The sequence below is a fragment of the Netta rufina genome (assembly GCF_964035555.1).
Source record: "Netta rufina genome assembly, chromosome: 7".
In the NCBI taxonomy this organism is placed as follows: Eukaryota; Metazoa; Chordata; class Aves; order Anseriformes; family Anatidae; genus Netta; species Netta rufina.
Window position 1 is genome coordinate 37007536 of NC_140130.1, and position 71478 is coordinate 37079013.

Sequence of the window (71478 nt, forward strand, 5' to 3'; positions counted from 1 at the left end):
CTGTTTGATCATATTTTTGCTTTCTTTCTTAATCAGCCAAGGGGCTTGCTCCCTGTCAAGTAAGTGGGCAGAGGTGGGTTGAAATTAGGGAGCAGAATCTCAGCAACTGTCAAGACGAGGTAATTTAAGCTAATAAGAAAACAAGTCTGACGTAATCTGACCCCAAAGAATAAACTTCGGGGAGGGGTGAATGAACAGCTTTGCATTAGAGCTTGATGGGCATTTAACAACTTGCAATTGATTTTCATTCAGATTTTTCAGATTTATCTTTCCATTCAAATTCTTGTTTGTTGCAGTTAAATTTGTTGTTGTTGTTTTAGTCAGTGTAGGGCTGGGCACACATCTAGTTATAAAAGGAACAAAATGTAATAAATAAAAATGTATTTTGTTCACTTGGAAAGCCATGGTCAGGCTAAAGAAAGGCTCTACCTCCCGTCAGTGTCCTTCCACACTGTCCAGTTCCACAATGCTGAGTTTGCTGAGGATGAGTCATTCTGAAAATTAGTCTTATTTATGAAATCTAAAATGCAATGTTTTTGTTTGCCACAGTAGAGCCTGTTATTTACAAACTCATTTATAAATTGAATAAATCCAAGAGCTGAAATTCTTTTATAACAGTGCTGCAATTAAATGCTGCCTTTTGCTCTCTCAAATCCAGCTGTGTTGTGTGTTCATGCAGAAGAGGGCTGGAGAGGTAGCATTAAATAGTTAGTTATTTAGGGATGTTAATAACATGCTTAAAAGGTTTCTATAAAGCGCTTTTGGATCATACGACGCCATCTGTGTTACAGTTGATTGTAGTTAATTATACAGGGATGAATTCCTTGGGAAAATGGATGGCATTGCTCAGGCAGTTTGTTTGTGATCAAGATAATGCAATGACACAACATTAAGCTGACAGAATTAAGTCTGAGATGCACTCCTTGCTAATAATCCTACACAAATCAGTGAAATTATTCCAAGTTGCTCCAGTTTAGCTGAGAATTTGGATAGGTGAATTTTTGTAATATTATTATAATAACTCCAATATATTTTTGTACCTAAAGTACTGCAGAATATCTAAAGAAAAAATATTTTTCTACATAATAGTTACTGTTTCTAACTTATATAATTTCTTTACTTTCAGCAGTTTAGTCACAAGAGATGTGAAAGTAAGAAAGGTGGCCTGCTTAGGTAATGTTAAACTTGTGGTGTTAAAATATCCAGCTCTACCTGTTCAGATTTAGTAACAATTAGGTCTTCTAGTACTTAAATTTTATTCCTTTCTTTGTATTTACTGGAAACTATTTATTAACTATGTAGGCTATTCACGGATTGGACAGCCACCCATACCTTGCATTAAAAAGAAAAAAAAATGTAAAATTTATTATGAAAAATCAGTGGTTGGGGTTTATATATGGGTGCATGTGATGCAGCAGGCAAACAATGTATGTGCAGTTCACAGGGTTCAGGATTTTGCTTTGGATTCTGTAACCTTGGTCCACCCATCAATGAGTTAAAGCTAACAGTGGGTGAGGGATTAATCTTTGAGGAAAAATTCAGGTCAGTCAGGATTTGACATGTGTCCGTTAAAGCTGTTGTTGGAATTGATCTAATCCTAAGCAAAACTTTGGCTAGAGATCCATCTGCAGAAATGCATTACTGTATGGTGCTGTTTTTTTTTGTTGTTTTTGTTTTGTTTTGTTTTGTTTTTAAACCAGTTACTATGTCATCATATATAAGTTTTAGAAGTTGTTCCATGCTGGGAAGCATTGTGTTTGTTTTTCCCTATGAAAACTGAGGTTTACCCTAGAACAGCTAACTGTTGATAAGTATGTGCACCCAGTAGGTGTACATGGGTAGTCCACAAGAGTCTTGCTGGCATACAGAAGCGTGCACTAGCTCTTTTCAGAGTGGAAATCTTCAAGACAAGATGATGTTTCCCAGACAGTACAGCAGTTGGTTAGAAGTAGGGCCCTGAACTTAAGTCTTCTGCATCCTAAATTTGTGCCTTGTGTGCTTGAGTTTTACTTTGCTGTCTTCTGCCAGATTTCATGCATGTTTTGTTTTAAGCCTGAAACTTTCTCAGCAAAAGTGTGGTTGAGACAAATATTGGAAGTTGAGATAACTGCATTTGATCTTCTTAAAAACAAACAAACAGAGATGAGTTTGATTATATATTTCTAAATATATATATAAATATATGTATGTAAATATATATAATATATGTATGTTCATAGTAGCACTAAATTAAGGTTGCATGGGATAACCAGGGATCTGTGAACTCTGGAAAGTGCTCTAGTTTCTTCTTGGTACCGGTTGCTTCTGCTAAAAATGGGGATTCAAAGAAATGAGACTTGACATGGCTTCCCTTTTAAAAATGGTCTACCATTCACTTCCTATGCTGGTTTCACTACTGAAACTCGGCAAAGCACAGTCCAAAACCAGAATAAGGTCTGAGTATCACATCAGAACGTACTCCCTTCCTCCTCCTTAATCCCTCCCTTCCCAAGTCTGGCGAGCCCAGGGTGCCCCTGCCCTCCCTGCTGGGAATGCCACCCTGCTGGGGCTGGACCACCCTCCTGGGACAGGGATAAGTCAGCCTGGGCTGGTGGGGCAGCAAACCACCCTAGGAGCGAGTGCCAGCTTGCGTGGAGTTTGGTTCTGTCATAGATATCGCTGCTGGGGTTTGCCCATGCATAGGCTAGCAAGGCTTGAACCTTTTTCTGCTTGATGGCAGAGTTCACGTCCTGAAGGTTATCTTGCAACCACAGCCATGGCAGCTTTGTCATGTCAAACTGCATTAACAAATTTTTTATTTTATTTTTTCAATTTAGTATAGTATCTGGTTTTCAATTTTAACTACTTGTAACTATTTTTTAATCATGAGAGAGTCGCACAGCAAACTATTATCTCTGAGGCATAAAAAATCATCACAAAACCAGCACTTTGACCCAGCATGAAACCACCTTTCAGAGGACAGCCAATTAATTTTCTTTTATTCAGATTTATAAACTGTTAAAATCCCAAGTGAAAAACTGAGATTACTCAAGAAGAGCTTCCCCATATCAGGAAGTGGGAACTCAACCATATCAAACATATATGTCTATGGCTGAGTTACATTGTGCATTTGCATATTGCATTTTCTTTCTATTACAATATTCTGAGGTGTGCCAGAGACTGAAAAAGGATTGTATAAAGCCTTTAGTTATAATAGCTTTTCAAAACAGAAAAAGAACAGCATTTTCACAAGCTCGTATCATATATTTCAAATGTCCAGTATTTGTAAGAACAGTGTTTTGTTTAAGCTGTTTTGTTTAAAATATTGGTACTCTGGTAGCACTCTATTAATTTAATTCAAGTGTGGTGAAACTCTGGTTTCAGAAACTGTTAACTAGAAAATGTATTTTCCAATTAGCCTTGATGTCTGAACTATAAGTCAGGAGGCAAAAAGAATGATGAGCCCTGCTAAAGACACCTTATGATGCATAATTGATGCTATTTTCAATATCAAACATACCAGGAATCGTATTCATATATCCATAATATATTCTCCCTGTATCAAAAATGTGAAGACATTACTACTAAAATGCCTCACAGATTCCCCTCTACAGAACTCGTTGAAAAAATAAAATAAAATTCAAGGGCAACATACCTCGTGTATCAGAAATGTGGTTTTTGCCCGTTACTGCCCAGGGCTGTGCAGACAGTATCCCACTGAGCTGGGCTGTTTGCTGGGGGTTGGCACCTCAGCGTGAGCTTTTTGGGTGCACCACACTTCAGCCAGCTGTCAGAGCGGGGTGGCAGAGAAAGCCATGTCTGCCTGATTTGCATCCCTTCTCCAGCATGACAAACTCTCTGCTGAGTTCTGTGTAAGTAAAGTACAACGATGTTGGCTGGGAAATATTTTTTATGAATATTTTTTCTCGCAGCATTTGGGAGAAGTATTCGTTTAAGGCTGGCATTTGTCCACCAGTCCCCAGATGGCTCGTGTGCACAGGCATGCACCAACAGACACCACTGTTCAGCATTACAAGACCATGACTTTTTTTGAAATACAAATAACTACTTTCATGCTTTACAACAATGATGCTTGATTCATTGCAGGCACAGAAGCTCATGGTTGCCACTGGAAAGCTGCCTTACTCTGCCCAGTCTGTTCTCCCATTATTATCCCTTGGAAAAACAATTCAGCATACGCCAGAAGGACGAATGGTTCTAAACCGTGTAAATCCCACTCTGATCTGTAGGGCTCGAAGCATCCTCTGCGCATCTCACCAGTTCTTGAAAATAAGACCATTGCCTTGAGGCTTTCTCCTGTGATGCATTATGCTGCATACACCGACCTGACTCTCTGAGGGGTTGTGGCCAGGAGCCCCGAACCGAGCCGACTCTGCAGTCATTTCTGTGATCTGCCGGCCGTGTGACACCTGCAGCCACAGGAGCTTCTCCCGAGGGGGAGAACAGAGCTGGGATCCACTTTTCCTCCGTGGTTTGTGCCCATCCTTGGCAGTGTTTTTATCCCCTGTCATGTCCCAGCTAGGAGAAGATGTGCCACCCAAGGGCTGGGAGGCCACAGCCCGCTGGGTCATGCAGGGCAGACAGCTCCTGCTGCCTCCTGCACCCGTGGCAGTGCTCCCTTCTCGCCCCAAATCAGAACCTAGCACTGCCTGAGAGAGCGTGGGGCTGGGCAGGGCATGGGGCTGGGGCTGGGCAGCAAACAGAAGGCAAACTGCTCGATGGAGGGGCTGAAACCTCCTGAGGAAATGCGGAGCAGCAGAGGAAATGCCTCCCGAACTGGCCTGCTCCCAGGGAGTAAATTACAGGCTGTGTGGCAGTGAGTACGTGCTCGGTGCCTGTATGTCTTTTGTTTACTCTTCCTGCGGTTCTCTTCAGCACAGAAAAGCAGTGATAAATGAATGGTTTGGGTAACGTGCTTATTGATGCTTTTGTTCTCTCTGACACAAAGTCTGTTGTAAATACTAATAACGATTTTTTTTTTTTCTTTTCTGCTTTGCCTTCAAAATCAATGTTCTTGCAGGTGAGCAGCAACTCAGGTTATATTTCTTGGTTTTCCAGAGATAAATGAACCTTGTCAATAATAGTAAATATCATTCAAACTGTGTTTTAATCTTTTTATGTTTAGAAGCTCAAGAGCCTGAGCGCTTCTTGTCTTTAAAACTAATGTCTTTGAAACCCAGTGGAGTTTCATGAGTATAGACAGTCTAAAATCTTTGCATCACTCACTAATCATTCATTAATTTGGATAGAATTAGACAAAAGTAAATAATTAAAGTGAGCATTTAGTTACACTGGAACTCCCAGTCCACAGCCCTAGGCTGATTTCCCATCCTTCCTCTCCCCCTTCTCCGGGAAGGACAAGGATTTGGGTTTGTAGCCAAAGGGGTGGGTTGGTCCCTGCCTTGCAGGGAGGGGACTGTGAGCCCCCATGCCCCAGCAGGGTGCCCAGCAGGGCAAGGAGCACTTCCCCCTCTGTCTTTATCCAGTATCTGCCTTTTCCATTTCAGGAGGGATGTGCAGGGCACCCACCAGGGCCTGAGGTTTGATACATTCAGGAATAAAAGCAGTTGTAGCATCGCTGGCAGGTACTGCCACTCCTTGAGCAGTGACTCCTTGCCTGCTGATTTCTAACAGCACATGGAGATGCTGCCACAACCCCCTCCTTTGCAGGCTCCTTCCACTTCGCTGTTTGTATGAGTACATCTCTAACTAATGCAGCCCATTTTGACTTTGGGACAGGGGAAATGCGCTCTTTGTCTTGTGTGTCTTCCTCTAAGAAACCTTCCCCACAAGGTTTTGAGCTTGGAAGCGTGGTGTGCAGGGCAGCCTTCCTATTGTTCTGCAGCTCTCACTGTAGTAGTACATTTTGCAGACAGATCATTACCAAGGCTGATCAAATTCCTATTATCCAGATCTCTTAATCCTAGGATGTTTTTCTTGGCTACATTCAAGTTTTATCATTTTGTCCTTTTTCAGCTTTAAAGACTTAATTAAAATAGTCCTCAGCTAATTTCTGTGTGGTTCTTTTTGAATCAAGCTTATTACTTTAAGTACTGGCAAGGGAGCTGATTTTTCTCTAAGAAAATCTCATTAAAACCTTAGCATTCCAGTTTGGAGGATGCTCCTGATGCTGGACCACCAGTTCAGCCCACGCTGAACTGATGGGAGTCTATAGGACCTGAAAGTTTGCTCTGTCTCTTTCCATTCTCACCTGGGATTTGACATGGGCATGTTTACATGAGCTGCAGCAGAGCTGTCAGAGGAGAAATTCTCCTGGGCCTGCTTTCTGGGGAATGGGTGCTGGGTGTTAGCAGCCTGTTCTGGCAAAGCTTGGCTGAAGGTGGGCACCTGGGGCCTCTGACAGGCCTCCAGCTTACCAGATCTGGGCTGCTTTTATACTTTATCTTCAACGGTTTTGTAGACACACTTAAAGCAAACGTTGCAATACAAGCCTTTCTTCCTTGGAATATGCTATTTTATCTGTGTTTTTTGTTGTTGTTGTTGTTTTGTTTTGTTCTGTTTTTAGTAGAGAAAAAACATACTTAGGCAGATGCTTGGTACGAAATGTGTTGCCTCATACAGGAAAACCTCAGCAATATTTTCAACAAAAATGAAAAGCTCAAACTCTGGAAGCATGAGGACACGTTAGCGCCACTAATCCTATCTCAGACAGAGCTCCCATCAAGTGAGCTGTGCTTAGAAACCCCTTGGCCCCTGTCCAGGCAAGGGCAGTGCCAGAATGGTGGGCTTCTCCCTGTGGTGCTCCCCAGAGGCTCTGAGCCAACACCAGCACGTGCTGGTGAAATAGCTGGTGTTGTGCAGGGTATCTGAGTGCTTTGTGCTGTTACTGCACAGTCTCCCAGAAAATCAGCTGCTGGGCTTGTGCTCCTCCCAACATACCTCTCATTACTTTTTTGCCTTTCAGATTAGTTTCCTGTTTGAGTTCCTTGCTTGTATTTTCTGTAAACAAAGAAAAATCCTGTAGCTTTTGCCTGTTGAAAATAACCATTCTGATTTAAATTATTCTGACAAATTGCTGTATCATTAAATTTATTAGTTCTCTGATTAGTTCTCTGACATTTACATATTAGCAATTAAAAGCTTGTATTGTGCTGCTTCTCATTTCCTCAGGTTGTGAAATAACCAGACTCCACCTACTACATCTATCATTACAACATATTGTTTAAGAAAATCATTGTAATATGCACAAATGCTTCATTCATCGCAGGAGAATTCAGTGCCTGTGGCTAGAGACTGCCCCATTTTTTTTTTCTATAAGAAGCCTCTTTTGTAGGGTAATTGCTAATGCATTGCATCTTCTTATACAAAGAAGCATGAGTTTTAACCACTAAGAACATCTTTGCATTCTCCTTAGGGATTTTTCAGGCTACGTCTGTAAATTTTTATTTATTTTCATTTCTTTGAATGACCAAACACATTTTATTTCTATAGAAATTTCAAGGCTACAAAGGCAAGCACCACAGAAAGAAACAACCATGTTTCTCCAAGTCTCATCTTCCCATCTCTCAGCAGCTTTGCACAGTTACTCCCCAAATTCAGCCACTTCTCCCATTAATTTCACTCCCATTAATCACTGATTAATCACTCCCATTTTTCACTGATAACTTAAAAATGACAGTTGAGTCAGTTTTGCTCAGAGAAGCAGAGACAACTGTTTCTTTGCATGCGTGTTGCTGTTTATCCTTTAAATGTGAACGAACTGGATTTTCACACCCATAACCCATAATCTACAGACTGGAAAATTGCATGGTATAATTACAAAGGAGCTTGTGCTGCTGATGTTTTTTTTTTCTCCCATAGTGCTTTGGCGAAGTATTTTTCTATAAGAAAAACTCCTGGAAGTATACAAATTATGAAAGAAACATTGAGGGAACAAGTGTATTTTAGGATGGCACTCCTGTTCCACTGCTCTAGTGCCAAACGAAGCCTCTAGGACGTGGCATTTTCGTGCAGAATTTCTTGTTATCCTTATGTTTCTATTAAATTAAATCTGTTCGTACTATCAATAAGCAATGAATTAAGGACTGACCAGAGGAAGAACTGGCAGCAGCCTGTATGACTTGTTCAGCACGTAGTGATCAAGTACCAAACGTTAATGGACCGTCAGTCTGCATCAACAGCTGAGAGGAATGAGTCAAATGAAGCAAGGACAAACTGTGATAATGTCAGTCACGTTCGCCTCTGTGCATGCAACTCACAGAACATGGGAATTTCACTTAATTTGATTAATAGGCTAATTATTTACTTTTACATAGAACTCTCATAGAATTTTCTGAATCATAGGATGGATGCAGCAACAAAAATGGCATTAACATATATTAAAAAAAATCACTTTTCTCCCTACCTTCATCTGCCTTCATCTCAGACTACAAATTCTTTGGAATGAGTTTGTGTTGTCTTATGCCATCTACATCTGGCAGTTTTATACTTTTATTTTAGTTTAGTTTTATACATTTATCAATTCCAGGGCATTCATTGTTGTTTATTCTTGTCTCAGTTAAATAATTCTGGAATGTAGTTTTAGAACTCTATTTATTGTTATAGCAGGTGTTTTGTTGACAAATCTGAAGTTGTCATTGCAGAACTTGTGTATGCTGTGTTGTTTATGAGAGTGTTGGGGTTAGTGGCTTGACACAGAGCACAAACAATATAAATGGATAAATTCTGTGAAGATGGATCCACTTTGTCCAGCTCTTCCCTGTTTAATAGAAGAATTGGATTCTCAGTTCTGTTTATTTAGATTTAGTAAAAAAAAAACCTTCTAGTGTAAATAAAACTACTACATTGTTACCAGACTTAGGTAAACATATATAGATATAAGTTGTTGTTTTGATGATACACCACAAATGCTGGCATGGACAGCTCCTGTTGCCTTTATATAACCTCTGCTTGCTTCTTTATCTTCTTACTATTTGTATTACTTTTACTATGAATTTCTTAAAATTACTTAGAGGAAAACAAACCTTTTTTTTTTTCTGTAAGATTTTTTTTTTGAAGATCATAAAGTCTTTCTGCCTGCACTGAAAGTGGTTTTCTCTGCTGTAGCTGTCTGCAAGCCGTGAGGGTGCCAGGGGATGGAGCTTAGACGTCCCTCCAAAATGTCTGTAGCCTCTGGTCTGTGTAAATCCAAGTGCAGATGAAGAGATGAAAAATGTTTATAGTTTATGATTTAAATCTTATGCTCTGGACAGGCATAAACCAAAATATTTTTGCAGCTGAGCTCTGTCCAGCCCTTGCTTCAGGTCAGGGAGGGCCACTTTAGCTGTACCTCATGCTTCCCAGAGTATCCAGCTGTCTGCTGCTCCTCCTTCCAGGTGCAGCGATGGTTAGAGGAGTAAAAAATGACTTTAAAACTCATGTTTTTATTTTTTTTTCTTTTTTTGTACCTTTAAAGCACTGCTCAGGTGGTAATGAGCAGGATGCTGGCTGACTTGACCTCTCTTAATTTTGTGTGGCAAAGAAATGGTGAAGCAGCCTCCATCAGAAGTGTTCATTTACTATAAACCAGCTGATCTGTATGAAAAGCAGTTGTGGGGAAGCGGTGTGGTGCTGGCTATTGGCATGTGCGAGCCCCCCAAACCGCTTCCGAGTGGAGCACCTCGAAGTCCTGCGGAAGATGCTGAAGCCCGGCCGTGCTGTTGGCGGTGACACCCAGCTGTGCTCTGGGCAGTGACACCCAGCCATGCTCTCGGCGGTGACAGCAGCCTGCTCACGGCTCTCCTCTGCTTCCTTCCCTGCAGGTGAGTGAGAAGATGTAGCGGGGCGCGGCGAGGAGGAGCAGCCGCAGCGCCGGGACGGCGGGGCCTGCGCCAGCACCCTGCCTCGCCGCCTCACCATGTCGAGGAAGGGCACCAGCAGCCGCGCACGGGGAGAGCGGCCCGACGCCTTGGCCGCCCTGCAGGCTGCCAACGAGGAGCTCAGGGCGAAGCTCACCGACATCCAGATCGAGCTCCAGCAGGAGAAGAGTAGGGTGTGTGTCTTCCTTTCCTCTCCTTTCCCTCCCGCAGTGATTAAAACGAAGGCAGCCTGCGCTGTCTTGCTCCCACTGCTTTTTGCCTGCTACCCGACACGTAGCCATGTACCTGACTTCAGAAATAAATCCTTGGGGTGATGCATGTGAGCTAGAGGGACGAGCCTTCTGTGTAAAACAATAGAGCCCCTTCATGTCATGTTTTAAACTGTTCCCCTTGTATTTCAAGCAAAACGCTCCCCATCTATAAACCCAGGGGCACAAGGTTGAGGGTGCCGGGCAGCAGTGGTTCACATGCTTGCTCTTGTGATCAGGGAGGAAACAAAGCCCAAAAGCCACGTAGCTTCATGCCAGCAGGAGACCTGGGAGAGCACACAGCTGCTCGAAACAGGGGGCATGGCCACAGCACTGGGCTGAAGCTGTGCACCCTTTTTGTTTCTCATGCTAGAAGTTTTCCTGGTAAGTACTTCCCTGTTTAGGAGGATGGGTACCATGAGGACTTTGAATACAACTTGGCAGTGGTCAGAAGTTCCCTTTGCTGGTTCTTCTCTTTCACACTGAGTCTAATTTCATTTGGAGGTTGTGCTCAAAGTCCTTCAGACCGCCAGCAGCCCCGCCAGGCCTCTGGGCTGCCTCTTCCACAACCCTCAGCACCTTTCTCAGCAAGGGCAGGGCAATGCTATTTGTTCTTCAATAATCCCTAATTAGTTTCCACTGATAAACTTTTGGTTTTTCTTTTTTGTTGCTCCAGAGCCCTAATAGAGAAATGCATTATTATGCCAGGGACAGAATTACATCCTGTAGTTTTCCATTAACTTGCATTATAATTTGGCACTGTAGACCATGATTCTAATTTTTAAGGAAGCTTCCAAAGGCGGTGTCTGTGCTTGTGTATATATACTTATACACATACACACACACACACATTTTAGTATAATACCTATTAATAATTTTACTGTGAATCAGAGTTTACAGCTTTAAGACTGCGGACCCTATTTTCCTTCCCTCAACCTTTCCCAGTCCTTTTAAATACAAGGCTTCTCATCATAGCTTTTCTTGACTTCCTAGTTTTAAATTGAAATATCTTTTTACCCTTCTGTGGTCAGATACATTTTGTTATTTGTCATGCATAATTTATTGCTGAAAAAGCATCTGATAAAATGCAGTTGTTTTGTGCTTCCCAGTAGCTCTCACAGAGCTTTTTATGCCTTGCATAGGCACATGCATACAGCACAGTTAGGATCTGTGTGCCTGAGTGTGCCAAAATAATGGCTTAGCATCTGGTTTCTTGCATATTCTTTAGGGGATATGGTATGAGACCTGCAGATACCAGCTGAAAAATAGACTCAGACTTCCTCTATAAGGTGCTGGCTATTTCCTGAGTGTGTATTATCTTAAACATTATTCTGTTTATAGCACTTGTTACAGACATGTTAGTCTTCTTTCTGAGCATATACTTCATGTAGCATTTGGATATTAATGCTTAGCTCACTTGGGTTTTGTGCTTCTTGCATAAGTTTATGATACTTAACATGTTCACTAGTGGATCTAGGTCACTAAATTGGTCAAATTAAAGTCTATGAAATTTCAAATGTTTAGTATTTGTTTATAAAAATAGGTTGTGATGCTAAAAATCGTTATTGGTGCCTAGATTTATCCTCGATATCAGTAATTTCCAAAGTGGCAATGATATGATTTTTTTTTCTCTTTTTCTAAATATACAGGTATTTCCACTTATGCTGATTTCTAGTGGAAGAAATGTCTTTTCTACAGGGTTGTCAGGATTCTTTTTCCTCTTTTCACAGATCACCTTTTCTTTAAAAGAATTATCCCAGTTCTCTGTAATGTCACAGGTTTTTTTCTTTACGCCTGCAGCGTTTGGTTCTGTAGAGTGCTCTCATATGGGAAAGAGATTTAGTCATGTTCTTAGCAAGAAAATGTTCCTGTGTCATCATAGGAAAAAACAAACAAACAAACAAACAAAAAACCATCTTTACTAAAAATAATTGACCTGAACTTTTTTTCCCCAATAAACACTTCAGTAAGTAATTATAATGTTGTGAATATCCACTTCTTAATCTTAGCATTTAAATATATGCACTGGTTGCTCTGATAAACATCCTAGGGCAGAAAAGATAGAGAGAATTGATGTGCATTCCCTGCCTCTGAACAAGCCTGCTCAAAGGAGATAGTTATGCAAACACTTTAAATGCTACTGCAAATACATGCTGGGAATATTTTCTAGTGCAATGCCTGCCACTATGCCACATCCACTTCAATAAAAAGCTGAGGTGGATCGTATTTTCCCCTGACACATGTGGCTCTCATTTGTACCCCAGGACAGCACCGCTGACATCCTGCCAACTTTGCCAACCCTTCTGATGTGTGCACAAGTATAACCTCACAGGTACATTCACTACGACATCGGGCAGGCCTTTCTCTCTAAGGCACAGTCATATAACACTGAATTTTGACGTAGTAAAGTGATCCATGCCATTTTTAGATTATCTCATAATTTGTGGAAATAATTTTGTTGATAAAAACACTGCTTTTTTTTGACTTCCCATGTAGGTCAGCAAGTTGGAAAGAGAGAAAAATCAGGAAGTTAAGCAGATCAAAGAACACGAACAGCATAAAAGTACAGTGGTGGTAACAGAGCTCAAAGTCAAACTTCATGAAGAGAAAATGAAGGAGCTCCAAGCTGTTCGAGAAGCACTTCTGAGGCAGCATGAAGCTGAACTACTTAGAGTAATAAAAATTAAAGATAATGAAATCCAGAGACTACAGGCCCTCCTCAATGCTGTACGTGATGGGGCTCCTGACAAGGTGAAAACCGTGCTGCTTTCAGAGGCAAAGGAGGAGGCCAAGAAGGGGTTTGAAGTTGAGAAAATAAAAATGCAGCAAGAAATTTCAGAACTTAAGGGGGCTAAGAAACAAGTGGAAGAGGCTTTAACTATGGTCATCCAAGCTGACAAAATTAAAGCAGCAGAGATAAGGAGTGTGTATCACCTGCATCAAGAGGAAATCAGCAGAATTAAGAGAGAGTGTGAGAGAGAAATTCGCAGACTGGTATGTGTTGCTATCTGTATCTATGTTTTTAATAACACTGATGTTATTGATAGCAGAAAAATGAACATCAGTGCTGAACTGCATTAAATGCATGAGGATAAGCAACCAAATTTTTTCAGCTTGCTTCAAATGCGTTTTCTGTCTGCTAATAGTGATGTCAAAATGTTTTTTTTAAAACCTGCTAGGATGTTTTGTATGGAACTTTTAATGTCTCTCAGTACCTATTAATATCGCTCATCTTTCAGATATGAAGAACAAGCCTTTAGTTACCAGCTGCATTAGGGTAATTCTACATAATACATTCATTTCTTGGTCTACAACAGGGCCTATTGGCCCCTTTCCCCTCCATTTCCCCACCATTTGTTCCTCACTGATTCACTTTCAACCCTCCCTTTCCCTGCCTTTGCTAATTCCTGCAAAAATTTCCTCTGCACCCTATAGTCGAGTCCTATAACCTGGTGGTGATGACCCCCGTTACTCTGCAAGGTGTTCAGGGAGTTTCTTTCTCTCTGTGTCCCCCCTCGGTGGCTTTCCCCCAGGACAAGTGAAGCAATGACGCTCCTCCTTTGGTGGTTACTGGGGTTCCTTCCCTTCATTGCTCATCTGATCCTTGCTGGGTCATCATGTATGCTGGTCATCTAGTCAAACCGTTTGAGTCTCAGGAACAACAGTTAGGCTCTCAAAGGCTACACACCTGTGGCTTCAGAGTATACCTCCAACGGGCCTTGAAACTGGTAGGGGATGTTAAAATGGATCATGTTCCTTGAAAAACAGAACTCCCTGCAGGAAGGAAGAGGGAAGTCTTTGCATGAAAACCTGGCATGCCACCACCACTTTCTGGATTTTAGAACAATTTCTCCCTCACTGGTAGCTTGGATGCTTGCCCTGAAATTCACTCAGTCTTTTGAGTGCAGCACAGCTGATTTGCAGGACTGTCTCTCTTAACTATTGCTGTCATTCCCAAGAGCAGGGGAACAAATGTAACATCCATACTCCTGTGAGGTGTATTAAAGGTCTTGTTTTAGTATTTATTTGATGCTATCATCTTTTTGGGTTTGCTATGCTTTTTTTTTTTTTTTTATGGTATGCAGTGGCTCAGGATAAACTCATTAATGTTCCTTCGAAGTAATTCTCATTTGACTATTGTACAAATCCTAAAAAAAAAAACAAACCAAACCAAACCAACCAACCACTATCAACAACAACAAAAAAATGTAAGTGAAGGCATGGCACTGTAGCCATGCTTCAGTAAACATCCTGCAAAACCTCCCCACCACAGGGCTGGTGCAGCACCAGCTGTGTCCTGGCAGACCAAGGAGATTGGGCTGGCCGACAGACCGGGTGCTGCTCCCCTAGGCAATGCAGCGTTGCATACCCTTTATTTAGCTCCTTGGACTCTCAGACTTCAGGTTGTTATTTTTTGCCCACATAGAGTATTTTATTTTTATGAATAGGATATTAAAATAATTTATAACCAACTGATCTATTGATACTGGAGAAATATCCTGCAGTGTAAGTACTTTCTTCTCTAAACATACACTACTAGATACATTGATTTAATACATCAGAATGAAAGGGTGGCTAATGTACATCCTAAATAAACTTAAAGCATTACATGAAAATCCATTCTAATGGCCTCTAATGTAGAAGCCATAAAATAAATATGTTCTGAGTTATAAAGAATAGAGTGGTTTGAAGTTATGTTTTCTAAATTGCCTTGGAAAATCAAAGTTTTTTTTATTCCTGCTTGAAAGAATGAAATTATCTAACTGTACTAATTAAATTACACAATGCCATCATTTTACCAAGCCCTGAGTGCTTCCTGAATGACTTTAAGTACTCTCGGTTCCATTGACTTGACCATAATTGATTTCAATGGGAGCTGTTGGCTCCTGGCACCTTGTGGGGAGGGCCCTGATGTTTCAAGGGGAAAGGCTGGTGTCACATCCTATGATAAAAGCTCTCTTCTCTATGAAAATGAGGCAATTAACGAAGCAATTAAGCTAATACAGAAGCCAGCGCTTTTTTCCTCTGTTAAGATAGAGGCCATCAGCAAAGCCTGTTCACTGAGCCTGGTCGGGGCTGCCACGATACACAGGGAAATGCAGAAGAGCCCGGTGTGAGCCGCTCTGTCCGTGCAGCAGAGCGGTGCTGCAGATCCCAGCCCGGTGCCCCCGAGGTATCCTGGCACCCCGGGACCAACGCTGTGTCTGCTCAGCCCGCAGCACTCCCCGGGGCATCCTGCCATGCTCCAGGCAGGCTTTGCTCTGAGCCTAGCAGGTGCGGGGCTCAGCAGTCACCACCACGTCTGCCAGCGGTGTTTACCAACAATATTAGTGTTGTATCTTTAATCATGTTCATGAAACCGCCCCTTACCTGCTACGGTTCTGTGCAGATGGAGAGCCGTGCCCCGGTGTGTGCAGCTCAGCCCAGCCCCGCGAGGAGCCAGGTGGATTTCTGCCCACTTGTATCTGGCCCAGTGCTTGTGCATATTGCGTTGCCTCTGGCCCACGACTGGGGATTGCATGCTCATGTAGAGGCTGTGGCAGACATCCAGTTCTGAAATGTTAATAGTTTCATGTTAGGACTGTAAAAGCTCCTTGATTCGTGTACAATGCATTATTTAGTCATTTAACAAAAAGGGGAAGTGACCTTTGAGCAAATTGCTATTTCACTTCTTGAAAAATACTGCTTTTTTGTTTCATCAGAATGGAGAAAGTTAAATTATACTCATTCATGTTTAGGTCTGCAATGATATTAGCCCTTTAACATGTAATAATCTTCTGAAGTTATTTGTGTCTGATAGGTACCATTTTTCATTTTCAATTTTTTTCATTTTCATATTTATTTTCAAAGAACATTTGACTTATCTTAGGTGCAGAATGGAAAATACTTCCATATGTAGTCAGACAAAGTTTGTTTTGAAAAGGTAAGCTTACATTATTCCATTATCTTCCTTTTAAATTATTTTCTTCTATTGTACAGACAAATACATTTGCTAGTGTCTCAATTTAGAGAAATGTGGGAAAATATTAGATGACCTTTGAAGTAATGTGTTAGGAAGATGCAGTATATAGCAAAAAGGAAATGCACAACCATACAGATTTGCTTCCAGCAAAATGGAGTGCATTTTTGTGCTTCAACATGTTCTTAACTTCAGGCTGAATTGTTTTCCCATCTTTTGTGGGATTTGCCAAGGGAATGCAGGATATACATGTTCAGGCTTTCAAAATACCTGTTTTTACTATGAACTATTCCATTTTGATGACTTAGTAAGTCGTCAAAGCTACAGCAGAGCAAAACTACAACAGTGAATTAAGTTAAATTGTTAAACCCAGCCCTAGTGAATGACCCAAAGCTACTGAGCTCTGTCCTTGCTGTGTTCCTAAGGGGAATCCTTGCGTTCTTGCCCTCTCCAGAAGAGGCTGGTCTTGGGGAAGGCACGGCTACGCTGCAGCCAGCCAAACCCGCTGTGCCCGCGTGTGTGCTGTTCTCCAGCTCCTGCAGAAAAACTAAGCCCAAAGTACTCTTGTGTTCAAAACGATGCTTTCAGATGTGATTGTAAGCTGGGTCCTCCCTCCTGCTTGCAGTCTCATGCCGTGACATACCACTCCAACACACGCAGCAAAGAGGCTCTTAATTAGAGATGCAGTAATTGCAGGGGGCAATTTTGTAGTTTTGTATCACCAGCCTGGGAGGCCTGCAGACTGTAATAGCTACCAATGTATAATATTCTTTTGGAAGCAGTTCCCACTCAATATTTACCAAACAAGCATTCTTTTTCTTCTAGATATCTTTCAGGTGACAGGGATGACTATTACTCATCGATGCTGACAGCTTTAGACTAATCCCATACATCAAAGCTGAGCAGCTATCTGTCCCCTAATGTTGCAGGGAAGGAAATGATGTGTTCTGCAAAAGCATGTGTTCAAATTGTTCTGCCCTTGTGTTTTCTATTTGCACATACAGCTTGTGCTGTTTGTGTCTGTGAAGTCTGGGTGTGAACATCTACAGAGAAGTACAACTAACCCAGTTAAGCTATTCCTGGCTCAGAAGCTTAAGAAACGTTAATGTAAAAGATGAAAGTCACATTGCAGATGGTAACAAGTAGGTATGGCAACAACCTCCTTTCTACAGAATTTCTAATTTTAGTAAACTTTTTTCAAATTTTAATTTGTGTGTTTCAAATCAGCTTTAAACGCTGCATGAATGTATTTAATTACATTTGCATGGTCTACCTCTAATAACAACCTACCCCGTATCTGTGTACTCACGTCCAGGGAACACAGCCCTTCAGTCATGAGAATGCCGTGGAATTAATTGGCCTCAAGTTTTGCTTAGTGGAGATGAAAATTCAATGTGGTAAAAATATTTAAATTTTATATAAACATAAATTGGTCAGAAGTGAGAAGTATTGAACACCAGTGGTAACTGCAGCCACCTTTCCTCCTGTTTTGTTTTTTTTTTTTAGGGGAACTAAAACAAAAAACAGGAAGATTGAAAAAATGAGATTTGTTACAGACTGGAGAGTATTTATTTTCAAATGAAGATAAAAGTTAGTCAATAACAACTACTAAAAGGTTTAATATAAAGCCATTGTACATTGAGACCTCTGTGGCTTCTTTATGGTAAGCCAGCACCAGGGACACAGAGGAGAGCAATCTGTCAGTAATGCTCTGAACCAGCATGTCAGCAGGCACTTCTCTGAGATTGCTCTGCTAGGCAGTGGTAAATTAGGGAAGATGTGACAGTTAAAGGGCCGTTTCTCAAGAAAAAGTGTGTGACTTTTTAAATATTAATTTTATTGGTGATTGACAGTCTTTTACTTCTCCTTTTTGTTCCCTTATATGGAAAAAGATCGCTATATTTGGTATAAAGGCATCTCAACAGCCATCCTATACTGAAAGCTAGACAAATTATTCAAAGGGATTAACTCTTCCTTGCAAATCATTTGTCGTTAGAACGTCATTTACACCACTGCATTTCTTATTCCAACTTAGCCCAGACTATATTAAAAATTATCCAGCATTGTTGTGGGAAACTATTTGTCTGTAATTTAACTTGGCTCACCAGCTGGAAGGATTTAGGGAATCAGCATTCAGTTGAAACCTCTAAGTGGGTTAGTGGGTGAACATGGGTGAGGTTTTCAAAAGCACAGGATGGAATAATTTAACAGATCGCTCTGTTAGCACCTAGCTATCAGTTAAGTATATGTGAGGTACCATACATGTACAAATTTCTCCTGTGGGTGACAGGAGTAATTTCTCCTTCTATCTTTATGCAGTTATTTCTCCCATTCGATGTACCTTGTTCTTCAAATATGGTATTGCAGTTAATTCTGTTACATTTTTGTTTTAAATTGTTTGAAAATAATTGTTATTCATTGAACAAATTTACTCTGCTTAGTGATTTTTTAATATATTTTAATATAAATCCAGAAATATCTCACAATTTAAGTAGCTTCACTTGTAACACTATCAATTTGGTGTACTGCTGTTCACACCAAGCACTAAAAAGGAAGCCAGTCTTCGGAAATAAAAGCCTTTGTTGCCTAGTGAGGGATTTTTTTTTATTAGTTATACCCTGAGTGGGAGCAGCAAATTCTGATTTCACCTGCACCACTTCACCTTTCTGCACTGCACAGTGCAACACTTTGGCTCTTTCAGTTCTAAACATGCTGTTTGGTTCAGTATAGCTGAAATTCAGGCAATCTGCAAATAGGATCCTTCTTTGGCCAGTATTGTAGCCAAACCATATCACTGAACAGTTTTCGGTGCTGGATGTCACATGTGCCCTTGTTTAACTGCACAGAGATGAAATATACTGTCTCCTCTTGTATTTGATGGCTTGGCAAGGTTACTGGAGGTGTGGTAATGCACTGCTGACAGTGAATGTCTTTTGACGAGGGTCAGTTCTGGAAGAAGATGATACAAGAGAGGTTCCCTGGGTGAGAGCCTGGTGAGAGCCCTGCACAGCTGATGGACCACAGCTGCCGTGTGGCAGCGCAGTGCTTGGGCTGTGCCAGGGGTGGTTCTGGGGTAAAGGGCTCCCTGACAGTCAGACAAAGCAATGGGATAGCCACAGCTTTATTCTAAGGCCATCTAATGATAACCTAAAACCCATTCAACTGGCAAGACTCAGGAAATTCAGAGCCTAGGAGGGTAGTTTTGCCTTATGGCTTCGCTTGTGAGGCTACCAGAGCCCCCAGCCATGCTCCCCTCACCCCATCATCATGCCCACCCACCTCTCCTGAAGCAGACCGCACACACACACAGTGCGCCAGCTCAGTGAGCTGCCTTGGCAGAAAATGGATCACAAAAGTGAAAAAGAACAGTTTTCCCATGGTCTGATACCCTGAGCCAGCTCGCCTTGTCATATCACCTAGCTCTGGCAAGGAACTTGGAAGGGAGTGGCAGGGTGTGGGACCACTGCTTCTGGCGGTGCTTTGCTCGTGTATTGTGCCTTAGCTGCAGTGAGGAACTCTCCTCTTGATGAGTTGCTGCTCTAGCAATGCCTCTAGCAGCAATGGTAGCATGAACTGCTCTTGGCTTTCACCTCCTCCCTCAGCTACACGGTAGACGCAGAGGTCTGTGTCCCTTGCAGAGGTCTGTGTCCCTGCTCTGCTAACAATCAACCGGGCTGGGGCATTCCCTGCAGCCACAGCATGGGTGGGAAAACGGCACATGTGGCTGTAAGGAGAATTTTACTTTTCTAAAAATGTATTAAGTACTTTTCAGTTTGCAGTTTATTACTGCAATATACATCATAATGACACAAGATATTACAATTGGGAGAGAGAGAGGTAGTACACTTTGCACTTTTTTTTTTTTTTTTTTTTTTTTTTTTTTGTCTGTGCTGGGGGAAGGAAAATTTTCCTTGGTTACAAGGAGTAGGGAAGCTCACTGTGCTCCTGCATTGTGTGTGCTGTCATCCCACCATTGGCAATGTCAGGACCAAAGCTGACTTGGTGCTGCAGCACTGTATGGCAGCCTGACTCTGATGTGCAGGAATATTGATGGAGTTTCAGCACCTCAAGTTACATACACTGACTAGTCAGCAGCACCAGTCTGCAGCTATGCTGCAGCTCTCTCCCAGTCTGTTTGTAAAACACAAATCCTAGTGGTTTATATCAATGTGCAGTACCAGAGCACAGCATTTGGCAGGCTGGCTGACTTCATATAGCTGGCTGTTACTGATGAGTGACACACATCGCTAGGGCAAAGAGGCAATTGCATTTATTTCTGTGGGAGTGTCAGGGAAAATGTTCAGGGAAATGCAGAGGGAGGGTGCAAACAGACACCCATCCCTCGTGGCTGGCCTCCCCGCGTGCCTTCTGCCACCCAGCTCCCTGCCCTGGGCCTTCAGGGAGGTGAGGACAGGCAGGTCCCGGCGTGTGCCAACTGCTGGCTCTGCACGGCGCCGTGGGGAAATGTCTGCTGTGCAGCAGCTCCGGCTGGAAAGGGTTTTTCTCGTTTGCATTTAAAACCCCTGTCTCCGAGTGACTGGCTTTTTTCCACCATGCGCCAGTAGCTTCAAAGGCAGATTCCTGCGGCGTGCAGCCACGCTCCCGGTGTCATCTGTGGGATTTGCAAAGGCCCAAGAACATCACAAGGAGAAATTTCCCAGCCAGGGAAACCTACACATGGCTTTTACAATCATCATGGAAACAACACATTTTAAAAGAGCCATAAGGCTTAAAAACAGCAAAACGCGACGCTGGGCTGGGAATTGCACTAGAAAGCACAAGGAGGGAATAACAAATTTAAGTTTGCATGGGATTAGGTTTGCATAATTGATATCCGCTGTGCTCGCAGGCTGGATATTAATTAGCACTCCTGCATAAATATTCATTCCAAGTCAAGGCGGCCTGCTAGAACTGAAGTGGGAATATCCATGGCACGGAGCAAGGCATCTTTCCAGGTGATTGGGTGCTGTGCTCACACGTGCGCTGCCGCTGTCTGGTGAGTGCTGCTGCTGTCTGAGCTGCCAGACAAAAGGTGGGGAAGGAGGAGGCACGGCCGGGACCGAGACCAGGACCGGGACCACCGCTGCTCCCGGGGCGCGATGAGGCGGGCGGGTGCGACAGCCTGGGGGGGCACACACCGCGAGGCTGGCACCTCTCCCCGTGAGTTCTGTCCTTTCCTGTCTTAATGTTGTCATAATGTTAGCAATGATGTGAAGAAATGTGCTAAGCAATATTTTCTGGTGAAATGCTTCTTTGGATTAGTACTATTTCTATAACATTTCTGTTTCATAGTATTTAATAGTAGATGGCCACATCAAATTGTTATACATATTTCGTGAATATGAATTTAATCATACGAAGGGAATGTGAATACTGATGTTTCCTTAGTTGTTCACCAAGACTGTTTAGTTTTTCTTTCCAGGAGATAAGCCACTAGTGAAATACCTTGTTACAAAATCTTTTGCATTTTCTGCAGTTTCTTTGTTCTTCTTAATTTGAAGTGTTGCCTATGTTGTACCATGTCTTTGCTTTCATATAAATAGGAGCTAACTAACCAATATTCTCCCTATTTAAAAAAAAATAAATAATGATTTTACAAAGTGTTACCTTTCTGTTTATAGATCCGTTTAGATTTCTACTTGTTAGATATTTAGTAGAAGGACCACAGCAGCTGTCTCTTTGTTTGATTCAAAGTTAGTAGTCCATTGGCTTAAAGGAAATTATTGAAAGCACCTTTAATAAAATGGCACCCAAAATACTTTTGATTTGCTGCATTTTGTGAAGAGAATCTAAAATTTTCCTAATTGTGAATTAAGATTCCATGTAGTGCTTAGGTGCTGTCCTACCCTGTCTTTTGGCAAAGCAAGGGTCAAGGAGCTGGCTTTTCACCTCGGACAAAGCAAGACTGTGCTCTGGTTTGTAGCTCACTATTTCTCCAGCCCCCCGAGCAGCTGAGGCAGGCAGGGCTGCCTGTGCAGCACGAAGCCTCGGGAAGCACCGCAGCTCTTGCATGGGACCTGAGCTGCAGGTGTGGCGTGCTCCCACCGTGCATGCTGGAGCACAGGAACCGGTGGCAGTGCACCGCCTGCAGCCCCTTCGGATCCTGCATGGGGGTCCCACACCACACAACAGGGAGATGCTGCTCCCCAGCCTGGACATCCCCCCCACCTCATTTGTCTCACAGCTGTGAGCAGGAGCCTACCCCACCACCCTAAATCCACCTCACGGAGTAATTTCCTGATGCTGTTGCTGGACGAGCATCAACAGACACCACTTGCTTTTTTCCTGGGCGGGCATTTTGGCAGTATTTAAGAAGAAGGCCCTCTGAGTGATCTGTTAATATGCTGTGCCATTTTTTGCAGGTTTACAGACAAAGCTATCAAAAAGAGATGAATGTATCATGAATGCAGTTCTCACAAGGCAAAATGTTCTTATTTTGAGCAGGTTACGTTTTAAAAGCTGTCCACTGAAATTAAATGGGTAAAGTCTCAAAACCTGCCCAAAATCTGATGTGTACAATGTGCATACATGGTGTCTGAAAAGCATCAATGAATGTCTTAGGAGATGTGTATGATCTCTTTCTCCCATAGAATTGTTCTCTGTAAGCACATTTGGCAACCCAGCGGTGTGTCAGTGTAATTAATACTTTATATTCATGTATAATGTATAGGAATGCAATCCAGCTGGAAAGAGCCTGGGACTATGTTGCAGTACTGTGCTTCATTGCAGACAAATATTTCAGGCTGCGCTCAATAATTTTTCTATATTAGACAGGGCATAGGCCACCCTTGTTTGAACTGTAAAAGACTTCAGGGTCTGATCCTGGTGCAAGCAAATAACACGTGCACTCGCCCTGCAGTGCAAGGCCTCTCTGGTGCAGGTAGCTCGCAGCACACGGATGGATTTGGCTCAGCTCCGTGTAAAGGGAGGCTCCAACTTCCACATCAGCATTCAGAAAAAATCCAAATGCTCTGTCCCTCAGAAAGTATTCCTGGAGCATCTGCAGACTCGGTGTAACTCCTCCAACAGCACTGGGCACAGTTCTCTGAACTCAGCTACCACCGTCGAGACACACAGAACAGAAGAGACTTATAGATAGCTGGGTATTTGCCATTTAAGCATTTAATGATTTTGCAAAATGCTTATTAGGCAAAAGCAAAACCTTTCATGGAAAGGAGACAATTAAGCAAATTACTCAGATGGGAAACTTTTGGAAAGAAAATCAAAAAGTATCACATCCTTCCATATGTTGAGAATTAAAAAGATGTTCAGGTTTTAACTGTCTTTCTTTTAAAATTACTTATTAAACCTAATTTTCAATCAAAATGCAGCAAAATCAATAAAATCTTTGACTAGAGTAATCCATATTGGGATATGAATTATTTGTTAATTTTTTATTATTTTTCATTTCTTTGTTGTTCATTCGAGTTAAGAAAGTAGGTATTTTGAAATGGTACTGAGAATGTGGGTTATCTCCTAATCATTTTAATGAAGAACTGCTTAAAAAGGACGTTTTAATCTGATGGCCTTCAAAAGTGGTTGGGCTCATCTTTGTATGAATAATATTCCTGAGTTAGTGAAGCAATTCAATGTGTATGTTCACTTTCAAATATTCATTGCTGTTATATTTTCAAGAGGATGTTTTGTTTTTTACATGTTGAGGGGTGTTGGCTCTGTGAAACTGTACTGTGGCTGTGTTTGGGGTCAGTAGGATGCTATGTTGTTGTCAAGATGCTGCACGTGTGTGTGATTGTGTTCTGTTCTCCTTATAGATGGAGGAGATTAAATTTAAAGACAGAGCAGTCTACGTGCTGGAAAGAGAGTTAGGGGTTCAAGCCGGGCATGCTCAGAGACTGCAGCTCCAAAAGGAGGCTTTAGATGAACAACTTTCCCAGATCAAAGAGTCTGATCGGCATCTGAGCAGCCCCAAGCGGGAACTTCCTTATGCAAGTGGTGCAGGAGACGCTTCAGATCATTCAGGAAGCCCCGTAAGCACTTTCACGTGGTTTCACCTAAACAAACGAACAAACAGAATGACAAAATGACACAAAAGGACAGAATCTTGATGAGTGCACCTTTGAGCAACAGCTTTCCCATAGTAACTCAGGGGAAATGGAGAGGCATTGATTTCTCACTCTTGTTCAGTAGCCAAATCTTTAAGATATCAAATTGAACCAAATTATGGGAGAGCTTTTGCTTTTTTGTTGTTTTGTTTTCTGGTTTCCTTTGTTTGTTTTCCTTACCAGGGTGAAAATTTTCTTTTCTTTTTACTCTTTCTTTCTCTTACTGTATCATACTTCTACCACCTGCCTTAGTTTGACACTTTGACACAATTTTTGCCAACAAATGATGCAAATGCTTTTCTAACCAAGTAATGTATGTGTGCTAGCTTTTGGAACTGCTGTCAATATATTTTGTAAGCAGATGTACAAGGCCAGTTTACAAAAGGAAACGGGTGAAGGTAACCAGTGCATGAACACTTAGAAGTCCTGCTGTCCTCCTGGAACACCTCCGTTAGCTCGTGTTTTCATGCTGCTATGTGCTCTCGCTTTCAGTGCGCCAGAAAGTAAATTAAATATCTGTTAACCTATTCTCTCCTGTTTCTTTTCTACAATGCAATATCCTAAACATTAAATTTTAGTTGCCCTTTCACAATAGCTTTTTTAATATTCCAATGGCACCTTTTTGCTTTTGCCTTAATTTGCTAATATTAGAAAATTTAGTTAACTGACCTCATATGTCTAACATATGCAGATTTTCTTCATTGCTGATTCTCATCAAGATTTCTTTTGCAACGGCCTTAATTTTCTCAGTAGAAGTGTAAATATTTATACATGAGCAAAGCAATCTATTTTATTCTTTATTCCAAGCCTCTCCTGCACCTGTTGAATGAGGAATCCTAGACCTCCCAAACCTGCCACCAGGACTATGGACACTAATTTGCTTGTTTTGATTTGTGCTCAACTTCTGCCAAACATCAGAATAAGTACTAAAGCAAAAAAATAAGTACTAGGAAAAAAAATAGTCTGTCACACTTGTAAATATATATAACTTCTCTTTGATTCTGAATGAGAACATGTCTGCCTATATTTCTATCCATTTATAATTTGCTTTAAGCATTTTCACTCAGATAAAGAGCTACCCCATTTGCTTTACAAGTGACCCTTTAGAACCAATTAAGGGCCACAGCTTTATGGAAGAAGAGCTTATGCAATGGTATAATTGCATGGATTTTCCCCATTTGTACGTCAGTACTTTTAATATCATTTTCTTATAACAAAGTCCTCAGAGTGGGTGATATGTCTGAAACACTCAGTTCAACAGTGGCATACATTGGAAACATTGCCTTGATTTTTGATATTTTCTTTTATATTTCCAAGTTTAGCATTTGTGACTTTGTATTTACATATACATACTTCTGCATTTGCATACTTTGTTACATTTTCACTCTTGACTTTCCATTGGTCTCATCTTGCAGCTTTCAGTGATCAGTTCCACTAAGGCATAGGCACACTCTTCCATAAAATAGTTTTGAAATGTCTGGATTCAGAATTAAAAAAAAAAAAAAAAAAAGTTTGATTTTTGAAAAATGCTGATATTCCATGTACACTTATGAACAGTTATTTGCAGTTGATCTTTGTTTTAGGAACAGCAGTTGGATGAAAAGGATGCCCGGCGTTTCCAACTTAAAATTGCCGAGCTGAGTGCAATCATCAGGAAGCTGGAGGATCGCAACGCGCTGCTGTCGGAGGAAAGAAACGAGCTGGTGAGTCTCAGTGGTGAACACACTGCATTTACTGGTAGGATCTCACCACTGCCAACGTCAAGCTATTTTCTCCTTTGCTATCCAGAAACTATTGCAGGACTTTTGCAGGACCCTGTGCATATGGGATGCAGGAAAATTCAACAATGAAAAATACATTCCCCACGTGGTATATTTGTTCCACAGGTTGTATATCTGATGAGGAAGGAACAGTCCTCTACATTTTAGGACTATACCAAGAGTTTTCTGATTAATTCTGTCTTGCATTAAGAGAAAGTACTGCTATTATGACAGCTAAAGCAAATGATTAATATATTTGATTTTTTATTTTTTTTTTAAAAAAAAGAACAACTCCTGAGGTGTTAATTCTCTCTTAATTTTTCAGTTAAAACGTCTTAGAGAAGCTGAAAGCCAGTATAAGCCCATCTTGGACAAAAATAAACGCCTTAGTAGAAAAAATGAAGAGTTGTCTCATGCTTTGCGTCGAATGGAAAATAAATTAAAATTTGTAACACAAGAAAACATAGCAATGGTAAGTGACTGGGCTGTAACTGTAAACTCACATAATATACAATATAACATGTAATCTAGTACTCACAGGGCTGATGAAGTCAGACATTACCACACACTTGAAAGTTTGACAGGAACCTTTCCTCCTTTCCATTGTTTGCTATTAAATTCTGAGTGGTTTGTGGCTTGAACTTGTTTTATAATATGTTTTATTTAACCCTAGAAACCAATAGTTCTGAAGAAAATAATTTATGCAAGTTTTGCATATTTGGATCAGATGGCTGCTCAGTCACTGATTGCTAAATTATAATGTGAGCACAAACTACCTCACATCAACTTTGACTTTTGTACAATAATCACCTCATAATTCTTAGGAAATCTGCCCCTGTCATTCTCTTCCCTCTTGGTTTTAAATTCATTGTTGTTAGTGGCCAGCCGCTGGTGCTAAGCAGTGCTGACACTGTGTGGATGTCAGCATGGGGTGAGGTGACTGCAGCCCCTCACTGTCTCAGGGGGTGCTGCAGTTCTGGGACTGCTGCAGAGGAAAGCCAGTGAGCAACCCAGAAAGCAGTGATGTTGATCCCAGCTCTTTGGATTCCTTCTCCAGCAAGAAAAATACATCAGGTTCTGGGCAGAACTGAAGCTGAGCTAGCCTTTGGCAGGCTGGCAGGCAGCGTGTGATGGCCCCGTGTGCCTGCTGTCCGCCCCGGCCACTGCCAGCTCCCTGCAGCAGAAGCTGAGGAGCCAGAACAAACACACGTTTGCAATCTGGGATTATTGCTCAGCAAAACAGGGAGCAGGGCAGCCGCTAGAACAGCCAGTAGAGTAGATGCATTTCTAGCTGTGAAAGGGATAGGTTGTGTACTGTTCTTTGGCAAAGCCTCCTGATCACTTCATTTTTTTGCCATATGGGTTTCTTTCAGAGGCAAAGAGCTGGAACAATAAGGAGACCGAGCTCTTTAAATGACCTCGATCACAGCCAGGAAGAGAGAGAAGTTGATGTTCTGAGACTACAGGTTATTGAACAGCAAAATATCATTGATGAGCTCTCCAAGGTAAGAGGTATAACATTGCTGCATGTGCCTGAGGTTGATGAAGGTCATAGTGAAAGAAAAGGAAGCCTAACTGAGGGTGTACCTCGAGTGTTGTAAACTAGCTGGCAGAGCTAACATCAGTGGCAGTATGGCAGACATTGCTATGGTCAGTAGTAATTGAACTGAATTTGGGCTATCTGTAGTATTGTAGCTGGAAAAATCCTCTCAAGCTACGTTGCACTTGCATGACTGAGCCACTGCAGCACCTCCAGCAGGTATGCTAGTGACCAGATCTTGCACCAGCAAAACAAAGTGTTGGAGCTCCTTTAGCCAGAGACAACATCAAGCCTAAAGGTCGCCACTGTGTAAGAACGGGACATTCTGCAATGCTGTGTTTTGTTGTTTTGTTTTGTTTGTTTGTTTGTTTGTTCTTTGCTAACATGCACTCAGTTCTCCTCAGGATTTTTTTTCACTTATTGACATCGTGTTTTTGTTTTTTTTTTATCAGACCCTGGAGACAGCTGGCTATGTGAAGAGTGTCATGGTAGGTATGCAGCTAACTTCATCCTCATCTTTGTATACTTTAAACTGTTGCTCATTAAAAGCACACACCGTATAATAATTTTTATTGTCATTTTCTTCTCTGTTTGGACAGTGTTTTCTCTATTTGGACTCAGTGTCTTTCTCAATGTAGATGTTATAACAGGCCTTATCAGCAGAAGTTGTTCACCAGAGAAAAAATAGTGACAGTGGAGAGCAAAGCTCAGAGAGGAAGCGTCCTTCTGTCACTAGGATGTCTGCAGGGGCAAAAGTCGGCATGTCCAGCATGTCATAGAATCATAGAATCATAGAATCATAGAATATCCTGAGTTGGAAGGGACCCTTAAGGATCATCAAGTCCAACTCTTGACACCGCACAGGTCTACCCAAAAGTTCAGACCATGTGCCTAAGTGCACAGTCCAATCTCTTCTTAAATTCAGCCAGGCTCGGTGCAGTGACCACTTCCCTGGGGAGCCTGTTCCAGTGTGCAACCACCCTCTCTGTGAAGAACCCCCTCCTGACGTCCAGCCTAAATTTCCCCTGCCTCAGCTTAACCCCGTTCCCGCGGGTCCTGTCACTAGTGTTAATGGAGAAAAGGTCTCCTGCCTCTCGAAACTGTCCCGACAGTTGATAGCAATTGTCCCTCCTCTCTGGGACAGCTCTGCTGTGTTGGAGTTGCATTTTTTAGTCTGATTATCACTAGCTTTGTCTTACCCATACTTGCACCTTCTCAGTCAGTGCTCTTCTCATTCTCTTGCTATAGTTGGCAAAGATTTTGTGAAGTTTAGCCACTCTAAAATGTACTGAAAAACATGTACTGTTTTGTTCTCCATTGCCAAGCATACAGCATAGCTTATGCTGTCAGGTAAAGCCAAAAAGTGTTTGATTATCTCCCATCTAGTTATCTACCTGATGATAACACTAGTATTTGCCATTGGGCTGGTGGGAGGGGCACATTATCAATGCCCCACAGGACCATCATGAATGGTACCAAAAAATGGTTGAGATGGGAGATTAAGGGAAAATTCCTTTTAAGAGTTTACTGGTGTTTGATTCTGGAGCCTGCCTATATTTGCAATCCAGAATAAAGAATTATTTTCATTACTGTTAAAACTAATATCACTCTATGGAGAGAGTCATAATTTTCACCAAATACAAAAAATGTCAGGCAGCAATAAATGCTCAAACCATTTTTCCAAGTCACTGAGAACCAGCAGGTCCTTAAAGAATTCAGCCGAGGTTGGTTTATTTTTATTTTTGTTGGTTTTTGAAAGTGTTTATTTCTAACAGTCTCAGAATTTTGTGTAGTTTGGGTAAATTGCGTGTATGCTTGCCCCAGGTGGCAGTACAGCTGGAGTACAGCCAAAGGCAGGTGTTGGTCTTAGCTTCTTGCCCCTGGACAAAAAGCCCATCTACCAGAGAGGAGCTGTAGCATGGACCTGAATGCACATGGTTGTTCATGGAGCAATTCTGAAGTGAGACTTAAGCTGTCAGTGCTTCTATACTGTGAACTGCTTCTATACTGTGAACTGGGAAGACGTTGGAGTAAAATGAACTCCTGACTGGTGAAAATGTGGTTATTTTATTTTGAGACAGTGGCAAGCACTGACATTATTGTTCTTTGATTGTCTTCTAATTCTGATATGGTTAATATAAATGATATCTCTCTGAAAACAGCTCGTCTCTCTGCAAACAGCTAATGTGTGTATCTGATTCTTTCAGGAACGTGATAAGCTGTTAAGGTATAGGAAGCAAAGAAAAAAAATGACAAGAATTCCTAAGGTAAAAAAAAAAAATTAAAAATTAAAAAAGCTTGTTTTGTGACATGCTGATGGATAGATATGGTATTTTCTGAGAGTGAGGTGAAACGTGCTCCTTACTGGCCTTGAGGGTGTAGAAACAGGATCTGTGGCTTGGGGCACTGACCCCCACTGTACACTACAGAAAGTTAGATACAACGTCAGAAATTTTGAGGTGCTAAGCCTAAATTTGGATCAAGTTGATTAAGGACACTCATAGGCAGAGTACTATGATAACTCAGGAAAAATCTGGTAGGGGTATTTCACCCAGGTGTGGTGCCTTGTGCCCGCATTGCCCATCGGTGCTGGTTGCTGCCCTGCCAGCAGCCAGGGCACTGTGTGACGAGACACATACTACGAATTAACACATCTGAAAGTGACCTCTCAATGGCATTGTCTGAAAATACTTGTAGGTTGTAAATAATTCATGGTGGAGTTTAGTGCTGTGCAAGAACTGCTGGTTACAGGCAGCAGCTACTGAACTGTTAGAGCACAGAGAAAAAGAAAATGCTAGATAGTGAACGCTTGGCAGAATGCTAATGTACATATCAGCATTGTCGGGTATAATGCCAGGGACCTGAGGGCACATTGTACTCTGCCTCTGAAGAATTAAGTCCCTGGTGGAGCTACTGAACCCACAGCTAATGAGTTGGGATTGATGTGAGATCAACTCCTCCGCTCCATTGTGGAGCAAAAAAGAGGCAGGCAATGCTGAGGGGCTGGGCACATGCTGCTGCCTGCAGACGGGAACCGGGCTTCTGAAGGAGAGCTAGGTTTTGTCTCCTGAAAATATTATCCAGTGCAAATTAATAGGAAAAGCCAAAATCTAGAAATGGTGGTGTAAGTCACCAACTAAAAAATCTCTTCAAAAAGCTGTTTGTAATGTCGTTTTTGACTTTTAAACGTTTAAAAATGTTGAAACGTTTGGCACAGAGTTTAGAGATGTTTTCAAGCTCACGGCCGTCTCCATCAGAGTTGTGGGATGGTTTCAGCTGAGGGTGCTGCAGGATGTACAGCACGGGTGGGCTGCACTTACACCTTGTATCTGGCCAGAAGCCGGTCGTGGAGACATTTTTCGGCTATGATGAAGAAGCTTCCTTGGAGTCTGATGGTTCCTCCATCTCATATCAAACTGACCGAACAGATCAGACACCGTGCACTCCTGAAGATGACTTGGAAGAGGTATTCATCAAAACTAAGTGGTGATCTTTAACTACTTATGTGTGGTTTTAAACCCTGCTATTGCTTTGGAATGAAACTCCTGGGCTGTTCCATTCTGGTCAACTCTGACTGGAAAATTAAAATTTGGTGCTAAATTTAATTCTGTGCATGATGGTTGATATTTCTCTGCCACAACTTTTAGCCAAGCTGGAAATATTACATCCTAATAGTGCTGGATTTAGAATGGGTGTATGGGTTAGAGGTCCAACAAGACTAAGAAGCTGGGTGACCCTGGGAACCCTCTATCCACAATGAGATTTGCTGCAGGGCTGTGCATGTGTAGTCTGGGTTCAGGTTCTTCTGTTTGTTGTTGTAACCTTGGCACAGAGCACAGCCATAAGTGATAGTGCTTGTATTCCTAGAGTGAGAAATAAGCAGTCAAATAAAACAGCAATGTCTAGAGGAAAAGCTGTCTCCTTGCAAGTATATTGAGGTCATGACTTTTCTGGAGGCTCTGAATGCAGGCTGTGCAGAGGCAATACAAATAAAAGGGATTATTTCCATTTCTTTTGCAGGGTTTCCCTACAAATGCACTGCTGAGCGTATGTCAGATCACTGCCCTCTTACATATTCCTAGGCTTAACAAGAATCTTGTAATAAACAAAAACTTCTTAATAATGACATGCAGCCATTTCATGCTATGATGGCTGCAGTTTTTGATCTGCCATTTTGTCTGTTTCATGGGTTGTAATTAGATCTGTTGTAAAGAGAAACCTAAAGAATTTATATCTTTATCGTAAAAAATACATGACTGGTTACCAGGTAGGTGCTGCACTGCATGCGCTGCAGGAATTCTGAATATACTTTTCTATGTATGAGTCTATTTTTCATTTCTCTATTGACATTTTTCCCCTGTTCAGATGGTACAAGTTTATGCATGCAGCCAGCAGTATAATTTTATTTCATGTTGAATGAAATATTCCAGTCAACCTGGCATGAAAGCATCCACTGCTGGACATTGTAAGGACGCTAAAGAAGATGAAGGGTGCCGTTCATGTTAATGTCACCTTTTCTACAAGCATTAACTCTAGATTACTGTTTTAATAATTGAGTGAGATGCCAGGCTTGGCATATTCTCCAGGTTGGAAACTTTTGTTGTTTCAATAAAGTTGTCATTTCACCTTTAAATGTGATGACTTTGCCTGGTACAATAAAGGTGATTGAATCGTTCGTAGGTTACATGGTTGTCGTTTTTCTCTTTACCAGGCAAGGGGATTTTTTTAAAAAATATATTACATTTTCTTGAAGTAAGTGTATGCAAGAGATGTTTAATGGATGGAAGAGTAATATTTTGAGAGCACGTGAACAAGATTCTATTCCCAAATTGCATTTCAAAGTAATAATTTCAGAACTTTTTAGAGAAAGCAAACAATCCACTCTGTTGGTGGTTTTGTTTGTTTGTTTGTTCAACACCTTCATTGCAGGGTTAAAAAAGAAAAAAAAAAAAAAAAACTGGTGCAATAAATAAATGTTTTTAACACTTCCAGGGCATGGCCAAGGAAGAGACAGAACTGCGGTTTCGGCAGCTGACGATGGAGTACCAGGCTCTGCAACGAGCATACGCCTTATTGCAAGAACAGGTCGGAGGAACATTGGATGCAGAACGAGAAGTTAAGGTCTAAATGGCTTATACTACATGCAAATAAAGGACTGTAATTGTATGCAGCTTTCTAATTTTACCTGCTCAGGTTGTTTTCAGACCGAAGTGGCGCCAGCCAGCCCCTCCAGCACGCCGCCAGCCGTGAGTGCGGGGCGGGTGGGTTCAGCCATGCAGGCTGCCAGCGGGCGGTGTGCTCCCTACTGCCATGTGTAGTCCTTAAAATTAAGCTCTCTTTCTATAAAAATTTAGTGTGGATGGCCTTAAATACATAATGCCTGGTATTTAATTCCTGTGGATTTTGTCAGATTGTGATTGTTCAAAGAATGTTTAAAAGGCTTACAGTTGAGAGAGATTAATTTTCTTAATTAATTTGCAAAGTGTTGCTGTTCTGCCTGCCTGTCTGTCTCAAACAGCCCATGTGGTTCCAACCATCTAATGTGTCATTTTATTATGAGGTACAAAATGTTATGTTTGTTAGGAACATGTTGTATATTACCAGAACTTAGTGTGGCACAGAACTGCCTGGGACAAAGAATGTGAGGGTGAATATAGTGAATAAAGGGACAAATTCTATCGTGAGCTAGCACTCTGAAGTCTTAAGAGAAGTGCAGCTGCAGAATGTTAGTTTGGCTCTAAATCTATCATGTGCAGGCACTGTCCAGAAATACTTTGTGTAGCTATGACAATGCTGGGAGATACCCATATTCCATCTAGCCCAGTCCCTCAGATGGAAGGACCCAGGAACTGTGGCACGGCAGCACCGTACAATCAAGCAATTACATGTGTAAAAATGAAACAAGATATGGCTAACCTCCAAAGTGTCTTGATTTTACTTTTTCCGTAGTGAGACAAAAAGAGTACAATGCAGGTGTTGCAAACAAATAACATCATTTGCATTGTAAAGAACAAGAAAAAGAGCAGATAAATGGTTTGAGAAAAGTAAATCTTCTGTAAAACCATACTTGATGAATAGAACAGCTAATGATAATTTCTTTTTTTTTCTCCAGCAAACATGTAGGAAGGCACTGGCTATTTAAGTAAACATGAATCTACAAGCATGGTTGAAAATTACATACAATACAGTAAGATCAAAAGATAGGGTCCTAAATGTACAAGGAGAGATGCAGTTCATTGGTTTGTGCCATTACCTATGTAGGGCCTGTTCTGAGCTATTTAACACAGCAAACATGTAAAGGACACAGGTGTGTCCAGAATCCTGGCATAATGCTTTTCATTTGTTTTCATGGAGAAATGAATCTTTGCATTACACTGACTTTTTTATGCACCCTGTTCTAGACTAACTGCTGACCATCACAGCCAGCTGAAAGAAGCCATTTATTTTTTTGCTATTCTAACATCTACGTATTAGGATGCTGTTTATCTTGATTTTAAACCTTTAAATTATTATCCCATTTTACAGACCTCTTTCTGTGACTAATGACTAATTATGTACTTAGCTGCAAATTTGTTCTGCCATAGAACTTCAAAAATCGTTTGTTAGAATTATTTCATGTTTTAAGTATTATCTGCATGTGTGTTAGCTTTGGGGTTTTAGATAAAGTTTTACTTACTTATTTATTTTCTTTTTCCCTCACATCCTACAGACACGCGAGCAGCTCCAAGCAGAAATACACAGATCTCAGGCTCAGATAGAAGACCTAGAAAAGGCCCTCGCTGAGCAGGGTCAGGTAATGCACGCAGCCGCACACGGGTCCTCTCCTCAGTCTTGTTCTGGGTGCAGCCAAAGTGCTGGGGCTGGCCGGGGTCTAGGAATACGCAAGGTACTGAGGATGCTGATGACACTTCAGTGTTTATTTATGTATGGAATAATCCTGATGCTACTTTTCAATAACTATCTCATTGCTAATTGCAAAACACAAGTGCCAGGGAAGCAATTATAGTCTCTGTCAATGTGTTGTGTAGTGACCTAGCCTGCAAAATCCCCGCTGACAATGCACTCCTTATTTAGGAGACATTAATGTAACCTGCTGAGTACTGTTTCAGTAACTGTGTTAGTTAATTGGAAAGACAGCTCTTAATACCTGTGGTCTAGTTGGTTTCAAGGAGAACCTAGTATGCAAAGGCTTCTGAAAACCACGCTCTCTGTATTTACATACTTTGGTATCTCAAATGTTGGTCCCCAAAGCCCTGAGTCCTCATCAGTGTTTCCATGCTAACTCCCACTGAAATCAACAACCATATGCCTTTCTGATCTCAGTCTTAATGCCTCACTTTGTTCGATGCAGAGGAGGTAACGATGGACAGTAACTGCATGAGAGATTCTGAGTTGCTCAAATAGTACAGTAAGGGAAAGGAAAAATTAGATGGTAAAGGAGTGCCTAATTTAGAGGCACATATAGCTATGAAGTCAAAATAAGTGCAATACATCTACAGGACACTGAGAGCTTCTCTGCACAGCCAGAATGTAGTTGAATTCCCACGCTCTTTGTCATTACTGGAAGTCCTACAGCACAGGGTCTGACATCCAGCTGACAGTTGTGACTGCAGACCAGACTTAACTCAGACAAGGAAATGCAAAAGTTCTGCTCGAGTAAAAATGGCTGAAATCTTAAATATTGCAACCCAAGAGCAGAAAACCACAGACACAGACAGGCGTTCCACACTAATCAAGCAGGTTACAAGCACATGTTTAAAAATGAATACTTTTATTTCAAAATAGATTTATAGGTAGTTACAGGTAGAGTTATAGTTTAGTTACATTTAAAGTAACTAAGCAGGTAAGCTCAACTTGCTCTCCTGCAAGAAATTAATCCAGGGCCTCTACAAGCAACAATTAATGCATCTGCATCTATCCCCTAATTGTCACTAGCTTACTTGTTCTGTTATTTTATTATGCATTTCTTCACAATTAAACCAGTGAATACCAGGTCAGTTCCATTATCAGTCTGAAGTTGTACATAACCACTGAAAAAGCATTACATTAAAAAGAGGGAACAATGGTGTTTGTCAAAAAGTTGGTCCACTTTTTTTTGATAACGAGGAGAAAATCAGGAAGGTAAAATAAAGGTAGAATGTTTATTTTCTAATGAAATATTTACTTAGCATCTGTAAAAGTAAGCTTTCTTTATGAATGGAGCTTTCCTTGTAGCTGGATAAGATATAGATTTCTGAAAAGAAGGATAAAAGCAGGTGTTAACTTAGGAAGCTGTTAAACATTCTAAGAGGAGGAGGAAATGCGCAGTAACGGCTGTTAGTTATTTTCCCTGACATTCAGAAATATGTAACTTTTATTCAGTGTAACTGAAATTTAATAGTAACTGGATAGCTAGAAATATCCCTATTAATGCAAAACTTTTTAAATAGAAAAGGTTCTTTTAATTACTGGAGGTTTTAAATTCCATTTGCACACTACAGAATTTGTTAAAATAAGATGGAGAACTTGAGATTTCATATTATAGGAAATACCACTTGCAATTTCATATGCAATGTTATTCTTCTATTTAAGTGTGATTTAATGAAATAGTTGCTACTGTTCTTGTTCTAAATATTGCCAGTTTCACCTGTACTTAATGATCATTTGTTTTTCAAGGACATGAAGTGGATTGAGGAGAAGCAAGCATTGTACAGAAGAAATCAAGAACTCGTAGAAAAGGTGTCCAATGCTTTAATTTGTATTATTCAAATTATAATTGTTGCTTAAGGAATGCAGAAGGTGCACTGTTTTAGTCTGTATCACACAGCTCTATTGGAAATAATTCACATGAGATAACAAGATCCTCATAAATTCAGCAGAGAAAGTGGGTTCCTGTCATTCCCTACTACCCCATAAGATTTCACGGTGCAGGGTCATGTGAGGACAGTGCCACCCCTGGAGCCCTGGGTCCCCGTTGTGCATGCAGCAGTGAGGGCGGGCTGCTCGCTCTGACCCTGGTGTTCCCCAGGTGTGACAGACGCGTGGCAGATCCCAAGTGAAATTCTATAAACCATGCTAACCCATATTGCTTTATTTTACAGATAAAACAAATGGAAGCAGAGGAAGCTCGCTTAAAACATGATGTCCAGGATGTTAAAGATCAAAATGAGCTTCTGGAGTTCAGGATCCTGGAGCTTGAAGTGAGCACATGTTGCAGATGCTGTCCTGCCTACCTGCTCAGGGCTGTGCTAACTGAGGCTGGGGAGCACCGTGGCTTTGGGAACTCCTCCAAAGTTATTCTAAAGAGCTGCATTGCACTGAATGAGACAAAGATGTTTGTTACAAAGTGCTTGCAAAAGAAAAAGAAAGAATACCATAAGTTATTTTAAGGGCCAGAAATTGGATTCTGACATGAATACACATTTTACTACACATGATCTGTTCTGAAAATGCAAAGAAATAGAATCAGAATGGAGCATCCATGGAGAAAAGGAAAAAAAAAAATAAAAAAAAGAAACAAAACACTTTTTCATTGCTAAGTCATTGCTGTATTCCAACTCTTGCTAAACTTGCAAAGAAGGCATCATATAGCCTAGACTTCTCCATTTATTCTGTCTGGCCATCTGTTTTCTATATATTTAACTATATAAACAGAATCTTTAAACTCTTGGAAACAGTTATCAAAATTCTCCAAAGAGAGAAGGAAAAAAAAGCAGCCACTTACCTGAAAAATATAAATGCTACCTAGTTTTTACTAAGTGTGTGTGTGTGTGTGTGTGTGTGTGTGTGTGTGTGTGTCTGTCTGTCTGTGTGTGTGTGTGTGTGTGTGTGTGTGTGTGTGTTCAAACATGTTACATAGTCAAAATACTGGGTAGGCAATCACAGTCAGTCCCCTCTGCAGTCAGGTGGAGAGCTTCCCAGGCAGGCCCAAGTACCATCACAAAAGCACTTGGTTTGCCCAGAGAAACAGCTCTTGTTCCTGACTGTTAGAGGAAATAACAGGCTGCAGAGGAAGGGTTTTGTGCTCTGTGTAAGAAATGAAATCACTCTGTGACAGCACTGCTTTATAATGTACTCATTTAGAGTAGACCTTCTTGGTATCATGTTTATGAAGTTCTTAGTGAGGTTGACATTTGTGAGATAAAATAGCAATTCAAAATACTGTCACATATAATAATAACAGTAATGCAATAATCAGACAAATGCTGTTATTCCAGGAAAGAGAAAGAAGATCGCCTGCAATCAACTTTCATCACATTCCTTTCACAGAGGGGAAAAGCCCTCTCCAAGTTTACTGTGAAGCAGAAGGTGTAACAGTAAGGGATTCTCATTTTGTATTTTCCTTTCTCTAAATTAATTCAGACACTCTGTTCTGACTCTTTGTTTTCCGTTGCTCTCTTGTTAGGACATAGTAGTTGCAGATCTGATGAAAAAATTGGACATTTTAGGGGATAACGCCGTAAGTGTATGTTCCTTTAATATATTGTGCATGCTTTGGTAAATATTGTCCTTACATTAATGTAGCAAAGCTTTCTTGTTTGTTACTGCAAAAGCTGTCTTCAGTGTGATCAAAGTACTGAACTACAAGCTAATGCTTTCTGGCTTTTAAAGATTTTTTTTAGTAGCCTTCCTACAAGTGCCATGCAAGATCTTGATATCACAATATTGCCTTTAAATTGACAATGATTTGGAAAATATTTTGAAATTGTGGTGTTTTCTTTTTATTCTTTCTTTTCTAGCCACTGTTTACATGTGTTTTTTTCTTTTGTTTACTCTGCAATAGCTTTGCGTTTGCATTTTAATAGCTGTGTGTTTAATTTTGTCTAATATCATAAACCTCAGATAGTAACCAGGATATTAAACAAAAAGTTACAATAGCAGCATGAAAAGAAGTGAATAGTAAGCAATTTGAAAGTGTTTCTCTTTTATCAAATTGAAGTGACTAATTATGTGCACACACATCTTATGTATTTATATATATATATCATACAATTTTGTTCTTCTACGATTTTAAATAATAAAAAATTACATGTAAACTCAAGGACCAGTGAGTAAGAATGACCCTGGTAATCTGCAGAAAGATAACACCCATTAATCTGTTGGGGCCTGTAGTAACGTGGCCTTGAATAGAACTATGAATGTCAGGTTTGTTCCATGCAAAGTGTTCTGCGACAGAACTCCAAATAGGCAACTTGGAGACAAATGGGAACAGAAGTGATAGCTTTTCTCACATTTTCTATTTCCTTTCTTTTCCTCTTGTTAAAACAAAAATAAAAACAACAACAACAAAAGTTTCATTTACACAGTAGACCATTATTTACGTTTTGCTCAGGGGTTCTCAGAAAACGTCTTCTCCCATCCTTGCCAAGTGGCACATTCACTGTTCCCAGCCTTGTGTATGAAATCCAAGTTTGCAATAGATACCCTTCTTATTCAGTTTAAACAATTCTGTGATGCCCACTGTGGCAATGACAGCTAAGAGAGACTGACTCGTCCTCCTATGTCTGACACTAGAGATGTGGACTCAGTTCTCTGGATCTGAACCCAAACTGGAAGGATTCAGTGCTACTGCCATCTGGTTTGGGTTCAAATAGTTTCACTATTTAAAAAATAAACAACAGCAAAAAACAGAGAACAAAAACATGAGTTGAAAAACTAACATCTTAACAAATGATTTTTCCAAAATCATTACTGCTGCAAAGTAAAGCTTGTGTATTAACTTATTGTGCATATAATGAAACTTAAGCTTGCATCTCTTAATAGCACATCACGCTAAGCTTGATTTTGCTTTGTTTAAGTGTGTGTTTATTTCTTGTCGGGGGGGAAAAAAAAAAAAAAAAAAAGACCCACAGTCTGCATCTTTTTTTTAATGCCAGAATTTTAGAAGAATTAACTATATGTATGATAAAAATTCATCACTGATAGGTTTTTTACAAGTTGCATTAGAATACTAATTTTATTTACCTTAGTTTATTGTTCCTCGAACATATTTAATTTCATATTTATTTAATACAGCAGTGGCCCAAGTAGTGGATTAATAGCAAGACACTGGGATTTGTTGTAATTATATTCTGCTTTTGGTGCAGAATCTGACCAATGAAGAGCAAGTAGTTGTCATACAAGCAAGGACAGTTCTCACATTGGCTGAAAAGGTAATAACTGCATCACTCTTCAGTAAACATACATCACAAAAGCATCTGGCCCTCTCAGAATAGCTTACTTGAAGACACTGGTGATGTAAATAATAATTTTTTTCACAAAATGCCATGTTTCCTTATGTGGAATTACACCTGCACTCTTTTTTGTCAGAATAAAGGTAACATTCAGGAAATATGGACAGCCTGTTGATTTTCAAATTTTATTTAATTTGAAAAATTATGTTAGAGGGTAAATGGCTAGGCTTTGAAATAATGTTTTTATCCGTCACCAGTTTCTACAAAAGAAAAAGTGTAGTGATATAGTTGATTTTTCCTTTCTTACTTAGTGAATCTAACTGAATGTTTAGTGTGCACTGACGTACCCTAGAGTTACAGTGAAAGCCGAGTGCGCAGCATGCTGCCTCCTGCTAGTTTGACTGAAACACCGATCAGCCACAGTTCAGGCCTTTACCTGCCGCTCTCTGTTTGTGTGCACAGTGGCTACAGCAGATAGAAGTGACCGAATCCGCACTGCAGCAGAAGATGCTGGATCTTGAGAATGAAAAGGTATCAAAAGCTGCTGTGAATGAAACAGCGAGAACAACAACGAGCAATCACACCACTGCCACTGTGGTTGCACTGACGTAATCTTCCCTGTGTCCTAGGAGCTATTCAGTAAGCAAAAGGGCTACCTGGATGATGAGCTCGACTTCAGGAAACAGTCCTTGGACCAGGCTCACAAGGTGAGAAAAACAGTCAGGAGTGATTTGTGCCATCTTGATTACATCTGTAATCTGTTGTCTGCAGAAAAACTCTGCTTCTGACAGTACTGCCTGTGGAGTGACCCAAAGACTACACAGGCTGAATTTAAAACAAATCCTCCATACCCTGGTCTAATAACGAGTTCCTTATGGACTTAGGTCCTTGTATTTGCACGGTCCTTCCAGGTTTAGGACCTAAATATAAACTCATTCAACACAGATCTTAATTTAGCAGAGATTGTGGTTCATGACATTTATAGTGATTTTTTACCTTCCAAAACAGAGATTCTAGCCTAGACTTTTTCTTAGATCTTAGATTATGGTTTCTGCTACCAAAATATCTGGAGAGAGTGTGTGATTCTGCACATTTGAAATGTCTCTGCTTTTTGTCAGGTTCAATGAGCACACTAACCGATCCTAACCCATTTCAACCATCCCTCCAGTCATCAGCTGTTTTATTTCCTTCAGTTAAAGTACAACATATACTCATGAAAGACATAGAAGCATACATTTTAATATAGATTTAGCTTATTCTTTCAGTTTCCTGTAAATCTTTAAAAATGTGTCTTTAATAATATGTTTTTAAATGAAAAACATAGAAGCAATGGGGTTTTATGCTTTTTTTTTGAAAACTATTGCCAATTTGGATGTCAAACCATTTGGGAGAGCTTTTATTCAGTACTCTGTCTGGTCTTATACGGATGATTTTTAGACTGGCTTTGCCAAATGCTTAGCTTTACCTGGAGCCCATTCCTTGAAGAGTGGAAACCCTGGGAAATGTACGAGTCATCCACACCTGTAGGCTTAGTCCTACCATGAGATTATCTCCTGCAGCCCTGAGTGCTTCTGAGAGTGTTTGATGCAGCCAAAGGCTGAAATTGTGGGATTTATCTTCAGAATTAAGCCCTGACAGTGGTTATCACCTGAGTCCATAAATCCAGATAGGGAAAAATTGAATGGCATTGCTTGAAGTTCCTGATAATGTAACAGGGCCAGCAGAGAAGCTCAGTCACAAAGCCATGGTTATGGACTGCAGCATTACACGACATCCCTGTGGCTTATGGCCTGTCACTCTTTCACTTTACGTGTCCTGTCAGTTCTGGAATCCTGAATTTGCTGAAGGATCCAAGACAAACTGTTGCTCCTTAGCTCTGCCCCTCATGGAGAAGGAACAAGCATGAAGAACTACATGTATCTCTCAGTACAGGCAGAATTAGCTGAGGATGATTTGCATTTTCCTGTGTTCTTTAAATGCATCGTGTGGGCATCCTCAGGCAACGCACTGGGCTTTACTCACATGCACAAATGCAGCCCGAAAGCAGCTAGAAAGCTTTGTTCTTCCCTGAAATTCCAGTGGCAATAGCCATTTTGATTTGTATAATTTGTTTCACTTCCATGTTCCCTTTGTGCTCCTCAAGATGAGAAGCTGCTAATCTTCCCCCCTAACTACAGCCAACAAGATTACCAGCTGTAACCGCTAAGCTTTTTGCACGGTTTTCACTCTGCTTGGCTGCTGGCTGGGGATTTTGCTACAAGAAACACCTCTCTTACATAAAGACTGCTGGAACAACTGCTTTGGAGGCAATGAATTAGCTGACCCTTTTTCTTTTCTTTACAACTCCATGTAATCAGAGGGGTATAATGGTGGGGTAATCAAGGTGCAGGGACCAACAGTAAAATATGTTCCAAACCGAGGGGTTTTGTTACAACAGTTGCAGTTAACAAATATGCTGCTATTATTTTTAAAAGTGGAGCAGAATCTTCTTGTAATGTCCAACACAATCATCCCCGCAGAGACACTGCCGTTACTTTCAGGCATTATCAGTCTCTACAGCTCCTGCTATACTGTGTAATTCTTAATTACTCTTGTAAGAGATAAATCATAGTAAGAAAACACCAACAGCAACCCCAGATGGAAAAAAGTGTTGATTTTGAATTCAGCTGAATTATCACAACAGCCATCTCTGGCAGCCTGCCTTTGGTTCAGACCATGCTGTTGCTGTCATGTGCTCCTGAAGCCACAGAGGTGAAAAACATCACCGGCTTTGGAAAGAGTGTGCAAAGGTGCCTTCATCTTCTGCTTTGTCTCTTGCTCTGTCAAACTTCCTGAAAAAGATTTCAGCTTGGTTTTAGCTTGTGTGAAGGAAATAGCGTTTATCCTGGCAATGTCACCTGCCCTAGGAAGATGCTGGACTCGGTGGTTCTGGGGAAATATTTTCAATCCATTTTCCACACTCTTACATTTCTCACTAAATCTGGAGGGTACCTCCACCAGTGTTCATGAGAGACATCTTCTAACGCAGTGCAGTAAAATTAGGCACGCGCTGGGGCTGCAGCCTCAGGCTGCAGGAACAAAGCCCAGCTACTAGGTGTTTTGTGTTTTATTTTTTAAGTGGCAGATTTGACTGGGACCAGAGCCCTACAGCACAGAGGTAGCATGAAGTGTTTTCCCTGTGGACTATTTTCTGTGCTGTCCTGGGGGGGGAGACTCAGAAAACTACCCCTCCACCTCTCCTGTTGTCTTACTGCAATAGGATTTTCAGTTCCTCACAAAATCCTCAACCAACCAGAGATGAGGTTAAGCTGACAGCCTTATATTGTTTTTGATTAGCAAATTCTGGAATTAGAAGCCATGCTCTATGATGCCCTGCAGCAAGAAGCTGGAGCCAAAATTTCCGAACTTCTTTCAGAAGAGGAGAAAGAGAAACTGAAGAGCGCTGTAGAGCAGTGGAAGCGCCAGGTCATGAGCGAGCTCCGGGAGAGGGATGCCCAAATCCTGCGTGAAAGGATGGAGCTCATTCAGCACGCACAGCAGGTACAGGCCAACACGAGGGCAGGGTGACATTCGGGATGGGACTGTCCCCCAGGTGGAAACACAATGAGCTTGTGAGCTCCATCCCTTCCCTCACAGAGCTGTACCAGAAATGTCTGGTGTTGGGGCCAGATTTCGATTTGCCTTAGAAAGTCCCTAAAGTCCCAGGGCATTTAATTTTGATGGATTTGTCAGACATGGTGTGTGACTGCTTCATTAATCAAGGACTCATCTATAGCCTAAAACACAAATTCATTTTTTAGAAACAGTATATACAAGTCATATCTCTGAAAATAATAATACATCTTCTGAGTACAACTGTATTTGGTTGATTAATAAATATATATATATTTTTATTTTAAATCTGACAGAGAATTAAAGAACTGGAAGAAAGAATTGAAGGCCAAAAGCGGCAAATAAAAGAGTTAGAGGAAAAGGTAAGGCAATTGAAAGGAAGCAGTTGTTACCTGTGTATGTGTCCATATCTTCATTTCATCTTTGCTAAGAACAATCTTATAAAAAGTGATGTTGTGATAACATTTCTTTTTATAATTTGTGTCCATCCTATTACTGTAATTCTTTCTAGTCCCACCACTGTACATTCAGCCAGGCAGCTCTAATATCCAGCACTCTCATCCAAACCACACGGAGGTGCCTTTCCCATGTGTCCCTAAGCAGCACTGTTCCTTCCTCCCCTGGAGGCTTCAGTTCTATGTCCAGTCTCGAATGAAAACAGCTAGCGCAGAGACAAGCCAAAACCAGTCACAAAATAAGTGGGCTTCTGCAGCTCTTTCATTCCCCACTTTATTAACACAACGTGCTATGTGGGAGCGCTCAAGGAGACATTTTGCATTTGAAGTAGTTCATCTGAGAAGGAAGGGTTAAAAGCCTAAAATCAGTCTTTTCTTCCGCTGTTGTTCAGTAAAGTCTAAATAGAGGACTTTATGCAGTTTATGTCACTGGGCGAGGATTTGGGGGTCCATCTACGTGGGGAAATGAAAGGACAGAGCTGCAGCAATGGCAGGCTGAGGTGGTAGTGTGTGTTTTGTGGAGGGATCTCCATCAACCTTTTCTCTCTCCACCTTCAGCACATGCGGATGCAGTGGCCCACATCTCCGGGAAGGGAACGGGGATGGTCCCTCTCCTCCGCTCACCTGCAGCCACTTTGGTCACTGCCCCTGGAGAGAGCTGGCTGGCTAACGCCATCAGGCTTTGCTCTGGTCAAGCTGTAACTGCTGAATTCTACCTAAAATCACCCTAGTGTGAAATCGTCTATTTCTAGAGAAATTGCAAAGGAGCAACCTGTTCAGGTGCAATAGGTGTTGAGATGAACTTTCGCCCAAAACTAAGCTCAAACCTTAGCAGTGCCTCTTTTTTGAAGTATCAGAAGAATTCAGCTAATGTTTTTCCTCCCTATCTTTATTGGGCTGCTTGGCTGCATTTGGGTTGGGCTTCGCTGGGGTAGGAGATGTGATTCTCACCACTCTGCCAGACAAGGGCTGTCTGCTTGAGTGATGGAGCAGAGCCTCTCGTCTCTCGGAAGTCACCTAACAGTTTGCATTTCTTCTCAGCAGAATGATTTGTTGCACTCTGTCTGTAACCTTCGCTTATTCTCAGCCAAACAAACTGTAAAATCTTATTCTCTTTCTTCTCTTCCATTTTTTCCTTTCTTCCCTCCCCTTTTCAGTTTTTGTTTTTGTTTTTATTTTTCTCTTTAGCTTTCATTCTTTGGTCATAGTCCTTCAGGCCAAATGCAGAAGGTAAGCCCTTGGATTACGCATGGTGCCCCCTCCTCTTCCCAGTGCTGCTCAGGCTGCTTCAGCACTGCCCGTGGGGTCTCCTGGGCTCACCAGATCACCTGAAAATGGAAATCTCTGAAGCTTTTGAAATAATGTGATCCTTGGGTGCTAGCAGGCTAAGAATTTGTCAAACAGAATTTCCTTCCTCTGAGGGAAAGGACAAGGAGAGAGCAAAACACAGCAGGCTTCAAAGCAAGGAGGCTTCTAGGACACCAGGGTGAAGGCTCAGCCTGTGTTTGCTCCCCTACTTGCTGTTGGGGTTTCTTTTTTTTGCTCCTAAATGATTACTCTTTCTCTAATGTAAGCAGGAGCAAAAGTGCCCATACATTTGTGCTTGGAGCGGTGGCAGAAATTGCCATGTCATGGATGGCATTGGAAGGGTCCCTGTAACTCATGAAAGTCAACAGAGTACAACACAAATCCCTTTTTTATTAGTTGTATAATTCAAACAGATATTTACAAATATAGCCCTTACAGATTTTTGTGCATGTTATTTTTGACTGGGTGTACTTTCCTTTGATCCATGCTTTAATATATTTTTTCTTGTTTCAGCCTACTGAGGAAGCTGGAATTGGTTCTACGGTTGCTAACAGGAAGACAGCATGGATTACCAAGATAGAAAAAGAGACATTGCGATTTCAGAAAAAAAAAACACTCAATGTATCTCATATTTTGCTACTGGAGATGGCAGAACTAATCTTTATGACCCTTTCAGAGTAAAGATGAACTATCTTGGCTATGTGGAAATGTCTGCATAGGTGCAGCCTGCACCACTGAAATCTCTGGCTGCATTTTCAAGAGCTGGAACTAAGCTGTCAAAGAAGAAAGCCAAAAAAACCCTCCCTCTATTAACAGTTACAGGCTTCTTCTACGGAGTCCTGTCCCTGCTGCTTGAAATAACTCTCAGCTTTACGTAAGGAGCAGTATACTAATTCAGATAAACTGAATATAATTTGGTTCCCTGCTGAGCAGGTAGTAAATTGCTTCTCTGTAGAAGTGACCGTGTCCTGTTTTATATGTCAGTCATTTATATTTGTGGTTCATGGTTATTTAAGAATCTGTATTAAAAGAAGATTTTAGAAGGAGATCCAGAGGAATAACTCACCAAAAGATAAACGTGAATGAAAACAGCGTGTTTTGTTCCAAGTTATTTTGTCATAACACAGGGTCTGTCCAATGGTTTGTTGATTATCCCACAAGCCCAGTATTAGGGGAAAAACACGAAGCTCCATTTGAACCCTTAGGAGCTAGAGTTGTAATAGTTTTAGAGTTTTCAGTAGGCCACATCCCACAGCACAATGAGAAATCTGGCACAATAATTTATAGTTTGCTGTTCCTCAATGATGCCAAAAGGCTTAACATTGTCCCAGCAAAAAGCTCAACTTGAAAAAGAGTGAACCTGGAAACACATCATCCCTGGTCCCAGCAGTCTGAGCTGTGGAAGGTGACAAAAGGCAAAAGGAAGCACAAGTGCTGCAGAGCAGGAATACCAGAAGGAGGGGCTCAGGAGCCAGGAAAAGAAAAGTGGATCTTCTACAAAAACAAGTGAAGGAGGAAAAATCCAAAAGAAAGCCAACCAGTATACTTTGCCAAATCGGAACTGAACCTGAGTGCACAGATCTGGATTTGGTGGTGAATGCTAAAACTTCCCTGATTACAGTGTTCCTACAATCCGCAGCAGCACAGGATGCTGGTGGAGAACACTGCCCGTCCCTTGGAAGCATAAGGCAGACAGCGAAACCAGAGCTCCTGACAGGTAAGATGGGTTGATTAATAAAAATGGATTTATTCTGTAATTCTGTAAGCTATATAACTTTCTTCATAACTGCATGCTATTAATCTGTCTCACTCAAATGAAAATATTTATGATGATAACACAGAGAAAATTTTGAGTTGACCGAGATCTTTATGTAAATATTATTTATTTGGTTTACTTTAGTCTGTAAATTATGTATTGAATGTATGCTAACTTTATTTTTATCAAATCAGTGATCACTCAACAAAAAGTTGCTATTTAGGTAATGAAATGTGCTGTCAAATTTGTATGAGCATCTAGCAATCATACTATTTTATAAAAATATACATTTTAAATTAAGTAGATAAAAATGTTCATTTTGGATTGAAGAGACAAATATTATTCAGAAAAGCTTTCTAGTTCACCATTTCTCTTACTTTTTATCTAACTTACGCTGGTAACGAGTTACTTGCCTGGTAAACATGATGGGAACAGTAGTGGGCTCAACCTAGCACTGCTGAAGCTGTTGTTTTTGGTATCTCAGCTGGAAGTTGCTCAGCTCAATAGAAGCTACTTCAGTACATTTTCCAGAGAGCGACATTGCCTCTTATTGAGTGCTGTAAGGCTACTGGAGAACCGTGAAGTATATATATGTCTACATACTGCTCATAGGACTTGCTTCTGCTTCAAAGGAGGAATTGTCTCTTTTGTACTTTAGCCCATCAGTTTTTTGTTTTAGTTTGGTTTGGTGGTGGTGTGTTTTTGTTTTGTTTTGTTTTGTTTTGTTTTGTTTCAAATACTTTTTCTAAGCAGAATGTCTATCGAATCCTAGTTTGAACATCTCTCCAACTTTACCCTGTTTGACTGCGTATTATTGCCATGCTGCTCGGGAGAGGAATGCTGCCTTTAAAATCAGTCAGATGCAAAATGTCTGTGTATGGAGGGATGCACACAGGACCTATTAGAAACTATTTGTCTTTAATGATGCTTGCTGGAAATAATCTGTGCTCAGTGTTAGATTTTATGGTGCATACTCTTCTTAGAAAGCTGCACGTGTACATCTCAGTCCTGTGGTTCTTTCAGGAGGGGTCCAAATCCTTCCTGTCTCTCAGTGTCACACTGGTCTCCACGGGGCTGGCATTTCCTAGTTAGTAAGATCAAGGAGTTTCACGCATTGAGTAACCTAAAAGAGAAACTCAAAGAACTGAACGAAAATAATAAAAATCAGGAAATGATTGAGATGAATGTAGGACAAGGGAGGGCCTTTTAGAAACAAGAGCAGTTTAACAAAGATGATAAGCAAAAATCGGTAAGGAAGACTTACCTGATTGAAATCAACAGAAAGCATACAACACAAAACATAACTATATCAATCTTTTTCAATATCTTGTTAGATTTGCAATAGTTTCAAATAAAAGTGGTTTGGATTGTCGTTAGTGCCTCCTGAAAATGTCTGCTGAAACAGCTTTCCAGCAGGAAGTCAGATTTCAAGTAAATGCTTTTTTCTTTAGGAATGTGTGCTTTGACAAGAAGCACGGAGCTCCCGAGTGACACCCTAGCACATCACCTGGCATCCCGGGCCTCGGTGCCATTGCCAATGCCAGTGGGACCAAGCCCCTCCGTCCCCTTGCCAAGAGCTCTGCCTTCCTCTGAAGCCCCTTTGTGGGAACACTGAGATGTTTTATAAAAGCACAACTCGTGCAGCAGGCTGCTGCCCTGGCTGTGTGCTGGCTCAGACCGCAGCGAGGCTGGGCACTGCTGCAGGGCTGTGGGACGGCAACGGGGAGCTGGGCCTGGGACTGCAGCCCCCAACAGCCCTGTGCTCGGGGCAGCTCCAGGAAGTTCTTCCAGGCACAGTTAGCTTAGTTAGATTTTAATGGGCATTTCAGTTGTTTCAGAGATTGTGGACTTCCGGAGGTAGGTGGCACTAGCATATTTCTAAAAACATGAGTTGTCAGTTAAGCTAAGAGAATTTTTTTACTTGACATTAACTTTATATTTCTAGAAGGGTTTGAGTATCCCAAAATCTATACTTTTTTCCTGTGATCTTAGTTTTTTGTTTGTTTTAATAATAACACTTATTAGAACTCTATTTGATATTTATTTAAAATAAGTAACATCTGATAAATAGAATTCAAAGATAATCAGGTATCATCTGATATCAGATAGCATCTGATAACTAGAATTCAAAAAACATCAGATAAATAGAATCCAAAGAATTCTACTTGGAAATTGTACATTATTGTTCTGTCATAAAAAACCTGTTATTTGATCTATTTGAGGCATAGAAATAAGATCTGCTGCAGTGGTTGTTTGCTGACAAATGCAGTAATTAGTATCTCCTTCTTTCTGAAATATGCAAATGACTGAGGATTAGGCTGTAAGCTGAGCAGAATGCCTGTCTTCCTGGAAACTTGGACCAGAATGCACCTAGCCTTCTGCTTCTGCGTATTATGTATAGAAGGACACATTTGTGCTTTTTTTTGTATGAAGTAGAAACACAACACATGCAGACATCTTAGGAGTCCCCCCATCTCCCCACCCCACCCACACCCCACTCCACCAAAAAACCCAAACCACCCAACTGAGTAGTGACTTGCTGAAGCCCAGGTTTGCAAAAAGATTTGGACTTGCACACACGAGCTTGTATTCAAATGCATGGGCTCAGGAATTAAGCAGCATGTGTCTAAGCATATATTCAGTTAAATCCTAAATGAATATTGAGAATTACGCTCATTTTTTGTGTATTTGTCCAAAAGGCTTAGTGGTTTCAAGTGAAAACCTGTAAGATGCTGCCTAGCAGAAGGAAACCTGTCTCTCAGGTTGCAGCAGCCCAGGAGATGATGCTGTTGGGCTTCACAAGACAATTTTCCATGCTCCCTGTTTGCTGCCTACAAGCTTCCTGCCCAGCTCTCCCTCTGAGGCATTACCTGATGTTAAACTGTACTGAAGATCAGCACAGATAAAAATGAGAAGGATAGGACCTGTGTCTGCCCCTGTAAGGAGATATTCCCACCATGAGGAAGGATCACAGCTACCCAAAAGGAAGCTGTGGGGAGCTGGGGTTGGCCTCTTCTCACAGGTAACCAGTGACAGGACCAGAGGGAATGGCCTCGAGTTGTGCCAGGGGAGGTTCAGGCTGAAAATGAGGAGCCTTTTCTGCTCAGAAGGAGCAGCCAGGCGTTGGGACGGGTTGCCCAGGGAGGTGGTGGTGGCACTATCCCTGGGGGTGTTCAAGGAGAGGTTGGACGTGGTGCTTGGGGACATAGCTCAGTGGTGACATTGGTGGTAGGGGGTTGGTTGGACCAGATGGTTTTGGAGGGCTTTTCCAGCCTTAATTGATCTATGATTCTGTGATCTGAGGGATGATCCAGTTTGATTCATGACTGCAAAGGTTTCCTGTTGGTAACTGAAGAAAGTTATTTAATTACCATTTTAATTATTTTAAACGTAAGTAAAATATTGAAAAATCACAGAATCACAGAATCACAGAATTTCTAGGTTGGAAGAGACCTCAAGATCATCGAGTCCAACCTCTGACCTAACGCTAACAGTCCCCACTAAACCATATCCCTAAGCTCTACATCTAAACGTCTTTTAAAGACTTCCAGGGATAGTGACTCCACCACTTCCCTGGGCAGCCTGTTCCAGTGCCTCACAACCCTTTCAGTGAAGAAGTTCTTCTAACATCTAACCTAAAACTCCCCTGGCTCAACTTAAGCCCATTCCCCCTCGTCCTGTCACCAGGCACATGGGAGAACAGACCAACCCCCACCTCGCTACAGCCTCCCTTGAGGTACCTATAGACAGCGATAAGGTCGCCCCTGAGCCTCCTCTTCTCCAGGCTGAACAAGCCCAGCTCCCTCAGCCGCTCCTCGTAGGACTTGTTCTCCAGGCCCCTCACCAGCTATAATATAATATTATATATAAATATAATATAATATATAAATATAATATTAGAAGCTAATATATATATATTTTCAGTGACAGAAGGCAGGAGAGCAGACGTCAGTATAAAAGATGGGTGCAGTTTTCAACTTGCACACATGATATGTGTGAACGTACTTCAGGAGCGTGGGGAGATGCATCTCCTCCCAAATCCCCCATGACTGTGACCAGTAAAGAAACAGCTTTAGGTTCACAATGAAGAACAGTCCCAGAAGCCCATACACTTTCCAGATCCTCTAACCCTTGTGTTTCTTACACCGGTATGCTGTCATTTTAGGGGTGGTCTTAACGTTTTTAAGACAACATGTTGTTATTTCCACTGTAGGCACCACAGATCACTTAGAAATGCCAATTTCACATCTTCGGCATTTGACCTCTTTATTCAGTGTGGGTAGTACCTACGAGTGTCTTCACACCAGCTGCACTGCAGTGGGGCTGACCTGAGGCTGGCAGGGGCATTTCACCCCAGTGAACACCGAGGGTTTTCCCACTGGGGTCACCTTCTTCTACACCGGTGCTGGATCTGTCTGTGTGACCCTGTTCCTTTGGTAGATAATTGCTTTTCTTTAACTCACTCTATTGGCTGCATAATCAAATTTCTCTTTTTTTATTGATGTGCTTGAGTTGTCAGAAGAGATTTTTTTTTTTAAGTTCAGCAGCACATTTTTCCAGAAATGATCCACAGGGGAGATGATGAGCTACTAGAGCTTAAATTTTGCTTTATTGTTCCATCAACCACATCCTGTATATTTCCATGTGCTTTGAAAGGGGTCGTAAAAGGCTTACTTCACCGAGGTACAGAGATAAGGACAATGAGTTACATTATTAGAATACTAATTGGGAAGTCATTGCTGTGCAGAATGACCCAAAACATCTTTGTTTAGCATAAGCCTATAAAGAAAATTCAAGTCTTTAGGAAGCCCCCGTGGGATGTACAGGAAATAATAAAGCAAAAGATTCAAGGTCTGGTTGTGTTTGCTGTGTAGTACAGCTTGTGTAACTTGATCCCAGTAAAGAGCAGAATGTGGTTCGGTAATAGCAAAGTGATTTCCTGCAGACTGATAATAACCAGCGTATATAAAATGTAGGATGCCTCGTTGCACAGTATTTCTGCTTTAATATTTCAGGAGTTGATATAGGCTGGAATACATAGAAATGACAATGTCAGTCTGAATTTGCAGTGTCTGGAGATGAGATTAGGTAGAGGTCCCCAGGCAGGAATAGCGCCATTGATGGTGCTTAAGGACAGTTTAAGCACAGAGCGGATTTGAGGCACGTCTGGAAAGCTATTTGATCATGGAGAGGTTTCAGTTCATAAAGCAAAAGGCTGCAATTTACTGTTTTCCTAATTCCCACTGGAAAACAATTTGAAACAGACCTGCTGAGATTTTCCATGTAAGTAGAACATCTGCTTTATGGTAGTAATCTGAGATGCTATTTCACAGCAACAGACCCTCACACTGGACAGATTTGTTGCACTAACCTGGACACAAATAAACCCAGAAAATTCAATAGCATTATGTAATTTTCAATCAAACACTCGGTTACAAAATACAGCCACTTAAAATGCTAAGCAGACAACAGTAAATTTCTGTAATGAAGCACAACCCCCAAACAATAACATACTTAGAATTAACATTGCTGAAAAATATTTTCTACTGACACGTCTATTGCTCCTAAGATCAGCTTGCAGTCAGACATTTCAGTAAGATGGGCGGATATAGTTTCAATACTCTTTCAGGAAGCTCTGTTTGAAAAGATGTTCACATCCGATTGAGACACAGGCAAATAGTCCCAGGCACAGGGGTGGGACAGGGGACTTTACTGGTGCAGACTGAGGTGTATGGGAAGCCTGACCGCAGAGTGGCCAGGCTGGGCTGCAGCCAAGCTGCTCGAGTACTTCCATTACATTCGAATAGTGCAAGGTTTGTTTGACCCAGTTTTTCTTTAAGATTCAAGAGTAAAATTAATTCCAAACCCAAAAATAAATGCAGCCTAAACTGCATACTTTTTACGTATTTTTCTCGGAAAGCTCAGTGAAAGCATGGAAGTCATTAAAATGGCCAAAGTATGTGAGTCTCATATGCAGAGGCCTGTTTTGTGGTGTGGCAGTCGATATACAGCGCATAATCCATATGAGTTTCCTTATGTTTGTGATAACTAGCAGACAGCTTTCTCTGAATGTAAACACTTGGTAAATCTGTGTACTGTAGTGGTAATTCCTTGCAGCATCTGCTTGCCCTTCAAAGCCTCCTGAACTTGGAGCCCATATTTTTCTTGGGAAAACTCAATTTCTGCTCTGTTGAGCTTTCATAAAATATGGGGTTAAACACCTTAGTTAACATTTAAAAGAGCCCTTAGATCTGTTGAGAATTTCCACAGCAGTTGCGTTTGAGGTGGTGACAGCGTTTGTTGGTGAAGCACTGATGGTTTCCATCCGCAGTGTGTGGTAGGATGTCCTCTGCTCACAGCTGTGCTCCGCGCTACAAAACTTCCCAGGGGTGGAGAACAGAGACTGGAAGTTGGAATATAATGTCCACAGAGACCTTTCTGCTTGAGCCGACCATTTCTTGGCACGCTTCACAGATTAGACACATTCTGCAGTGACAATTTTTTTCATGTGTATATCATATTAGTGATTTAATTCATTATTAACCAAAAATGAGCTAGCAATTATAATTGAGGTACCCATTCAGTCTGAGCCCCATTTCATGCTGGTAGGAAGAAAACAACAGAATTTGATCAGCTGAAATAAAATTATCTTGACCAGTCTTCTATGTTTCATTCACATCTTGAATAATCCCCTCTACAGGGAAATCACCACGCTATATTAGCACTACAGACAGTCTGTGCAAAGAGGCAGAGCCCAGGCTAGTTTTGCAAGGCAGTATTTACTGTAATCCTTAGCCTCCAGCTTTCCTGATGGCATTAAAGTGTAGAAAACGGTCCCCACAAAAACAACAGCAAAACTTTAACGCCTTTAAAAACTTCTTAAAATATAAATCACGCCTGGTGACACATTATGACCTTTCCAGGGCTGATGCTGGCTCTGGTGGCAGTCTGGCAGAGCTGGGGTTGCCCCCGTCCCTGCCCAAGGCTTGGGGCTGCTGGGGCTGGGTGCCAGCCTGCAGCCTGGGCACTTCTTTTCTAGCCCGAAGGATCCTGTGATTGTGGGATCCTGTGGTTGTGGGATCCTGTGATTCTGTGGTTCTGTGATTCTCCTCCAGCCCCGTGGAGCCTCTGGGCTTTTGCAGGGCTCCCTGTGGTACCTTCTGTGCCTTCCCCCGGCTTGCTGCTTCCTGCTGGGCTTCCAGGAGCCGACTGATATTTATGTCCGATCGGAGGGGGAGATCCTCAAAAAGGCCTCAGCATCAGTCTGTCAGTACTGATCAGAAAAGCAATTATTTAAATCAAAGGTTTACGCCAGTAAAAAATTAAAAGTGAAATGTTCGTTTCCTCAGAATGATCTGAAGGGACAATGGGGAGAGAAACAAAAACTGTCTCTTGGTACTGTTCAAGAAACCAGATGAAATCTGAGGTCAGTCAGGGGACGGAGGCGGGGATGTCTGAGCAATTCCCTTTCCCTCTGGTGGGGAACAGAGATGTTCAGCAAAACCCTCAGCTATTATCTGGAGGACCGGATTTTGAGTGTAAATGCAAATTAGCTAGATTAAACTTAGTTTTTATGACAAGGTCACAGTGCTGTTGGCCACAAATTTTTGTGAATTCTTTCTCTTTACTTTTAAAGGTTTATCGCTATATGTCTGAAAAAGCACTACGGCTGTGTGACGGTGTCATGTGGGAGGAAGGCTTCATGTTATGTGTCCCTTCTAGCACTTGTATGCATGTAAGGGAATACAGAGAGGCATTGTGAAGGGTTTCTCTTGAGATGTATCGTGGAGAATCACAATTGTGTTGGTTCGTGGTTGGATAACTGGGTGAGAACAATGAATATTATGCTGTGTGGGGAACCTCGCGTCGGGGTGCTCGTGTGCACAGGATGCTGCTCTGTGACCACCACATGCCTCTGCTGTGCTGGGTGGTACCCAGCGCCCAGCTTTTCTGGTGAACCCAGTGGACCACGGGGTCTCCTTGTAACTCTCATCTGCTCTGGGGTGGCACACACGTAAGGGCTTCCTCCATATGTGTGCTGTGGCCAGCGTGCCAGATCGACCCTAACCCCTGCGCGTGCACCTAGGTGTGTGCACTGAGCCCTGCACCCCCCAAACCCACTGCCCCTGCTGCATACACGCCGATAGTCCTCAAGGCATTTATGCAGTGGGGCTGCTACGCGCAGAGATTGTGTCCGCACTAATGGTCAATTAGAAATCCCAGGCAAGCCTCCTCCAGGAAAAGGGAACCTGTCTAAGAAAGTAAGACCTGTGATGGCCTTATTACAAAGATCTGTAGAGGCAGATGTAGGAAAATTTGTTGTGTCAATGGCTTTTTCTAGAGAAAGACTGTCCCAGTGGCCTGCTTCACTCTTGTTACAAGCAAGAAAACACCCTAGGGGCATAACAAATTGATAAAATGAGAGTTACAATGACTGTCAAGGAGATACCATCACGCATTAGCAATGCTGTGACAGTCACTAAGGGAAGAGGACTGTAAAATCCTCACACGTTGTCAGGTCAGAGCAACCCAGTCAGCCTGCGCTAACCGTACCGATAGAGCGACTGCAGAGCCCTAACGGCTGGACGTGTGCAATCCAACAGATTTATGAGAGCGTTAATTGCAGCTGTGTTCCCTAAAACCTGCCCTGAAAAGGTCATCTAGAGAGGAAACTGCACTGCTGCAATTTGGTGAGATGAGGCAGCTGTCTTCACGCAGGACCCAGGGCATCCCTCACCGGGGCTGATACCGGGGCTGGCGTTTTGCTCTGATTTGCTTTGGCCATGAATTTGGGGGGGGAGCACATGATCTCCTAGGGCAGCAGGAGGGACTCTGTCCCTTTGTGGCAATACCTGGCATATATATAGTAGATCCATGCTATTTATGTACAATGATGTACATATATATTATGTACAAATAGTTGTATTATGGAATGTTTTATATATAACAAATTAAATTTTATAGCTATTGTAACATATTTTCCTGTGCCATAATGACAATTATCTAATAGATCTGTCTTCTAAAAAAGCATTCAAACATCACTTACCAAATGCATGAAAATTACATGCAAATAATTTCTTATGTGAACAATAATTACAAATTCACTCATAAGCACCATACGATAAAAAAAAAAAATAATAGTAACTTTATTAATTATGAATTTTGCTGTTCAAGAACCACCCTAACATCAGCCCTGTAGTCTCAAAGTAGTTTATTTCAGTCTGACTTTGAGCTTTTGGGTAACCAGTCTGTGTAACCACCTCATCTGCCCGCTATAAAGCCATTTCCTCAACCCCATACTTTCGGACTTAGGTGCTACCAGACAGGACACACCGCCAGGTTTACTCGTGGATTGAGACGTTGGATGTGCCCAGAGTAACGTGGGCTGGCAGGTGCCTCCCGAGCTGCAGACAGATCCGAGGCAGCACGTCCGTAGTAATTCACTTGCACCTGGAAAAGGAAAGGTTGTAAGACAGCTTCCAATTACCAATGGTTTTATAGTGATGGGGGTTTTGCTGTGAGTTAGATACATAAAGGAGGAATTAATGGCAACCCTGAGGCCAGTATTTTGGAGGAGCAATTAACGAAGGACTGCGGAGACGCCAGGTGCCTGAGGGCAGCACCGGGTGAGTCCCGGGCAGGCAGGGCTGAGGGCTGCAGATACCCCATGGAGGCCACCAGCAGCAGGGGTGGCACCAGCAATGGGCAGGGGCTGGGGTTCTGGGGGGCAAAACGAATAGCTTTCAGTGCAGTCAGCCCTTGCTCTAAAACAAAGCCTGATGAAAACAGATAAATTCAATGTAACCTGTTCTGGTGTGGGTACGGGATTCAAGCCAAGGTTTCATATGCTGCTTTTTGGGTGATACAGAGATTTAGGTATAGATAATTATAAATCTTCTTTCATTCTCTATCACACTCTGCTTCAAAATCTAACCAGAAATAAAAATGCTACAGAAATCTTCCTATATATATATACATATATACATATATACATAAAATGAAGAGTATCCAGTTTGTTGCCAAAAAAAAAAAAAAGTATCACTTAGATATATCAAATAAATCATTCATAAAGGGAGGAAACAGCTTTGAAAAACCCTGTTATTAAGCATGAAAAGGCCAGCACTGTTTTGGCCTCTAGCAGAAGTAATTTGCAGTGTATCCGATTTCCTCACCAACAAAAATGGGTAACTGTAATCGTGCTGCAGGGCCGCGTGGCTTTCTGCACCTACACGTCAGAGGGATGCTGGTGCCAGAAGCCCCTCTTTGCCTTACACATGGGTCTGTTTATGGTGAAAAAAGAGTGAGCAGGAATGGCGAAAAGCTGGACGTGCTGGCTGTTACCCTCCTTGGTGAGAGTCTCAGCAGAGCGCGCAGTGATGGGAGGGGAAGGAAGGATGGCAGCTCCTATCTAGGTCAGGTCCTGCCACCACTGCTCGCGTTAGAACAGCTTTGCTGAGCCCCGAGCCCCAAGATCCAGCCCCAGGGGCGGCCAGGTGGGCTGAGGGCACTGCCCTGCCCAGCCCAGCCCCGTGCAGAGCCCTGAGCCCAGGTGCAGCCCCTCGGGTCCCAGCCCTGCGGAGATTTCTGAATGGAAGTGCTTTTCTGCTTATGAATAGTTATTTTGCCTTGCATATGTTCACAAGATTTATTAACATAAGCTGATATGTTGGGTGATTTTTTATGCATACAAATATCCAGTTGGTATAGGAGACTATTCTAGCAGGGGAAAAAAGCCAGAATTTGCAAAGTGGTATGCTCGGGAACAAAATACCTGATGAACATTCACTGGGTTTCTTGCAGAGTACTGTTAAATGCCAAAATCAAAATAAGAATTAAGAACATGCATTTTTTCCAGCCTGTGGTTGCAGTGTAATTTGCGTGAGTATTGGAAGACCCATAACTGTTAGCCTGATCTTTAGCTAATGTAGGTCGCCATAGCTTCATTGCATGTAGCATAGGTAGTTTCTTCTGGCTTAACAGAAAGAAAGAAGAAAAAAGAAAGAAAAGAAACAAACAGAGGTCTTCCCCCCGCCTCCCCGGGAGGAGCTGCCCTGCCATCTGCCACTATGAGCACTCTCACGGTTCTGCGGGTGCCATGGAGGCTGGAAGGCACCTCTGCAACCAAGCACACCTCACTGCTGAAATCTGCCCAGCTAGAGCAAAAATCGAGTCAAACTTCCAGCCAACTGAAACGTGCTCTGGCACTTCAGCCAGTTATGAATCCTGCCTAACATCGGCACACTAAGATATCCTAAAGGAGTAACTTAGCTAGCTGAGTAAAAGCCCGTGTGTTTCAGTTATCTGCCTGTTATTCCCTGAGCATCTCTCGTGTTTTCCCCAAGAAACGGTGACGTTCGCACGCTGCTGGTGGTGTCAGCTCCCGGCCATATGGGGCACGCGGCCGTGCTGGCTGCAGGGGCAGGGGGACCAGCTGCCAGGATCCCCCGGGAACGGCCCTGCACAGGCAGCGCCAGCCTCTGCGGAAGGCAAGGGCATGCGACACGGGGCCTGGGCTGTCAGCTCTGGGTGCTGAGTTTAAACAACACCCCCAGAAAACCTCCTCAGCACTGCACAGCATGCGTTAGCTCCTGGCCCCCTCCCTGGCCCAAATGCAGGTGCTTGGCGTGGGCCAGCTGACAGAGCTGCTGTGCTTTCCTTCTCTGGTCTGTGCACTGTGGTTCATGCTGCTTCCCATGCATTTGCCCTAGAAATACCCTTCTGTCGGACATTTGGCTAAATTTAGAGCTGCAAAGAACGGTCCAGGAACGGAGATCACGGAAGGGCAGGAGATCAGCTCGCACACAAGGGCGGGATGTCATTTTGGGGCAGCTTTCCTCCCTTGAGGAGGTCCGATTTGGCTCCTGTAGGTATTTAACTCGTCCTTGCTGTGACACAATTCCTTTCGCTGCCCATTGCACTTACATAAAGCTGTCTGTGGGGACCAGCTCTCTTTGAAGTGGCTTATACCGCTGCGTCGTCTCTTTGAAGTTCCCAGTGCCTGGCAGGAGCGTTTAGCATCGATTATGTTCCTGGCGACAGACTGAGATGTGTGCTCGCGCAGCATAGCCATTCAGTCCCTGGTTTGGGAAATGGAGAGGGGGATCATTTCTACTGGGTTTTTGTTTGTTTGTTTTCAGAGAAAAATCACAATTGGATACACCAACCACAACTGTAGAGTGAACACCTGCCAAACCTCATAAACTGGAAATGCTGAAGTGCTTGGGACTGAAAAATCACCTACTGGAGAGAGAATCACAGTTGTAGTTAATTCTGATGTTTATTTTATTCTATAGGTACCTGCACCGCTTCCGCAACTTATGTTGAGTTTATAAAGCTAAGAAGAAAATCCCTTGATACTGAAATTCTAAAAGACCTCCAGATGTTTGTACATCAGTCGTCCACTTTAAACTGGACAGTGCGAACAGCAAAGGGAGCTAAGCTGCAAAAATATTATTCGTAAAAGTGTTATATTTGTACTGAAGTAGTATGACAAAACATTTTAAAGCAAAGGTTATGGATTGTGATATCAGCATATGATTATATTATAAGAGTGATTTAACTAATTCCAGTTCGACCAGATACGAGCATCTATATTGGAGTTACGCAGATGAGCTAAATTTTTACTTCCCCGTTTTTTGCATAAAACGTTGTTAAATCCTGTGTCCATTTTGAGTTCTCCTTAAACACGATGTCCTAACACACTCCGTTGGTTGGAAGAACTGCAAACAATAGTATGTGGTGACTACCTGCAGTCTAAGACGTTACTGGACTCTGGTGGAGACGTTGTTGGCTGGAGGCCTGCCGGAGCGTCCCATGCTGGCATCTGTCGAAATGCCTTAACTCACTGCCCGAGCGCACGGCCCCGGCGTGCCGGGGGCACAGGAGCGCGGAAGCTGCTATGGGTGTGAATGTGCAGGATATCTGCCGCGCTGTTCAGGACCTGGAACGGCGAGGAGCAGTGTCCCTGGAAGCCGCTCGGATACATTTCACCTCGGTTTACTCAGGCCATGCTTCTGCATGTTGTGTATATACGTCGAGAAGTTCAGTTCTGCTCCCCCCTAAATTAGGCTTTCTTAACCATGTTTTCTTTAACAAAAAGCTAACTGTACAGGACAGATACATGTGTAAATAAGGGGTTATGCTTATGTATATGTTAATATTTATATGTAAAAAGTTATGTACATAGGAAAGAAAAAAATGGCTCAAAGAATGTTTTTAAAAGTTTCTTGTGTTTAAGGGCACAGACAGGACATTTACATAAATGTGCTATTTAATTTCAGCATAAGCGTTTTTCGCTCAGTTTTCCGTCACTTTTATGTTGATCCCACCGGGGCTTGGTGTCATGAGCAGGGCTTTGTGCAGCTCACAGGGTCCTTGGCCACAGTGAGAAGCCGTCCTGGTGAGCAGTGCCCTCACCGCTGAGACAAGCTGCACCAGACCTTGGCTGCTGCCTTCTTACGCACGGCTCCTGCGCGGCTCCTAACAGCACGGTGCTCTCAAAGCCACGGGGCCACGAGGGGAGGCATTCCCCAAAACTGGGCTCTGTCTCAAGGCGTTCCTCCTGCAGCCCCCCCACGGGTGCGAGGCGCCGGGGCCCATCCTGACCGAGTGCCTGTTCCACGCCGAGCAGCCGTAAGCTGCAGCCACCAGCACCCCGTGAAGACGCCCCAAGCATCCTTCAAAAAATGGCAATCTGGGGGCAGAAAGAAGAGAAACCACGTGTATCAACGCTTTCATTACCCATCTATTACCATAGCTATGTTTGCCTACCAGAATTTGAAAAGTACGTATAAATGCAGTAGCTCATAATCGTAGACTTTCTGAAGCAATGCCAAAATAGTCATAAATGTTCACAGTCCAGGTAACGCAGCGCTTGGGTTGATGTGAACCACGAGTTGTGCTGACTGATTACAGCATGTGCATAGCAATGCGGATTTTTTTGATTACGTCTAAACTAAAATCCATTCGAATTGCAGCTTACTTCGTCAACAACCGTATGTTGTGTGTTTCAGGCCTGTACTTCTTGTTCAAGCTGTTGAAGGACTGTGGCTATTAGTTGAAGTATTCTGCTCTAGAAATATCTGTAGCCTTCAGTGTATCCTTGAGTGCCTTACGCAGCTCGTGAACAAAATTACTGACAGTGAAGAGGAGATGAGATGGGAGTCATTCCTTGTGGTCTGATGCCAAATCCCCTGGCGGCTCCAATGCCACCGCTGAGACCTGGCAGTGGGCAGTGTGTTTTAGCACAGTAATGGATTTAGTTTAGACTCAGGAAATTGTATTGTGAATATGTGTATTAAACCATGTACTTACGTATTGTACATTTTATAAAAAGGAACTACTGTAAATTTATGCAAACTGTAAACCAGAGAAAATGTTTTTTTGTTTTTGTTTTTGTTTTTTTCTTCCCCCCCCCCATGGCCAGTGTGCCGTGACTTGTGTTCTCTAAGATAATCTCTGAATAACCATACCCTGAATACGTAATGTTTGGTTCAGTGCTGAGACAGTAATTGACAGGCCTAAAACGGGGCTGGATCGATCAATTACAGAATTTTACACATATTTTTGTATTGTGATTCATATGATATATATCAAGAGACTTTCTATTCATTTGTAAAATACATAAATTATTGTAAGCTTTTAATAAAAAGATCTGTTTTAAACCTTGAAATGAGACAATTTGCTTTGTTTTGATTCTTCTCCAGGCTGCAGCTGAAAGCCTTCGGTTATGCCCAGCGGTTTGGTTGGTTTGTCTCATTCTGATGCCCGAGCTCTCGGCCCCGGGGCTTTACCTGCGTGCGTGCTATCACGACAACGCGATGGCACCGCACGAAGGATCGCGACCCAAGCGCGCTCCCGCAGCCCCCGCAGCGCGAGCTCCCCCCGCGCCCACCCCGCGCCCCGGCGGAGCGGCGGCGCTCTGCGGGCAGCGCAGCCCAGCCCAGCCCAGCCCGGCCCGGCCCAGCTCAGCCCAGCTCAGCCCAGCTCAGCCCAGCAGCGGCAGGACCTCGGGGCGCTCCGAGCGGCCCCGGGGGACGCACGGCGGGGCGGGGGCCGGGGGTGCCCGGTATGTCGGGGCGGCAGGCGGAGGCGCTGCCCGCCTGCTTCGCGGGGCTGGGTGCGGGCAGCCCCCGGCCGCGGCAGAAGCGCGGGGGCATGTTCTGCAGCGTGGAGGACGCCTTCGACAACAAGACGCTGGATTTCCCCTCGCTCGGCGCCGGCCGGACCCGCGGCCCCGGTCCCGGTCCCGGTCCCGGTCCCGGCCCGTCCGACGGGCACGGTGCCGCTGTCCCTGCCGGCAGCCCCGGGGGGGCCGCGCCGCCGCTCCGCTGCACGGGGGCCGCCACCACGGGAGAGCCGCCCGACGGCTGCCGGCAGGTAGGTGAGGGGCGCCCGCCGGCGGGGCTCGGCCGGGGCACGGGCTGGGCTGGCTCCCTTCTGCGTCCCCCTTCCCTTCCCCGTCCCGTCCCGTCGGGGGCTCGGGGGAGCCCGAGCCGGGGTCGGCGGCAGCGAGCGGGGCGCTGGGGACGGAGCCGCTCCCCTGCCGCTTCTTTAAACTAGAAGAAGGGAGATTTCGATTAGACGTTAGAAGAAATTCTTCCCGTGAGGGCGGCGAGGCGCTGCCCAGGCTGCCCCAGGAGCTGCGGGTGCCCCATCCCTGGCAGTGCCCAAGGCCGGGCTGGGGGCTTTGGGCAGCCTGCGCTGGGGGCAGGGGTGGCACAGGACGGTCCCTAAGGTCCCTGCCGCCCCGACCCGCTCCGGGCGCTGTGGTTCCCGTCGGGGGCACGCTCCCCTCGGCGCTGGCGAAGCCCCCGGCCCGCAGACGGCCCCGCACGGCCGAGGGGAGCGCGCCCCGAGGTGCCGCCGGCCCCGGGCTGGGTCCCGCAGCCCCCCGGCCCCGAGATGCCGGCAGCGCGGCCCCGGGCCGTGGAGGCGGGGGGGGGCGAGGGGGAGCGAGGGGGAGCCGGCGGCGGGGGCGCGCAGGCGCGCACGGGTGCGCGCACGGGCAGGGCGGCAGGCAGGGCAGGCAGGAGGATGTCGCAGCCGGGCAAGAAGAGCATCCCCCGCAGCACGGTGAGCGCGGCGCAGCCGCTCCCGGCGCCCGGAGCTCGCCGCGGCCCGGGGCCGCTCCCCGGCTGCCGCCCCCCCCCGGGCCGGCCCCGCACGGGCCCTCCCGTCCTTCCCCTCCTTCCCCTCCCCTCCCGGCGGCGGCGGGCTTTGTCCGCCCGGCAGCACGGAGCCGGGGCCGCGGACAAAGGCGAAGGGGGCGCGGGGCGGGGGGCGCTGCGCCCGGCGGAGCCCGGCAGCGGTGCTCGGGGGGGATTCCCTCCTTCCTTCCCCTCCTTCCTTCCCCTCCTTCCTTCCCCTCCTTCCTTCCCCTCCTTCCCCCGCTGCCGGGGCTCGGGGCAGCTCGGGCAGCTCCGCTCTTTCTTCCCTTTCTTTCTTTCCTTTCTTCCCTTGGCCGCCCCCCGGCCGCGCTCCTGCGCGGAGCCTTCCCGGGACCGGGGTGGCGGGGCCGGGAGCGGGGCGGGAGGCGCTGAGCGCCCCGGGGGCTGGGGAAGCAGCAGCGCAGTCGGTCGGTGGCTTCCCCGTGCGGCGCTGGGGGCTCTGGAAGCAGACGCCGGCGGTTTGCCAGGCTGGGCGCTGCGGCAGCACACGGTGCATCCATCCATCCATCCATCCATCCATCCATCCATCCATCCATCCATCCATCCATCCATCCATCCATCCATCCATCCATCCCCCTGCCGTGCAGCCGGCTCCTGCAGCCCCCCACGGGGTCTGTGCCCCGGGATGTCCCCGGGATGGTCCCTTCCAGCCCTTAAAGGCACCAGGGAGCAGGGAAGGAGCCCCTCGTTCCGCTGCAGTTCCATGTTTACAGAAATGCAGCTGCTTTCTGATTTTTGGTTAAAGATCTTGTAAGGCTGACAACCGTGCCACAGTCTTGCTTTGAAATGAGGCAGGTCCTTGAGGCATTAGCAGCCTCTGACAAGACTGGGGAAACTAATTAGGGAATGCCAATAAATTACCGGGTTAATAAGATGCACTTAGCAGCCCTCACAAGAGGCGCTGATGGAGGAGCAGATGCAGGACTGAGCTGCGGGATGTTGTCCTGCAACACTGCTGGAGCCGCCGGGCAGCCGGTCCCGGCATCGGTCACGGGTCTGAGCGGGCTCCTGCAGGGGGTTGCTCTGCACGGGCCCCACCACAGCACCCGGCTGCCTGCAGGCTCCCTGCGAGCCGGGCCTCCGGAGCTGGGCTCCTGGGCTCTGCACATCCACAGCCTGGGCTCATGGCACACATCAGAGGAGATCCTGTCTTCCTCGGAAAGTGTCTGTGGACTTTTCTGCAGGCTACAGCTGGGCTTCGGTATGGAACACTTAGGATATTAAACTTAAGTTTGGATTGTTAAAGAACAAAATGCTAAGTCCTAGACTTCATAAAAGCTCATTCTGAGTAAACAAGCATCTAAATAAAGCAATCTTGAATTTTTATTTGTTTTTCCACTAGAGTGATCAGCTTCTAATCAAGGGAGGAAAAATTGTCAACGATGACCAGTCATTTTATGCAGACATTTATGTGGAAGATGGTTTAATAAAGTAAGTTAATATATATACATATATTTTGTAACAAAATTTCCAGGCATACTACATTTAATTTGAACAAGGAAAATTACGTTTGACAATTAAATTTGTCATTTAATTTGAACAAGGTTTCTTTCTGTCAGTTTTTCTCTTGGAAATACGTCCCCTATCTGAAAAACAAGAATTGTAGGATATGGCCAGGCAGTGGCTAGTGTGCCCTAGTGGCTAGGGCTTGGGCTGGGCTCTTTGTACACCTGCACTTAAAAGTTGCTGCCACTTACCAGGGCACCTTAATACTGTTTTCAGACAAATTGGAGAAAACTTGATCGTGCCCAGTGGGGTGAAGACAGTTGATGCCTACAGCCAGCTCGTTGTGCCAGGTGGGATAGACGTGCATACGAGGCTGCAGATGCCCGTGATGGGGATGACCTCTGCCGATGACTTCTACCAAGGCACGAAAGCAGCCCTGGCAGGAGGAACCACAATGATCAGTAAGACGGAGCGGTGTCTGAACAGACTGCTAAGTAGAACATTGTGTAGTGAAACACATGGGGCCTCTTGTCGTGGCAGAGTTTATTTATCCTCAAAGCAGAGAAATATTAATTTTTGCTATAGTAATCAAAACATCGCAAAGCTAATTAAAATGCATTATGTGCCTTTCGGTAACTGCCTTCCTCTGCTGTACACATATATTGCAAACACGTAGCTGTTCCTGCTTCGCCTCATAAGACAGTAAAGCAGAAGAAAACTTGAAACACCTTTTTATATTTTTTTTTTGTTATGTATGTATTATAATTTTTATTTCTGTTTCGTTCTTATTCTGGTCCCAAAGCACACGGTAGTATTGGCCTGAAGGAGCAGCTCTGAATAAATCTGCTGTCGCTCTGTACCGTGATCATAGCCAGTACTGTAGGGAATAAGAGCAAACACAAGAGGAAGAGCAGAAGGGGATGGGCGGTGCGTGGCTGCACGTGGGGGATGCCCAAGGGAGCTGCGCAGCAGTGTGCAAGGCCATGCTTTGTCCTCTCAGCTTGCCATGTGGTGGAGGCTGTAAGAAAAAAAGAGGCATAACAATAGCCATAAATCAGTTAGTCTGTTTTGTTTGTTTCACTTTTCTGATACATTTATCTGTAATCAAAGCTATAAAGGCAAATTACTATGAAAATGTCTCTTTATCATAGCAGTGAAGTCTTGCACAGAAATACCTGTGGCTGTTGTAATCTCCAGGTGTTTCTCTAGTCACACAGAGCTGTCCCTAGAAAGCATACCAATACTCTGCAGTATCTCCTCAGTTGACCACGTGTTCCCCGACGCCGGGACGAGCCTTCTTGCTGCATATGAGCAGTGGAGAGAGTGCGCCGACAGCAAAGCCTGCTGTGATTACTCACTGCACGTCGACATCCCTCGCTGGCATGAAAGCCTGAAAGAGGAGCTGGAAGCCCTCGTGAAAGACAAAGGTAAGGGCACAAAGAGCAGCGTTCTGACACACCCTCATCCCCAACAAACACAAAAGAAAAAAAAAAAAGAAAAAAAAAAGAAAGAAAAAAAAAAAAAAAGAAAAGAATATTGCAGTATAGGCACATAAGCAAGTTTCCCCAGGGTAAGCTATGACAGTGCTCTGCAGGAATGCTTTTATCCACTGGTAAATGCGTATGTGCAGGGGACCTTACTCATTTGCTATTGAGGGGTGAATCACCCTTCTCTTACAATCTAGGTTAAAGATGTAGACAAGAGTATTGACACTGGATCATACCCTAAATCTTGTTCATCTGCTCTTACCTCTGGGCAATTTACAGCCCAGTATTGAAAATCTGTTTTGGAAACTACAGAAATCGTATCAGGCTTCCTGAGTCAGGCTCCCTGACTTACAGACAATATTTAAAGAAAAACATTTGAGGTTGGGCTAACAGGCCCAAAAGCTTTAGGCTTTTCCCAGAGATGTCATTTGTGCTTCTAATTCCTGTACATCCTAAAGTATCCCTTGGACATAGCTTACCAAAAAGCTGGCCATGTGTCAGGAATACATGCATTTCATTAATACTTAATTCAATGTTTTGGACTACATTTTGCTTTCAGATATGCTAATGTAGAGCTAAATGACTTCAGTGTAATTTGCAGTCTTGCAAGCAAGGGCTTAATTGGTCAATTAACATAGGAATTTGCAGTGAATTTCCCATTAAAATGCTGAGCGGATGAAGTAATGCAGCCATTCAAAGCTTAAACCAGATATTTTTCATATGTATGTTCCCATGAAATACAGTTTGTTTGCAATTTGATCGTAGTTTGGGATTAGTTGTTGCCTTTATCCATATAAAAACTGTGGCAATTGTCAGGCTTTGATTCTGTGCTTCACGTTACATGTTTGATATAAATGAATTAAGATTGTCTGCAATGCTGTGTGCAGAAATACTGTACATCTATTTGTCTAACTAAATGCCAATGTGCTCAGTAACAGTGCTTTAAAACGAGAGAGTCTCATATTGTGTTGTACTTTGTGGTCTTGGCACTAATGCATTAATTCAAATACAGTTAGAAGTTGGAAAGAAACCATAAATTCAGACCACTTTTGGAGGGAAAATTAAGATTGGAAGCAATGCATTTAATTCTGTGAATTCAGGTCAAGTTACAGAGAGCATCTAAAATCAGAAATGGACGATGTGTTTTTTTTGTTCAGGTATATCCAAACATAGGAGAGTATTGTCTCTCATGACTCCCAAAACATGGGGTTCAGCTCTCACGAGAGGAGTTTCCGTGCTTAGCCTTGGTTTGCTTTCAGCCTAGCCCCCCCGCACAAAGCACCCGAGTCGAGCATCCCTGTTCAGCCCGTACCAGGGTGCTGCGTTCTCGGCTGTGACAATAAATGCACGTGTCGTTTTCTTTTTTCAAGGCGTGAACTCCTTCCTGGTTTTTATGGCTTATAAAGACAAACTTCAGTGCACTGATGCCCAGGTAATACAGACAGCCGAGGTGCAATAGAAGTAATTTTGCACTTCTGAGCAGAGACCATAATTTATCTGATACTGGGCAACCCCTTCTCTCTTGACAGATGTATGAAATATTCAGCATTATTCGAGACTTGGGGGCCATTGCCCAAGTGCATGCTGAAAACGGAGACATCATTGATGAGGTACAGTAATGACGTTCATTTAAATTAAAGGTGGAGCAGGGTAACTTGATGTAAGGCAAAGTGCTGACTTCAACAGATAGGACACAGACTCTAACAGAAGGTGCCAGCATGCTTTTAGCATTCATTTGATGCTGCAAAATCAGCAGAGATATTCAAAATGAGACGAAGAGGAGTAACCTGCAATTGCTTTGTGAAGGGAATCAGCGTGCACTTCTAGTGTGTGCTGTCTGCTGCTGTCACCTGGATTGCTCACCTCTGAAATCTCTAGCAGGGCAAACTCTCCTTCCTCTTTGCATGTAGATGCCAAGCCTTGAAGAGGGCAGGGGAATCCAGAAATGGTGTCAGCCCTAACCTGCCCCTTCTCTCCTCCCCCCACAGGCTCCTGGTGGGATTTGGTCTCCAGAATAATCTGAGTACCAAAGCTGTGGAGGGAAGGGGCTGAGAGGAAATCTTGTTGTGGTAGCATGTGCAGACACACGAATGTGCAGGAGGATCTGGGGCTCCTGCTAAAATCAACGGCATCCTCCCAGCTTTTCCCACGCGCTTGGGTTTCATCACAGGAATCTGCTCAATAGTTCCCAGATAGGGGCCTCTTAAAGGTTGACTGACTGCTTTAAGTGATACTTTATCACATTTATCTTGTTTAGAAATCTTGAGTATGCTTAGAAGCCTTGAGGACTTTAGAAGGTTAAAGAGTTTTGCATTTTTTAAATAATCTACATTAGACGTGGTAATATATATATCCAAAAATGGCTTTCAGGAATTTATTTGGAATTGCAAACTGTTTATTATTTTTCCTCTTTAGCTTTAGAGAAGAAAGTCCTAGGTAAACACTGCAAATAGGTGATAGATGTAGAATTAGACTTGTGGTTCCTTTTAGCTTACGGTCACTTAAGTGTTCAGTATGGTGTGGGAGGAGAGTTTAAAATGAAAGCAGAATCCCAGTCCTTGAAATGGGTTTATTTGAACAAACAAGATAGAGGGTAATTCCCACCCTCATCTTCTCTTCTTCCCTGGGCTTCTCTGAGCAGCTTCAGCCATGGACTCGAGGGTCCAGGAGATACCTGCTCCTTTTCTAGCTGTGAATCATATTTAGCACAGGCTTAGAGTAAGCAGTGGTGGGTCTGAAATCCCAAATCTTCCAGAACTGTAACTGGGTTTAAAAAATGGAGAAGGTCCAAAGGACATGTAGCAGTTCCCAGTCCAAAGCTGTTTCCACAGCATAAGCTGGGCCTTCCTTTCACTCCCAGCAGCTGATGGATTGCCATAGATACCATGCGATTGTATTCATTTATCATTTACATGTATCATGGAATTGAATTCACTGCTGAGCAAGGTGAGTCCCACATGGCTTCAGACAGACTGTTCACATTGCTCACCGCTCTTGTTCATCTTCTTCCCCCTAGGAGCAGAAGAGACTGTTGGACCTTGGGATTACGGGGCCAGAGGGGCATGTCCTGAGCCGCCCCGAGGAGGTAAAGTCAACAGCTTTTCCAGCAGAACTATCCAAAGCTGCAGACCAGCCATGGCTTGTGGTGGTTCAGCTCTGGCAGAGATGTCTTGAGATGTTCTCTGCTTGTATTCGTTTTTGTGTCGGCAGGTTGAAGCAGAGGCAGTGTACCGGGCCATTACAATAGCAAAACAAGCCAACTGCCCCTTGTACATCACAAAAATAATGAGCAAAGGTGCAGCAGATGTGTTAGCCCAAGCAAAGAGAAAAGGTAAAGCGCTATTTAATGTTTGCACACTAATTAAGCCAATTTAAATACCTCCAGGAATGTCACGCTAGCTGCAAGGTTTAAGAACTCGTTAGCACCTGAGTTCTGTCACATTTTAAGGGTGCTAAAACTTGGTGTTGGCTTTTCTTCACAGAGTATGCCAGAGCTAATTGCTCTGAACTGAACTCAAAAGATGTGAAGAGATGTGCTTGAAACTGACACCCGGATCTGAGTAGATGCAGCAAAAAAAAATAACACCTCACTTCTGATCATTTCTCATGAACTAAACAAAAAATGGAACTGGAACACACTCCAAAGCTAAATGGGGTGTGCTGGGGAGGGCTAGCAATGTTCCTACAGGGAAGCAAGGTCGAGCAGTGTCCTGAGCACACGGTGTTGTGCGGCCACGGCAGCCCCCAGCCAGAGAGCCTCCAATTTGATGTAAAGAAATGTGTAACACTTATCAGAGAGAAATGTGGGTTTTTTCTAAGGAGAAAAGAGACGCATTCAGAACTTGTTCTGGCAGCACTTCCCAGTTATCTGAGATAATCTGAGGGATTAGTCTATATTTAAAAAGCCAAAATGCTGAGAGCACCAGAAGTAAATGGAGCCATCCTTGTTGCTAACCACGGTGTTTGTGCTGTGTGAAAGGAGGCTCAGGGGCACGCAGCGCGTTTGCAGTCACTGCTCCCATTGCTCTGCAGGCACTGTTGTGTACGGGGAGCCCATCACCGCCAGCCTCGGCACTGACGGCTCGCACTACTGGAGTAAGAACTGGGCCAAGGCCGCAGCCTTCGTCACCTCTCCCCCCATCAGCCCCGACCCGAGCACGCCGGACCGCCTCACCTCCCTGCTGTCCTGGTGAGTTCTGTGCCGTGGTGCCCACAGCCTGCCCGCCGGGGCGTGGAGGAGCGGTGCAGATGGCATTCCCAGGGGGCATGCTTCTCCGTAGCAAATCGTAAATCTTGGGTTGTTTTTTCTAACAAGGAGCTAGGAGACAGTCGTGTGGCTGCTTTGAAAGAGAATCTAGGTTAGGCTTTGATGAAGCCGGGTAGCAGCTAGCAGACTTCTCCCATATAAATCAGTCTCCCACGACCTGCTTCCATCCGCAGAACTGCGAACGGAGCGCGCTGCACCCTCCGCATCACCCGAGGGCCCAGGGAACAGGGACTCAGCGCCCAGCAGTGCTCTGTCTTGGCATAACCCACGGAAATCTACCAGTATTAGGTTAAATTTACAGTAAATTGAAGGGTTTCATCAGAAGCAACGTTAGGCATTCACAAGCTTTTAAAATCTGAAACATAAACATTGAGGGCATGTTACCCTGGAGAGCTGTTTTCAGTCAATTGTTATACAACAAAGCCCATCATGTCAGCTTGAACATCTCTGGAACAGTTCACAAACACAACAGACACTGACAAGTCAGCAAACAAACGGACAGGTGAATAACAACGCCTGCATGTGCTCTGTCTGTATCCACAGATGCAGCAGTGACTGAAGCTTTGCATTTTCATGCAGTACGTATACATACAGTGCTACGTAAAATGTAATATCTTACAGTACTTTACATTTGGTTTTATCCAGAATCTTGTTTTATTTAACCATATCCTTGCTTTAAGAGCTGTTTTAGCACCATATCAAAAGAATGGTTCTGAGACCCACCTTCATAATAAAACAATATGAGGTTCAAAAGGAAGGCACGAAGATTAAGATGGTTACTAAACAGTAGAAGTAATAGCTAGATTAGGAGAAAATATCAAAAGCACATACGGGGCTGCTGTTACTGTTCTTAGAAGATTTCAGTGCTTTATTCCTGTGCAGACTGGTAGAGTGAGATGCCTCTGTGTACTTGTAAAAACTGCCTCAACGTACCTTGACTTTCAATGGGATTTAAAGATCTGAAGTCGCCTGCCTGTGTGGCAGCGTTTATTGATTAAATCAATGCACATCAAACAGGCGGAGCACAGAGCCCGCAGGCCCTCGTGTCACACAGTCTTGTAGGCCAGGGTGAACTTCACCCAGGCAGCGCAGCCCTTTCACAGGAAAGGAGACACGTTTTCGCAGTTCTGAGAAGCCCCCTCAGAGCCACTGCTCCGCTCTGTGCCTCCTCTGACCACCTCTCTCCATCTGTCCTAGCGGGGACCTGCAGGTGGCGGGCAGCGCCCACTGCACGTTCACCACCGCCCAGAAGGCAGTGGGGAAAGACAACTTCACCCTCATTCCCGAGGGAACAAACGGCATTGAGGAACGAATGGCGATAATTTGGGAAAAGTGTGTGGTAGGTACTAAAACAACACCGGTTTTGTGGTAGGCACTAAAATAACACCGATTCCTTCCTCCACGCGAACGCAAGTGGATGTGAAGAGTGCTTGTGTCA

At 43.3% G+C, this 71478-nt stretch overlaps 2 protein-coding genes across 17 annotated transcripts in view; both read left to right on the forward strand.

Annotated features, from left to right (window-relative positions):
* Positions 1-9856: 9856 nt before the first annotated feature.
* JAKMIP3 (Janus kinase and microtubule interacting protein 3) lies at positions 9857-44815 on the forward strand (the record flags this gene model as incomplete). Of its 15 annotated transcripts, none has more annotated exons than XM_084290118.1 (21): positions 9857-9991; positions 12563-13060; positions 23798-24013; positions 25672-25791; positions 26174-26320; positions 27222-27353; positions 27841-27876; positions 29596-29655; positions 30726-30854; positions 32381-32509; positions 34098-34181; positions 36044-36106; positions 36469-36567; positions 37585-37683; positions 37773-37832; positions 39454-39519; positions 40003-40071; positions 40170-40247; positions 42877-43080; positions 43449-43514; positions 44765-44815. In XM_084290118.1, the coding sequence occupies 21 exons, from the start codon at positions 9857-9859 to the stop codon at positions 44813-44815; spliced, it is 2541 nt and encodes an 846-aa protein (XP_084146244.1). The 15 variants fall into 15 exon arrangements, with proteins under 15 accessions (XP_084146244.1, XP_084146251.1, XP_084146252.1 ...); XM_084290125.1 differs by having other exon boundaries at positions 37773-37826; XM_084290126.1 differs by having other exon boundaries at positions 32381-32503.
* A 16925-nt stretch (positions 44816-61740) lies between these two features.
* Positions 61741-71478, forward strand: part of DPYSL4 (dihydropyrimidinase like 4) — a gene marked incomplete at both ends in the record, with an annotated part of 15228 nt that continues 5490 nt past the window's right edge. The window contains 10 exons of one of the 2 annotated variants that reach the window (XM_084290401.1): positions 61741-62049; positions 64183-64271; positions 64563-64747; positions 65549-65713; positions 67144-67205; positions 67303-67383; positions 68790-68858; positions 68984-69104; positions 69806-69962; positions 71238-71379. In XM_084290401.1, coding sequence (XP_084146527.1) covers positions 61741-62049; positions 64183-64271; positions 64563-64747; positions 65549-65713; positions 67144-67205; positions 67303-67383; positions 68790-68858; positions 68984-69104; positions 69806-69962; positions 71238-71379 — 1380 coding nt within the window. Of the gene's footprint in view, positions 62050-62706; positions 62746-64182; positions 64272-64562; positions 64748-65548; positions 65714-67143; positions 67206-67302; positions 67384-68789; positions 68859-68983; positions 69105-69805; positions 69963-71237; positions 71380-71478 lie in introns of those variants that run through there. The other variant, XM_084290402.1, reaches the window with a different exon arrangement.